The sequence below is a fragment of the Arachis ipaensis genome, chromosome B5 (assembly GCF_059453495.1).
Source record: "Arachis ipaensis isolate K30076 ecotype BB chromosome B5, ASM5945349v1, whole genome shotgun sequence".
Classification (NCBI taxonomy): Eukaryota; Viridiplantae; Streptophyta; class Magnoliopsida; order Fabales; family Fabaceae; genus Arachis; species Arachis ipaensis.
The window spans coordinates 147,116,782-147,188,870 of record NC_142440.1 but is presented as its reverse complement, the minus strand read 5'-3'; the positions used below and the strand labels follow the sequence as shown (position 1 = coordinate 147,188,870).

The 72,089-nt window shown below is 31.3% G+C and overlaps 3 protein-coding genes across 3 annotated transcripts; all 3 read left to right on the top strand.

The window, feature by feature from the left end:
* Positions 1-45,593: 45,593 nt before the first annotated feature.
* On the top strand, positions 45,594-55,798 carry SULTR3;5 (sulfate transporter 3;5). Its single transcript, XM_016348193.3, has 12 exons — positions 45,594-46,052; positions 47,058-47,265; positions 48,109-48,280; positions 50,186-50,251; positions 50,862-50,975; positions 51,118-51,234; positions 51,840-51,966; positions 52,835-53,121; positions 53,831-54,024; positions 54,421-54,491; positions 55,108-55,184; positions 55,321-55,798. The coding sequence occupies exons 1-12, from the start codon at positions 45,704-45,706 to the stop codon at positions 55,522-55,524; spliced, it is 1,986 nt and encodes a 661-aa protein (XP_016203679.1). The 5' UTR covers positions 45,594-45,703; the 3' UTR covers positions 55,525-55,798.
* Positions 55,799-62,939: 7,141 nt separating this feature from the next.
* On the top strand, positions 62,940-63,535 carry LOC107641255 (uncharacterized). The gene is made up of 2 exons (XM_021124005.2): positions 62,940-63,035; positions 63,077-63,535. The coding sequence occupies exons 1-2, from the start codon at positions 62,940-62,942 to the stop codon at positions 63,533-63,535; spliced, it is 555 nt and encodes a 184-aa protein (XP_020979664.2).
* Positions 63,536-63,547: 12 nt separating this feature from the next.
* On the top strand, positions 63,548-63,972 carry LOC148566150 (uncharacterized). The gene is made up of 2 exons (XM_088487402.1): positions 63,548-63,726; positions 63,807-63,972. The coding sequence occupies exons 1-2, from the start codon at positions 63,548-63,550 to the stop codon at positions 63,970-63,972; spliced, it is 345 nt and encodes a 114-aa protein (XP_088343528.1).
* The last annotated feature ends 8,117 nt before the right edge of the window (positions 63,973-72,089 follow it).

Below are 72,089 nucleotides of genomic sequence, written 5' to 3'. Positions count from 1 at the left end.
TTACTTGCCTAAAAGGTTCCAACTTTCACGCGTTACAACATGATAATATCTTCAAATACCCTACAAAAAAATTAATAAGTCAAGAAGTATGTAATAATTTTAAGTGGCAAGATTGTTTGTTGCATTATTTTTTCCCTACATAACACATCTCCCACTGATTATAATACGTGTGATTTGAATAACTTTGTTGAAAAATCACTGCTAATTGACGTGTCATTCCCAGCCAAATAACTAGAACAAAATAAACTTGAAGACGCCTCTTTGAAGTTCTTGCCTAAACGGGGATTGAAAATCCATTATTTTCCATTTTTATTCCTTGTGAATGCAGATTATGATACTGTCTTTTTGAGTAGTGGTTAATGTTTTGGCAAGTAAAGTCAAAGGTATATAGCGTTTTGGACTTTTAATTTCTATCCTAAGTAAACTAGTCGTGTTAGTTTTATCTTGTTACCAGTTTATCAATCAATAAGATTCTTAAAGACGTCAGTTAGGAGATTTCATCAATAATCAAGGTTGTGAAAACCGCATCAGTTAATAACCAGCTAAATAATTGATTTAAAAATTTAATAGTTTAACTGTAGTTGAATTTAACTAAATAATATAAAAAAATATTATATATATGTAAATTATACAATTATAATAAAATATATCTTTTTTTCTTATTTATCATGATGTTAGAATAATTAAAGTTGTGAAAACCATATTGGTTAATAAACTAATTAAATAACTGATTTAAAAATTTAATGGTTTAACTGTAATTGAATTGTGATTCAATCGAATTAACTAAAAATATTTGTTTTAATATATATATATATATATATATATATTAAAAAATTATTATCAAATATATATATTTCGTTTATTTATCATGATGTTAGAATATCATTATTAAATTTTCATTTTATACAACGAGTTTAGAGTCAAATATCTTATATGTTGTTAATTATATAGAGAAAAAAAATTAAAATTCTACATTTCGTTTATTTTTTTTCTCATTATATATTTATAAGTGAATTACAAAAATAAATACAAATAAAATTTTTCAAGTTTTTAACTAAAATAGAGTAGAAAAAAAGAAGAATAAGGGTGTACACAATTGAACTGGATCGGATTGAATATCGACAAAACTTCAATTTGATCTGCATATAACTCATTTGATCATATTAGATATTTGCGAATCGCATTAGATATCAAATATTACCAATAAAAAAATAGAAAAATAATATTTAATATTTCTAACAAAATATTGCGCTCTCGTAACATCAAAATAAAACTATAAAATCTTGACGAATACTGAAGTAGAATATCAAAATATTGCGCCCTCATAACTAGTTATGCACCCTCTTATAAAAATATAAATCAATCCTCATCCACTTTTGTATTTGTTTAATTTAGTTCCTGCAACCAATTGACAGCAGGTCACATGCTAACGTGTCAGGTAACGTGTCTACGTGTCTTTGTCTCCTTCGTAATACGGACAAATTGCCTCCTAAGTCCCTTAATTTTTCAACTTCCAACGTGATTCCTCCACCGCTTCTTTCACTCCCTCTTTGCCGCTGCTTCCTCCCTCTCCCTCTAAAACTCTCTCTCCCTCCATCTATATCCCCGCCGTCGTAAAAACTTCTGTCTCCAATCCAAAATGAAGCACAAAAACTGGTTGGATCAGAAAGAACAAACTCTCATATCAAAGTACTTTTTGAAAGGTCATTATGGAAGTTAACTGTTATCTGTGGTTACACAAGACGCAAACAATCATATGTTTATGATTACCTACGATGTGACTAGAGCCGAGAACATAAATAATTGGAGGTGATTTCTGAATTACCTAGCTGATGATCTACAAGTATCTATGTTATTTAGTTGACAAATAAAATCTGATCAGCAAAAAGTAATGCATACACTTCAAATTACATTTGTCTTATTGTTCACCTATTGCATTTGTCTTATTGTTCATTAGTTGCATCTATCTTTTTTATAACTAATGAGTTTTTGTTAACTAATTGCATTTGATTTTTTTGTTAACTAATTGCATTTAAACCATTGTATTATAAATGCACTTGAGTATTTGTTAAATAATTGCAATTGTTTTTTTTTGTTAACTAATTGCATTTGAACCATGGTGTAAAATTTAAAATTTTTGAAAAATCTTATTATGAGTCAATTTTAATTTATTTATTTATTAAAAATTTTAATATAAAAAAATATTTTATTAAAACTAATTAAATCAAGTTTTGATAATTAAATTAAAATTTTTATCTAATTTTATAGTTATTGGATAATTTTTATATTTAAATTATAAAGTTTAGTAATCGTAAATAATAAGAATTTTATATGTTTTGATTTAAATAATTGAGATTTGGAGTTTAATACTTTTATTTTTATGAATAAATAAAATTAATTATATTATCTCTAATTCTTGGATTAGAGTATTTATTTAAAAATAATCTGTAAATTGATGAACAGATAGTAATTTTATATTTAATTATTATTGGATTAAAATTAGTTTTCAATTACTCTATTATTCCTAATTTTCTTAAAACTACCCTTATACTTAATTTTTACCAAAATTCTAATTTTCACTACACTCAAAACACACACTTTTCCCCTTTACCCAAACCCTAGTCGTCACCCCCAACCCCCTTTTCCTCACTCTCAGCGGAAACACACAATAAACAAACACACTCACACGCGCACGGAGAGGAAATCTGAGGAAGAGATAGCGCCGACGGAAGGGAGGAAGAGCATCGCCGGCCTGGTACCACCGTCGCTGTCGCGTCCTGCCACCACTTCCACCATGAAGCCGCCGAACTGATCTGAGGGAGAGAGAGACCGAAACGGGCTTTGAGGAAGAGTGTTGTGCGAGAATGGAGAGGGAGAGCGCCGTCGCGGGCTGGCCATCGGGGGAGCTGCTGCTGCAAGCTCACGTCACCTGCACCGTCACACCGTCATTGCCCACGCTACCATCGCATTGCCGTTGCCGAGGAGAGGAAGGAAGGAGCTGTTGCAGTGGTTGTTGTCGCGTTCTTGGTCGCCACCGAACTCGCCGTTGCAGAGGAGGCAGTGGCATGAGGGGAGAAGGTCATGGAGGAGGAGGAACCATCGTTGCCAGAGGCCGCTATCACCGCTATTCGGGGTTGCGGTGGTCACATGCCGTTGCTGATGGAGTTTGTCGGAGCTCTGTCACCGTTTTGCTCTCCGGGAGTTGTCACCAGAGCTGGCGCAGCTCTATTCTTGGTTCTTCTTTGGTATAGTAAATGTCTCTGCTCCGAAAATCCTTATCATTGTCGTTCTGTTATAAGTTATTAAGGATTTTGCAACGTTGATGTCATAGGGTTGAGTTTCGGATCTTGCATGACGCGTTTGATGACTGTCGCTGACTGCAGAGATGGCCGGATTTGATGCCGTTGCTGCGAAATCAGAGTTTTAAGTGTTTTGTTGCATAGTTAAGTTGTAAACAAGGTAGGAGCTTTCATTAAACTCATTTTATTCCCAAAAATTATTATAAATCGGTATTGATACAAAAAATATATTTTTGGTGATTATGTGAGTCTTATGGATTGAACTGAGTTGCCTTGAATGAATGTGATTGCTTGCTTGATTGGTTTATTGATAGATTAAAGATGTTTAGTTGGATTTTGGGATTGATTTAAGGTTGTTATGATGATGATTGGATTGTGACTATTTCTGATTATTAAGTTGGCGTTGTAGTAGTGAATGAAAGATTGATTTGGAAATGATTCGTATGTTTTATTAAAGAATGATTTGAGGTTTGGAAAATGATTTGGTTTCGGAAATGAATTGAGATATGGAAATGAATTGATGTTAGAATTAGTTTAATTTTAGAAATGATTTGGTATTAGAATTGGTTTTGGAAAAATGATTTAAGATTTGGGAATGGTTGGGTTTTGAACCCATTGGAAAAAGGTTGAGAAATGGTTTGGTTGGGATCTTTGAAGGGTGACAATAGTCCAAGTTTTAGAGGAGATGCTGCCAAAATTTCTATAAAAATTGAAAATTTGGTTTGGAATGTTATTTAGAAAAGTTTGGATTTAAGAATTATATTATTTGATTTTGATTTATTAAGAAAAGCAATAAATTATGTTTTGAGTTTTATTTAGTTAAGAAAAGAATTACACTATTTTGAATTTGATTTACCAAAGAAAGGTTTATATTTGGAGTTTGAATTATCTAAAAAAGAAATTATATTTTGAGTCCGATTCAATATGAAAAGGTTTTGTTTTGAAAAGTATTTAGTGAATTTAAAATAAATGATTTTCTTGAGTATTTTGAAAGAGATTTAAACTGGAAAATGGTTTATGAGCTTGAAAGAACTTGACATATGAAGATGACTATGATGAGTTGATAGTGTGCCGGGTGATGCGTGAGCATCATTTCTATATTTTCTTATTATTTTAGATATGAATTTATTGAGATGCTACTTTGAGGCACATTGTGGTTTTATTAATTTCAGGAAAGATTCGGGCGAGTTTGACAGAGTTTGTGCAGAAGAAAAAGGAAGAAAGTGGACGCTGTCAACCCTGACCTTCTCGCACTCTAACGAGCATAACTTGAGCTAAAGAGGTCCAATTGATGCAGTTTTAGTGGCATTAGAAAGTCAACTTTCAAAGCTTTCCAACGATATATAATAGTCTATACTTTTCTTTTGGCATCACGGCACTAAATGCCATGATTCGGCGTTTAGCGCTAGGTGCCTCGTAACCAGCGCCAAGCAATTGCCTCGTGGGATGCTAAACACCGAGCCTGGCGTTTAGTGCCAGGAAGACAGCAACAACTAGAAGCTTACTGCCTCTAGGGGTGCAAGCACCAGTAGCGCGGATCCAACTTTAAGGAAAGGGCTTCAATAGTTAGATTTGGGTCATATTTATCTTATTTTATTTCGTTTTAGTTATTTTTATTCCCAAACACAATCTTTTGGGCTTTACTAGTAATTATTCTATTTTATTTTCAAATCAAGTTAGGTTAGATATAAAAGGAAAAAGATTTAGCTCTTCGGGCTCTCTTCTCTTCGACCTCATTTTAGTTTTTCACACACTTTTGAACTCTAGCTTTTCTCTGAATTATGAGCAGCTAAACCTCCCTGGTTAAGGTTAAGAGCTCTGTTTATTATATGGATTAAAACTATTGTCAATCTATTTTTATTAATGTATTGATTTAAATTCATGGATTACTTTCGTTCTTCATTTTATAAATTTGAGTGTATTGCAAAATAACACTTGTTCTACATGAATTCTTGTTGATTCTTGAAAAAGATACCTCACTTGAATACTAGCTTAAAGTAATTTCCTCCTAAACTGCTAATTGCCTGGACTTAACAGGATACGTGACATATAATCCTCTTATATTTGGATAATTAGGGTTTTTGTGGCTAATAAACTAAAATTGAACCTAACCCTCTGATCTATATTAAGTGACCAAGGAATTGGCGGTTGATTAGGTTAGAGGAGACTAAATCACTAAGGAATTAGGGTCTAGTCAATTACAATTTGCCATGAATTGAATCTTGCATGATTAAAATAGTTGGTAAGAAATTTTAATCTGAAAAATAAACATCTTTGAAACCTTAACTGTTCTCTCACACATTTTTTCACACCAAGTTCACTATTTACTTTCTTAATCACTAAATTACAGTTTAATGTTTTTGAACTCCAAAACACCAATTTCTGCTTGTCTGACTAAGTGAATCATTCAATTGTTGTTTCTTAGTCCATCAATCCTCATGGGATTGATCCTTACTCTCTTGAAGTATTACTTGGAATGACCCAGTGTACTTGCCGGTTAGTTTGTGGTTTTGAAATCTGCACCAAATTTTTGGCGCCGCTGCAGGGGATTGACTGTGATTGACAACTACCTGTTATTTGATTGCTTAGATTAGACATTTTTACTTTAAAATCTTATTTAATTTTGTTCTTGATTTTCGAAATTTAAGCTTTCACTTATTAAAAAAAATTCCCTTAATTTTTCAAATTAAGCTTGGTGTCCCTTAGTCGTTTCTATTTTATTTTTCCTAGCTATTTTTCCTCCATTATTTTCGAGTTTTTTCTTGCTTATTTCTCTTTACTATTTTCGAATTTGTTGGATTGATTTCTTTAGTGATTTTCAAATTTCTAGTACCAATTATTACTTTTATCTTATTTTATTTCTTTTACTCAAGTTATCTCACTGAAAATTCTCTTCACTCTGACGTAGAGATTCCCACTTCTTTTTGTTTTCTGTTTGTTTATGAGCAGAAACAGGAATCAAAAACCTCTTCTAGACTTTGATTTTGAAATTGAAAGAACCTTGAGAAGACATTTACAGCAGGCTAGAGCTTACAAAGCCGGTGAGAATCTCAGGAACAATTTTGAAATAGAAGTTGAAGAGTTCACTATGAAACCCAACAACAATAATGTTGTTAATCCTCATGTTCTTAATGGTCCTAATATTCCTGAGCAACCTAGAAGGACTCTTGGGTCATACACTGCTCCTAGTCCCAATTTCTATGGGAATAGTATTGTTGTACCTCCTGTGGCTCCTAACAAGTTTGAGCTGAAGTCTTAGCTCATTACTTTGATGCAAAAGAATTGCCAGTTTCATGGACTCTCACAGAAAGACCCAAACTCGTTTATCTCTAATTTTCTGCAGATTTGTGCCAATGTAAAGACAAATGGAGTTCATCCAGATGTCTATAGGTTGCTTCTCTTTTCGATTGTTGTACAGGACAAAGTCAAGCAATGGCTTGATACACATCCCAAGGAGTGCTTTAATACTTGGGATAAATTGGTTAATAGATTCTTAACCAAGTTCTTTCCACCTCAGAAGCTAACTAAGTTGAGGACAGACGTTCAGACTTTCAAGAAGAGAGAAGGTGAGTCTCTTTATGAAGCTTGGGAGAGGTACAAGATGATGCTCAGGAAGTATCCTCCTGACATATTTTCAAACTGGATTCAGTTACAAATTTTCTATGATGGAGTTACTGAGGCCACCAAAATGTCTCTGGATAATTCTACAGGCAGATCTCTTCACATGAAAAAGACTCCTGGGGAAGCTCTTGATTTGATTGAGATGGTTGCTAATAACTAATATCTATATTCTTCTGAGAGGACCTCTCTGAGAAAATGAGTCATGTAATTAGATGCTTTGGATGTAATTCTTGCTCAGAACAAGGCCATGTCTCAACAAATTAATGCTATTACTCAACACTTGAGTGGAATGCAAGTCTCAGCCGTCAATACTCAAGATACATCCTATGACATGAGTGGTGGCATCCCTCAAGGTTAGAGTAATGATTTTGGTCAATTTTTTTCTGAACAGGTTAATTACATGGGCAACTCCTCTAGACCCCCAACAATGATCCATTCTCAAAAACTTATAATCTGGGATGGAGGAATCATCCTAATTTTGGTTGGAAAAATCAATCACAGAGGCAACAAAATTTTGGCAACAATAATAATCAGGGCCATCAGAATAATTTCAATCAAAGTAATTTTAACAACAACAATCCACCATTCAGTTATTAGAAGTCCCCTGACTTGGAATCTATAGTTGCAGAGCTCTCCAAGAGTATTCTTAATTTCATGCAGAAAACCAGAGTTTCACTTAGGAACTTGGAGGTTCAGATGGGTCAACTAGCCATAAGAGTTTCTGAAATTGATCAGAGGTCCACCAATACCCTTCCTAGTAACCCAATTTCAAATTCAAGAGAGGAGTGCAAGGTTATCACCTTGGTAAGTGGACCAGTTCTCAAAGTTTGTGGAAGTCTTCAGAAAGTTACAAATCAATATTCCTTTTGCTAAGATTTTGGAGCAAATGCCTCTCTATGTCAAGTTCATAAAAGAGTTGCTATCCAAGAAAGGGCCTTTAAAGGGAGATGAGACGGTAGTCCTGATTAAGAAATGTTGTGCCATAATTCAGAGTAATTTACCAAGGAAGATACCTCATTCAGGGAGCTTTCAAATTTTATGCACTATTGGGAGCATACCTTTAAGAAAGCTTTGTGTGATCTAGGAGCATGTATCAATTTATTGCCCTTGTCTTTGATGAAAAAGTTGCAAATCAAAGAGGAACAACCAACAAGGATAGCATTACAAATGGCAAATAAATCCTTGAAGCATGCACATGGAATGGTAGAGAATATCTTGGTCAAAGTGGGTAAGTTCTTCCTTCCAATAGACTTTGTAATTCTTGACATTGGGAGAGGATGAAAACACTTCTATCATCCTAGGAAGACCATTCCTAGCCATTGGGAGAGCTTTGATTGATGTGGAAGAAGGTAAATTGATGCTAAGGATGCATGATGAGCATTTGATCTTCAATGTTTTTAAACCCATACATCACTTAGATGTAAAAGGAAATTGCATGAAGACTGAGTTCACTGATACAAATCTCCAAGAATCCCCTGATGAAGCAAAACAAAGTTTGCAGCTTATGTCTTATTTAGTGGGAATCAATACAATTTTTTCTGACATCAAACCTAAGTTTGGTGTTGGGTATGCGTCATTCACCAAGAAGAAAGTTCCCAAAAAGAAAGTGCCAAGGGAATGAAGAAACAAAAAGATCCCCACTGAAGGTTTTTCCCCAGGGTTGAAGGTGGTGTTGACTTGTAATCCAGTGTTTCCCTATACAGTAAATAAGATCCTCTCTCTTGAGCATATTGAGCTAATCCATGAGGACACAAGGAGACAATTCACAGTGAGAGGTGAGGAGTTGAAGCATTATGATCAACTGCCATCTTAACAAGAAATCAACTGTCAAGCTAGTGACGTTAAAGAAGTACTTGTTGGGAGGCAACCTAATCTTTAGTATCCTTTGATTTTATATTCATTTTGGTTGTATTTAGGTTATTAGGGTTCTTTATAGTTTTTCTTTGTTTTACATGTGTTTTGGTCATGCAAAGTGTTTATAACAGGAACATATGCAATCAGAAGAGTATTCAGAATACTCTAGAGGGAATTTAGTTCGGATGCCTCGGCGCTAAACACCGCGAGTTGGCGTTTGGCACCAGGAGGCATGCATTTCAAGGATAGCCCACTGTAGAGGGGCGCTAAATGCCGAGCCTGGCGTTTAGTGCCAAGGTGCATGTATTTCAAGAATTTGCCACTATGATGGTGGTGCTAAACGCAGCTATACGGTGTTTAGCGCCAAGGACTTTATTACCCAGTATGCGTATGCACGGACCTGTGTGTGTACGCACAAAAAAATATATTTTTACTTTTTCTTGCTCTTATATCACTCCCTTTTTTATCTTTTCATCTGTTTATATTATCATCAATGACACCAAAGGGAGGTGAATCATCTTCACGGAGGAGCACAGCCCGAGGAGTGAGATGGCCACCAGAATAACTGAGGTGGTTGAGTTTCTTTTCGTTCTTACCCCCCTTTCTTGTTCGTATTTTATTATTTTTTATTTTCTGTTGCTTACTTTCTGTCCTTTGCATGATTTTCAATATTTTTAGTTTTTTAGCTTTAGTCAGTTTGTTTAATTATTTTTATTTCTATTTTTATAAAAAAAAGTATCTTTTGTACCGCTCATTGAGCTTGAATTTAAAAAGAAAAAGAAGAGAAAAGTGGTGTAATACATGAGTGGTTGAGTTATATATAGATTTGTCTTATTTAAATTGATGTGGTGGTATTTGTCTGTGATTCTGAATGCATGAAAAGAATAGTGCATAATTGATCTTGGAGTTAAGGTTGTTAATTCTTGAGGTACAGGAATTTAGAGAAGTATTATGAATTCTCTAAATTAAATAAGAAATTGATCCTTAAAACAAAAGAAACAGCAAAAAAAATAAGAAAATAAAATAAACAAGGTCCAAGACTCTGAGCATCAATGATTAGGAAGGTTAAGTGTGATGAAAAGCTCAAAAGAGTTATTTTCCTAGCCATATGCTTGTGGTGTGAATGTGTCAAGTAAAGATTGAGACTGAGCACTTAGAGTCAAAGTCAAGTGCAAGTAAAGAGTATGCCAAAGGCTTTGAGCACCACTGGCTGAAAAAAATTTTAAAAGAAAAAAAAATCAGAGCTCAAAGAGTTCCCCAGTTAAGTGCTTGTGGTGTTTTTGTTTCAAGTAAACCTTGAGACAAAATATTTAGAGTCACGGCTAGGCTCAAGGTGCAAAGCACTAAGAAAAGAAAAGGAAAATGATGTGTTCAAGGATTAGTCTGAGGTCAAAAAGAAAAGAATTCATAATATTATTTGGGTTCTAGTTTTGAAGGACATTAATATTTCTGAGTTTCAAAGGATAGTGAGATGACGAAACTATTCAGGGTTACAGTGTCATTAACCCCACTCAGAGAAAAGACAGGAGTTTAATTGAAAAACTCAATTCTTAGGCTAATCCACTTCTCAGTTTTATATTGTTTCTAATTGCTTGAGGACAAGCAACAGTTCAAATTCGGTGTTGTGATGTGTGAGCATCTTTTCTATATTTTTTATTATTTTAGATATGAATTTATTGAGTTTTATTTATATTTTAATGTTCGAAGCCTATTTGGATGCTACTTTGAGGCGCATTGTGGTTTTATTAATTTCAGAAAAGATTCGGGCAAGTTTGATAGAGTTCGTGCAGAAGAAAAAGAAGAAAGTGGATGTTGTCAGCCCTGACCTCCTCGCACTCTGATAAGTGAGAATTATCGTTGGTCTAGAAATTCATCAATAGAAATAGAATTTCTTCGTTGTAAGCATAGTTCCAAACCAACTAATAACTCTCACATCAAATTTTAATATTGGTTGTCACATGTACAAACCCCAATGAAAATTAACCGAAGTATTCAAATCTCGGGTCGTCTCACAAGGAATTGCAATGAAGTGATCAATTATTGGTTATAAAGGGGCAAAGGGGGTTTGATTTGGTAATTGACAAGAAAAGTAAATAACAAGAAAGTAAATGACAAGAACTAATAAAGAAAGAGAAAGAACTCTTGGCTAGGCATAGGAATTGAGATCACCCATCCTTGTCTACAAACTATGTATTGACAATTATGAGGGACCAACCCATCAAGTCTACTTCTATGCTTGAAGTACGTAAGTCAAATAGGCTTGATCAACATCAATCCATAAGTCCTAACCTAGCTACTAATTGACTTAGTAGTAGGCTAGTGTCAATGGTTATCAAATTGACCACATAGGGTTCTCAAATCACCAATTCAATGAGACCCAATGACTCAAGGTCACTCAATTCCCTTAGCCTAGGCCAAGAGTAAAGAAAAATACTAAAAAACTAGTGAAAATATTTTATCAAACACCTAGAGTGTATTAAAAGTAAACATCACAAAATGCAAGAATTAATAAAAGTTATAACTAAGACGAGCAAGAAATCAACAATAGCAATTAAGAAAAACATAAAAAGATATGGAAATATAAAATTGCATTAAAAGAAAATTAAAATCTAACAAGAGTTCATAAACATGAAAGAGAGCAAATAAGAAATTAACAAGAAAAACTAAGAAGATTAAGACATTAGAACAATAAAATATAAAGAGAATTGAAATAAAAACAAGAATTAAAAGTTTGATCTAAGGAAATTTAACCTAAACTGCCCTAAATTCTAGAGAGAATGGAGAGCTTCTCTCTCTAGAATTCTAACATACAACACGATGAAAACTCTACTATGACTCCCCCTTCATTCCTTTACAATCCTTGGGTTCAAAAGCATCAGAAATGAGTTGGATTTGCGCCTCCTTGAGCTCAGAAATCGCCCCCAGCGTTTTGCCTTTAGTGAAGTCACGTGCTGCTTGTCACGCGTACGGATCGCATTGCAACATTCCTCTTCACGCGTGCGTGTGGGTGACGCGTGCGCGTCGCTGGCGAATCTTCTTCTCACGCGTACGCGTGGGTGACACGTGCGCATGGCCTTGAGTTCAGCAAATCCCCATTTCTTCATGAATTCTCCATTTTTGCATGCTTTTTTCATTCCTTCAACCCACCATTTGCCTTCTATTCCTGAAATCACTTACAAACAGATCAAGACATCGAATGGAATTAAAGTGAATTAAATTTATCAATTTAAAGGCCTAAAAAGTATGTTTTTACTCTTAAGTATAAATTAGGAGAAATTCACAAAACCATGCTATTTCATGGAATAAATATGAGAAATGTTGATAAAATCTCCTAAATTCAACACAAGATAAACCACAAAATTGGGGTTTATCAAACCTCCCCGGCAACGGCGCCAAAAACTTGAAAGAATATTATCGTCGGCTAGGAATTTCACACAAAATAATTCCGTTGCTAGTATAGTTCCCAACCAACAAATAATACTCAATCAAAGTTTAGAGTTTTGGTTATCATAAGTCTAATCCAATAAAGGTAACCGAGAGTATTAGTCCTGGGTCGTCTTCTCAAGGAATTGTAGTGAGGTATGCATATTATTGGTTATGGTATCCAAGGGGTTGGGTTGGTAAAAAGGCAAGAAAGTAAATGGCAAAAAAATAAAGCAAACAAACAAATAATAAAAAGAGGCATTCATGGCAAGGATTGAGAATATAGGCTTTCTATCCTAATCATTAATCATAACACAATAATTATCAAGAATTTATCCTATTTAGTCAACCCCAACAATGGAAGAAGGTATAATGTTATCTTCTCACGAGAGAAAGTCAAATAAGACTAGTTAATCTCAATCAAAAAGTCCTAATCAACTTGCTAATCGAATTAGCAAGAGATTAGAGTCAATAGAAATAATATTAACTAACAACTCTAGATCACCAATACAAGTTGGGTATTAATGACTCAAGATTGTCTAATTTCTCTTTCCAAGCCAAGAATGCTAAAAAATCAACTCTAACATCCAACCAAGCATTTTGTCAAACACTTGGAGGGCATACAAGGAAAGCATGGTAAAATTGCAAGAATAATAAAATCTACAACTACCCAATGCAAGGAATCAACAATAAACAAAGCAATTGACCATAAGAACATAAAAGAAACATAAAAAATCAAATTGCATTAAAGGAAAATCAAAATAACAAGAGTTCATCAACATAAAAGAAACAAAATAAAGGAAATGACAAGTAAAACTAGAAAATCTAGGATGAAAGAACAATAAATTGTAAGAAAAAGTAGATGAAAGTAAGAATTAAATCCTAGATCTAAAATGCAATTAACCTAAAACCCTAATTCTAGAGAGAAGAGGGAGCTTCTTGATGCGGGCGGAAATTGGCGAGTTAAGAATGATTATAAAATATACGTTGCAAGTATAGTTCTCAACCAACCAGAAATCCGCTCATCAATTTAGAAAGGTGTCACAGAAATTAAAATTAAAATACTGGGAGTATGAATCCCAGGTCGTCTCCCAACGAGTTGCAGAAAAGTGTGCTATTTTATTAATCAGATGTTTTCAAAAAGGTTTGAGTTGAATGACAGAAAATTAAATTAGAGAATTTATATAAATTTAAATAAAGGCCTTGACTGGGAGTTGATTAGCTGGAAGCCCTATTCTTGTTGGAGTACTCTCAAGATTAATTGACAATTGGGGGTTATTATGTTTAGTTGTCCCTTACTAAGTAAGGGAAAGTTAAACAAGTTGGAATGCTGTTTCTATCCACAAGTTCCAATCCGCTCTTGGGAGGATTGGTGTTGGTGACTAGAGAGCAATCCAACAATAAACCCAATTACAATCTTTCTCTTGAGCATCTCAACTCAAGGGTTCCTTTCAGTCAACTCCCCATCAAGTTAGGGAACTACTCACTCATTGTAAATGTAAAATTCATAACATAAGAAAGGGAATTAAAGAAAGACATGATAAATAATGATCAAAAGATTAATTAAAAATAAAAGTGATTCTTGTATTAATAAATGCTAAAATAATCCAATAGTAAAAGTAAGTAATTAAGGAACATGGAAGAGTAAGAGACAAGTAAAAAGAACGAACTAGAATGTCGAAGTCTTGATGAGGCAATAACTCTTCTCAATATCCCAATGCAAAAACAATGAAAAATAATAAATCCTAAAAACTATGAATGTGTAGAGAGAAAACCAAGAGGAGAGGAAAACTAGATCTCAAAAACTAAAACTACGCAGAATGAATGTTGTTGTTGGTTTCTGCATGTTCTCTGGCTCTAGTTTGCTTTTCTGGGCCAAAAACTGGGTCAAAATAAGGCCTGAAATCGCCCCCAGCGATTCTGCAGATTATGCAGATCGCGCATGTCACGCGGACGTGTCATTCAGGCGGACGCGTCATTCGGCGTTTCGCTTTGCCACGCGGTCGCGTCATCCATGCGGCCGCGTCACTGCGATTTCTTCTCTTTCGCGCGGTCGCGTGAGCCATGCGGCTGCGTCACTTCTCGCTGGTCATCTCCTCAATTCCTTGTGTTTCTTCCATTTTTGCAAGCTTCTTCTCCAATCTCCAACTCCTTCGTGCCCTATAAAGCCTGAAACACTTAACACACAGATCACGGCATCAAATGGAATAAAAGAGAAATAAAATACATAATTAAAAGTCTCTAGGAAGCAAGTTTTCAATCATGCAATAACTTTAGGAAGGAATTATAAATGCATGCTTATTTAATGAATAAGTGGGTAAAGATCATGATAAAACCACACAATTAAGCACAATATAAACCATAAAATAGTGGTTTATCAACCTCCCCACACTTAAACATTAGCATGTCCTCATGCTTAGTTGAAGGAGATAAAATAAATGAGTAAGAACATGTAAAACCCATGCAATGCAATGCAGTGCAACCTATATATGTAAATGCAACTATATGATTCTTGTCCACTTGATCTAAAGTAAATAAGCTCTTCAAAACAATTACAAATCAAATTCCACTAATCCAATTCTTATAAAGCAAGAGCAGATAAACATGCAAGAAGATAGCTCATGAAAGCAGGGAACATAATATTTCAAGCATTGAACCCTCACTGACGTGTATGTACACTCTAGTCTCTCTAGTGTATAGGGTTATCACTCTATTCTTCTCTAATCATGCTCTCTAGTTTTTGTTCTTCTCCTAACCAATCAACAACATTTAATACACCAATGCAAACATCATGAGGTCTTTTCAAGGTTGTAATGGGGCCAAAGTAAGGGTAAGGATATATATGGCTAAGTAAGCTTATAAATTGAATCTTTAATTAACCCAAACTTTAACATAACCTATATATATTCTATATAATTTTAGAATGCATACCTAGCTACCCAGAAATTCCTTTCACATTCCATACTCATGTTTCAACCTTTTATTTTAATTCTATCATACATGCATTGATCTTTGAATGCTTGACTTAGCATTGGGGAATTTCGTCCCCTTATTATTTTTTTTAGCATAATTTCATAAAAATAACATAGCTTATCAATGCACATAGATTTTTAATTCTTACAGTTTCACATGAGTAGGTATCCAAATTCCCATTATATTATCATGATTCATTCCCTTATTATCCTTTATTCCCACAATTTTCCATACTTAAATAACACACATAATTCTATCTTAAACTAATCAAAGATTCAATTTGGGATATATAATTATTTTTTCGCTTAAGGCTAGTAATGTGGTAAAATATAGAACAAATTGGATTTAAAGGCTCAAAGTGGCTAACAAAGGTAATTGAAAGGGTAGGCTTAATTTGGATAAGTAAGCTAAGCAAATAATGGCCTCAATCATATGCAAACATATAAATATAATAAACATTGGACATATAGGATGAAACAAAATATAGATTACAATCATAGAGAAGTAAACACACAAGAATAAAATAATTATGGTTAAATAATGTAACCATTCATAAAGGCTCAAATTTCACAGGTTGTGTGTTCTTTAGCTCAAAAATCATGTTCCAAATACAACTTCAAGCAAATTTAACATAAAAGTTTTAATTAAAATTAGTGAAATTTTGTTCCAAAGATAGGGTCTTAGAAGAAACTTATTGTCTTTTCAATCAAGCAGAACATGCATGCAACTAATCTATTACTATGCAATTTATCTTATTCTACAAAAGAAAAAATCTAACTAAATATCCTAATTTATTGGTGATTAGGGAAGAGAAATTACTTTCGGAAGTCAGGTACTGACCGACCTCCCCACACTTAAACCTATGCACCGTCCTCGGTGCCATCTGTCAGGAACAAAGGTGGGTTGGTAGCAGTATCTCCACAGTTGGGACAATCATGGCTCCCTGTGCTGGTAAAGGAAGTGGAGTCCGGGGTGTCTGAGTCCTTGAATTTTCCCATGATCAGCTCCTTGAGGTATGTGAATCGGTGCTTGTTACGGCGCTCTCGCATCTTAGTTTTCTATTTATGCCGATCCAACTTTTCAAGTATCTGATGGAGCAGTTGGGCTGTCGTGGGTGCTTGTGTTGTTGAAGAAGGAATATATTCAACTGGTTCAGTAGGCTGCCTGATAGTGGCTGCTGGAAGTCTAAGGTACTTCCCGTTAGGGACATACTGATCATCCCGGGGAAGCATGGCTTTAGTGTCCCCAGCTCTGTAGGAGACTCTGGCTGCTGAGACAAGATATGAGATCAGGGCGGGAAAAGGTAAGTTACCCGCAATTTGTACGTGTCCCATGGCATTCTGGATATGTCTTGGTAGATTCAGAGGTTGGTCTGTAAGGATGCACCATAGTAGAACGGCCATGTTTGCAATGAAGGAGGATTCGTGAGTGCTCGGAAAGACGTAATGGGACATGATCTGTGCCCATACGCGAGCCTCCAAGGTAAGTGCTGAAGCCGAAATTCCCTTAGGGCGGGTACGATGGTATCCGTAGATCCATTGGCTGCCAGGTAGTGTGCTGACTCTGAGAACGGCGTCCCAGTTAAATTGGTACAGCTGGCGCTTGAGGGTGGCTTCTTGAAAGGCATCCAATCCTTCTGGAATAGGGGGAAGACTGAGAACTTTTTGAATGGCCTCTTCTGTAATGGAGACTTGCTTCTGACGGACAAAGACAGACTGCAGGGTTGGCAGGTGGAAGTTGGAGTAGAACTCGACTACCCAAGAAAGATTGACCTGCCTTGGCTGTCTCTGTAGGAAACCCCATTGTCTTCAGGCAATTTGCGGCTCAACAAAGGTAGCAATATTGGGCGGGAGGAGAAGAAGGTATTCGTTGTTGTAACTTCTTTCAGCCAGGATGGGGAACATCTGCTCACAGTAGCGATTGGGAAATCGCGCAGTGTCCTTTGCTGGGAAGGCTTTTTCTTTATCATCAACCTTTATGATCCTCTTAATCTTCTTTGTTGAGGGCTTTACCACAGTTGAAGAGGGTTCTGCCACTAATGCTATCTTTGTACCTCTTCTTGCTGGTTGTTTGGGAGTAGCTTTCTCCTTTCCTTTCTTGGTGGCCATCCTGAAAAAGGAAGAGAAAGTAAATTAAATTTAAAGGGGTAAAGCAAGGAAGAGGGTGATGTGAGTGATAATCAATGCACAATAAAGAAGAATGACGTTAACACATGGTCCGGATTACATGTGAAAAGTTCAGCAATGGAAATATAGCAAGTGCATGTAGGGCAATGAAATGCAAGAGGTTTATTGGCATGCAGGCAAAGGCATGAGTAGCATATATCAAGCATTCAATGTCCAATTTAAATATGTTATCACTCGTAACTAACTATCACGTTTGTATTGATAATTAAATTTAATGAATAAAATAGTAAAGAGAATTTGTGAAAAGCACGCATTGAATATTAGAGTAGAAAAATGTAGAGAAGTTCATAATGCCATATGGGCTTTTTCACAAACACATAGCATGCATGTAGAAGAAGCTTTTGAAAATAAGAATTTGAACATGCAAGTAATCCCTTAAAAAGCAATATATAATTGTCAAACAAATGTACAACAATTCACAAGCATATAATAATAGATAATGACTCACATAAATTGATAACACCAAGTAAAAAGGAGAAAGAAAGAAAAAGAAAATATGAATAATGAAGGCAAAAATAAAAGAAAAGAAGATGGCATATAAAAATAAGAAGAATAATAGAAAAGTAAGGAGGGAAGGAGAAAAGAAAGAGAAAAACCTTGTTAATGGGAGTGAGAGAGAGTAAAAAGTGAAAAAGAAGGAAGAAGGGAGGAAGGGAGGGAGAAGAAATAAGGAGGGAAAAGAGAAAATAGGATTTGGGGAGAAAAAGATATGATAATTAGCAAATTAGGAAAACTGTGTGGCGCAAGCGACGCGGTCGCGTGGGGCACGCGATCGCGCGACTTGCGCTTAAACTGATTGACGCGGTCGCGTCGGTCACGCGGTCGCATGACCCGTTTTATGCCATTGGCGCGAGGGCAGCCTCGCACTCGCACAACTCTCTGTTCAAAATTATATTAGTGCCAAATTTCGGGTGACACGATCGCGTGGGGCATGCGATCGCGTGAGTGGGCAATTATTGGGATATGACACGGTCGCGTGGGGCACGCGATCGCGTGAGAGGGACTGCGCGTCCAGCACCAGTCCAGCACCACTCTAGCACAACTTTCGGGTGTGCACCACTTTGACGTCGAAATCCTGGTCACGCGGCTGCATGGGGCACGCGGTCGAGTGGGATGATTTGTGCCATTGGCACGCCTCCAGCCCTGCTCCTGCGTAACTCTCTGTTCATATTATTATTGTCTCCCATCTCCTTGCGATGCGGACGCGTCAATGAGGCGGTCGCGTCGCGTGATATATATATATATATATATATATATATATATATATATATATATATATATATATATATTTTAAAAAAAATAAAAGTATGGAAATGCAGATGCACAAAATGTACGAATGAAGAGAAAAGTTATTGAATAAGAAAACTAAAAATAAAGAAAAGAACGATCATACCATGGTGGGTTGTCTCCCACCTAGTACTTTGCTTTAATGTCCGTAAGTTGGACGCTCCACTAGCTCAGTCTTCGGCTATGTGGGGATCTTCCAAGAGGAAGATCTCAAGCTCCTTGTTTTTCTTCAGCTTCTCGCCATGGTACAGCTTCAAACGATGTCCATTAACTTTGATAAGTTCAGAGCTTGAAGGATGGCTTAGGTGATAAACTCCGTACGGTTCGGCCTTCTCTACTCTGTATGGACCTTCCTATCTTGATCTCAACTTGCCTAGCATGAGCCTCAGTCAAGATTTATAAAGGAGGACTAAGTCCCCAGGTTGGAACTCTTTCCTCTTGATGTGCTGATCATGTACAGCCTTCATCTTCTCCTTGTATAGTCTTGAGTTCTCATAAGCTTCTAGGCGAAGGCTCTCCAGTTCCTGCAGTTGCAACTTTCTTTCAGCTCCAGCTTTTCCAATTCCCATGTTGCATTCCTTTACTGCCCAGAAGGCTTTGTGCTCTATTTCAACAAGGAGATGACAAGCTTTTCCATAAACTAAGCGGAAAGGACTCATCCCAATGGGTGTTTTGTATGCTGTTCTGTATGCCCAGAGTGCATCTTGTAGCCTGGTGCTCCAGTCTCTTCTATGAGGTTTGACTATCTTCTGCAAGATACGCTTTATCTCTCTATTTGACACCTCGGCTTGCCCATTAGTCTGAGGATGGTAGGCTGTTGCAACTTTATGAATTATCCCATGCTTCTTCATTAGTCCTGTTAGTCTCCTGTTACAAAAATGAGTGCATTGATCGCTCACGATTGCTCGTGGTGATCCAAAGCGACAGATAATATGGTTTCTCACAAAGGAAACAACAGTGTTAGCATCATCATTGCGGGTAGGAATTACTTCCACCCATTTGGAAATGTAATCTACAGCTAACAATATATAAAAATAATCATTAGAATTTGGAAATGGACCCATGAAGTCAATGCCTCAAACATCAAAAATTTCACAGAAAAGCATAATTTGTTGAGACATCTCATCCCTTCTGGATATGTTACCAAATTTTTGGCATGGGAAACAAGATTTACAAAATTCAGCCGCATCCCTAAAAAGAGTAGGCCACCAGAATCCACAGTCTAAGATTTTTCTAGTAGTTCTTTGAGGGCCAAAATGTCCTCCACTCTCAGATGAGTGACAGGCCTCTAAGATGGACTGAAATTCTGATTGAGGCACACACCGTCTAATTAGCTGGTCGGCGCCACATCTCCATAAATATGGGTCATCCCATATATAATATTTAGACTCGCTTTTCAGCTTGTCTCTTTGATGCTTAGAAAAGTTTGGAGGAAAAGTGCGGCTAACTAGATAATTAGCTATAGGTGCATACCAAGGGACTATCTCAGATACTGCTTGCAGGTTATCAAATGGGAAATTATCAGCTATAGGAGTGGAGTCATCTGTAATATGTTCAAGGCGACTCAAGTGGTCTGCCACTAAATTCTGGTTACCACTCCTGTCCTTAATTTCCAAATCAAATTCTTGTAATAGCAGTATCCAACGTATAAGCCTTGGTTTGGACTCCTTTTTAGATAACAAATACTTTAAAGCTGCGTGGTCTGAATACACTACTACTTTAGTACCAAGTAAATAGGCTCGAAATTTATCCAGAGCAAAAATAATAGCAAGAAGCTCTTTCTCAGTAGTAGTGTAATTCGACTGAGCGGCATCCAAAGTTTTAGACGCATAAGCAATAACAAAAGAATCCTTACCTTCACGCTGAGCCAGTGCTGCTCCTATGGCATGGTTGGAAGCATCGCACATTATTTCAAATGGTTGGCTCCAGTCTGGTCCTCTCACAATTGGAGCTTGAGTCAGTGCGGTCTTTAGCTTATCAAACGCTTGTTTGCAATTTTCACTGAACTCGAACTCTATATCTTTCTGCAGTAGCCTGGATAAGGGAAGTGCTACCTTACTGAAGTCCTTAATGAACCTCCTGTAAAAACCTGCATGTCCAAGGAAAGAACGGACCTCCCTCATAGAAGAGGGGTAAGGTAAACTAGAAATAACATCCACCTTTGCTGGATCTACAGAAATGCCAGTATTAGACACAACATGTCCTAGTACAATCCCTTGTTTAACCATAAAGTGGCATTTTTCAAAATTTAATACCAGGTTTGTACTGACACATCTATCTAATACTCTAGATAATTCATCTAAGCAAAGGCTAAAGGAATCGCCGTATACACTAAAATCATCCATAAAAACTTCCATACAGTCCTCAATAATATTAGAGAAAAGACTCATCATGCACCTTTGGAAAGTAGCTGGTGCATTGCACAAGCTAAAGGGCATTCGCTTGTAAGCATAAGTCCCAAAAGGACATGTAAAAGTGGTCTTTTCCTGATCCTCAGGAGCTATATGAATCTGGAAATAACCTGTGTAACCATCTAGAAAACAATAATGCGATTTACCTGACAGGCGATCCAGCATTTGATCAATGAATGGAAGAGGATAGTGATCCTTACGGGTTGCTTAGTTGAGGCGTCTGTAGTCAATGCAGACCCTCCAGGCGTTCTGAACTCTGGTTGTCAGGAGCTCTCCATGCTCATTCTTCACTGCAGTGACTCCAGACTTCTTTGGCACCACTTGTACTGGGCTTACCCATTCACTGTCTGAGATGGGATAGATGATATCTGCCTCTAGTAGTCTGGTCATTTCCTTTTTGACAACCTCTAGGATAGTGGGGTTCAGTCTTCTTTGGGGTTGACGGACAGGTCTTGCTTCCTCTTCTAAAAATATTCTATGCTCACAGATTTGAGGGTTGATGCCTACTATGTCTGCCAAACTCCAACCAATTGCCTTTTTGTGCCTCCTCAGCACACCAAGTAGCTGCTCTTCCTGTTGAGAAGTGAGTTCCCTTGCAATGATAACTGGAAACTTTTGTCCGTCTTCAAGGTAAACATATTTGAGGTGTGGAGGAAGGGGTTTTAATTCTAACTTCTGATCATGTTCAGGCTCTGGGTTGTCTGGAGCTGGTAACAGTGGTAAGGCACTGTCATTGTCCTCTGAGAATGTCCCCACACTTGGACCTTGTCTTGTGTGCTTCTCTTCAAATTTCTCCTGATGGACTTCAGCCACGGTTTCATCTATAATGTCACACTTGAGGATAGAATGATCCTCCGGTGGGTGCTTCATAACTCCGTTCAGATTGAAAATCACTACTCGGCCATCTATTTCAAAAGAGTATGTTCCTAAAAAAGCATCTAATTTAAACTTTGAGGTCTTCAGGAATGGCCTTCCGAGTAGGATTGATGATGGCTTGTCTGAGTCATTTTGGGGCATTTCCAGGATATAAAAATCAGTGGGAAACATGAGTCCCTTAATGCCCACTAATACATCTTCAGCAACTCCAACCACTGTAATAATACTTTTATCTGCTAACACAAAACGAGCTGCCGACCCTTTTAAGGGAGGGAGCCTCAAAATATCATATATAGACAAAGGTATTATACTTACACATGCTCCTAAATCACACATGCAATCAGAAATTATCACACCACCAATAGTACAATTAACTATACAAGGACCTGGGTCACTACACTTTTCAGGTAAACCTCCCATTAAAGCAGATATGGAACTTCCTAAAGGAATAGTTTCTAATTCATTAATTTTGTCTTTATGTATACATAAATCTTTTAGAAACTTTGCATACTTAGGTACCTGTTGAATAACATCAAATAGAGGAACAGTTACCTCAACCTTTTTGAATATCTCTACCATTTTGGGATCAGGTTCCAACTGCTTCCTGGGCTTCCTTGCAAGTTGTGAAAATGGAATAGGAGTGGTGTCTTCTGCAGTGTCTGCGCCTTTTAGTGCTTCCTCTCGTGGTTGCACTTTGTCTTCTTCAGCTATGTCCTGTATGTCTTCTTCCTCTTCAACATCTTCTATTTCTACTACCTCTTCAGCTGAGGCGTGTTCTGATTGGTTTGGCTCCTCTCAATTTCTCTCCTGCAGTGTGGTTCCGGACCTCAGGGTGATGGCATTGATGCCACCTTTTGGATTGGGTAATGGTTGAGAGGGGATTCCACTGGAGTTTGAAGGTTGATTATTGGAGTTGTTCATTGATCCAATCTGGGAGACAAGAGCCTGCAAAGTAGCGATCAGACCATTTAGAGTGGCATTAATGTTATTTTCCATGGTCTGCTGTCTCCGGTCAATAGATTGTAGTAAGTCATCATTAGCAGATGAAGAAGGATGGGTAAATTGAGAGGTCTGCTGTAGGGTATTCTGTGGTCCTTGGGATTGCCTTAGGTGAGGTGCTCTGTAAGGCTGATTCTGATTCTGCTGCCTGTTGTTGTTGTTATTCCACCTCTGATTTCTCTGATTATCTCTGCCTCCTCTATTGTTGTTGTTGTCCCTCCAATTCTGGTTAGAATTGTCCTGCCATCCATGGTTGTAATTGCCACTTTGATTGTACCCTTGGTTGGGGCGGTCATAGAAGTTATGAGTGGCTGCCACGGTGTTGTCTTCCTGCTGGAGCTACGGACATTCGTCAGTGTAATGGCTATAATCAGTACAGATTTCACAAACTCTTTGTGGGACTAACTGTTGGTTTTGCTGTGCTGGAGAAGGTTGAGCTTGCTGAACTTGTTGTTGATTCAATTGCATTTGCTTCAGCAAGTTGGTCATTTCACAGATACTCTGAGTTAAAGCAGCAGTCTCTCTGCTAGAGGATACTTCTGCCATGGCTTTTGAACGGCCTTGTTTCTGCCTGTGATTCCTAGTAGATTCAGCTAAGTCGCTGATTAATTGCCATGCCTCATCAGTGGTCTTGTACTTTTTCATAGACCCATTGCTAGCACTTTCCAATGTGGTCTTATCTTGGGGCCTCATGCCCTGTGTGACATAACCGAGTAATACTATCTTGTCAATCATATGGTGGGGGCAAGCTTCCAGAAGATTATTGAAGCGCTCCCAGTACTCATAGAGCGTTTCGGATTCATCCTGAACAATCATGGAAATATCTTTCCTCAGTTTATCAGTAACTTTAGCTGGAAAGAACTTTTCAAAGAATTCTCTTCTCAGTGTATCCCAGTTGGATACAGTTGTTGCTGGTTGAGTGTAGTACCACTCTCTTGCTTTCCCTTCAAGAGAAAACAGGAAAGCTTTCAGTAAAATTGAAGTTTCATCTGCACCATCACGCCTGACAGTAGAACAGGCTGCTTGAAAATCTCTCAGGTGCTTGATAGGCTCTTGAGCAGGTAAGCCATGAAACTTGGGCATCAAATTGAGCAGTGTAGTCTTTATTTCAAAATATGTAGCTACCGCTGGGTGATGCGCTTGAAATGGTTGCATTGTAAAATCAGGGGCTCCAGCCTCCTGGATAGTAACTCTCCTGGCTGCTGCCAGGTTACCTGTACGTAAAACAACCAAATCAGTAGAACGTGGGCTGGTTTCTTTCTCAAGTGACGTTTCAGATCTGCCCTCAGAGAGGACTAACCGACGCCGAGCTTGCCTTATTCGTGAAATAGTTCTTTCAATCTCAGGATCGAATACTAGCAAGCTTGGGTCAAGAAGCGAACATGACATCTAACGAAAGAAACAAGCAGCTCATAGTAGCAAAATAAAATAAAATGCAAATAAATAAAATCCAATTAATAACTTTAGCACTCTATTACAACTCCCCAGCAACGGCGCAAAAAATTGATGCGAGCGAAAATTGGCGAGTTAAGAATGATTATAAAATATGCGTTGCAAGTATAGTTCTCAACCAACCAGAAATTCGCTCATCAATTTAGAAGGGTGTCACAGAAATTAAAATTAAAATACTGGGAGTATGAATCCCAGGTCGTCTCCCAACGAGTTGCAGAAAAGTGTGCTATTTTATTAATCAGATGTTTTCAAAAAGGTTTGAGTTGAATGACAGAAAATTAAATTAGAGAATTTATATAAATTTAAATAAAGGCCTTGACTGGGAGTTGATTAGCTGGAAGCCCTATTCTTGTTGGAGTACTCTCAAGATTAATTGACAATTGGGGGTTATTATGTTTAGTTGTCCCTTACTAAGTAAGGGAAAGTTAAACAAGTTGGAATGCTGTTTCTATCCACAAGTTCCAATCCGCTCTTGGGAGGATTGGTGTTAGTGACTAGAGAGCAATCCAACAATAAACCCAATTACAATCTTTCTCTTGAGCATCCCAACTCAAGGGTTCCTTTCAGTCAACTCTCCATCAAGTTAGGGAACTACTCACTCATTGTAAATGTAAAATTCATAACATAAGAAAGGGAATTAAAGAAAGACATGATAAATAATGATCAAAAGATTAATTAAAAATAAAAGTGATTCTTGTATTAATAAATGCTAAAATAATCCAATAGTAAAAGTAAGTAATTAAGGAACATGGAAGAGTAAGAGACAAGTAAAGAGAACGAACTAGAATGTCGAAGTCTTGATGAGGCAATAACTCTTCTCAATATCCCAATGCAAAAACAATGAAAAATAATAAATCCTAAAAACTATGAATGTGTAGAGAGAAAACCTAGAGGAGAGGAAAACTAGATCTCAAAAACTAAAACTACGCAGAATGAATGTTGTTGTTGATTTCTGCATGTTCTCTGACTCTAGTCTGCTTTTCTGGGCCGAAAACTGGGTCAAAATAAGGCCTGAAATCGCCCCCAGCGATTCTGCAGATTATGCAGATCGCGCATGTCACGCGGACGCGTCATTCAGGCGGACGTGTCATTCGGCGTTTTGCTTTGCCACGCGATCGCGTCATCCATGCGGCCGCGTCACTGCGATTTCTTCTCTTTCGCGCGGTCGCGTGAGCCATGCGGCCGCGTCACTTCTCGCTGGTCATCTCCTCAATTCCTTGTGTTCCTTCCATTTTTGCAAGCTTCCTCTCCAATCTCCAACTCCTTCGTGCCCTATAAAGCCTGAAACACTTAACACACAGATCACGGCATCAAATGGAATAAAAGAGAAATAAAATACATAATTAAAAGTCTCTAGGAAGCAAGTTTTCAATCATGCAATAACTTTAGGAAGGAATTATAAATGCATGCTTATTTAATGAATAAGTGGGTAAAGATCATGATAAAACCACACAATTAAACACAATATAAACCATAAAATAGTGGTTTATCACTTCTCTCTCTAGAAAACTAACCTACATGATCCTAAGATAATCTAATTGCTTCCCCCTTGACCCATCATGAGTTCTGCATCAAATAACCTCACAAATGAGTTGGATTTGGGTCTGGAAAGTTCAGAAATCGCCCCCAGTGAATTCACTTTAATGAGGTCACGTGATCAGTGTCACGCGTACGCATGGGTAACGCGTGCGCGTCGCTGGCCAAAGTTCCTCCTCACGCGTACGCGTGGGTGACTCGTGCGCGTGGCCATGAGTGTTCTTCTCACGCGTACACGTGGGTGACGCATACGCGTAGCCTTCAATTCTCCAAATGCTCATTTCTTCAAGAATTCTCCACTTTGCATGCTTTTCTCTTCACTTCTTCCATCCAATACTTGCCTTATGAATCTGAAATCACTTAACAAACATATCAAGGCATCGAATGGAATTAAAGTGAATTAAAATTGGCAAATTTAAGGCGTAAAAAGCATGTTTTCACTCTTAAGTACAAATTCAGGGAGAATTATAAAACCATGCTATTTCATTGAATAAATGTGAGATAAGTTGATAAAATCTCCTAAATTAAGCACAAGATAAACCACAAAATTGGGGTTTATCACACTCCAATGAACATAATTTGAGCTATAGAGGTCCAATTGATGCAGTTTCAGTGGCATTAAAAAATCAACTTCTAGAACTTTCCAACGATATATAATAGTCTATACTTTTCTTTTGGCATCACGGCGCTAAATGCTACGACTCAGTGTTTGGCGCCAGGTGCCTCATAACCAGCACCCAAGCCACTGCCTCGTGGTGCGCAAAACACTGACTCTGGCATTTAGCGCTAGGAAGGCAGCAACAACTAGAAGCTTACTGCTTCCAGGGGAGCTAAACGCTGATTCTGGCGTTTAGCGCCAATAGCACGGATCCAACTTTAAGGAAAGGGTTTCATTAGTTAGATTTGGGTCATATTTATCTTATTTTATTTTATTTTAGTTATTTTTATTTCCAAACACAATCTTTTGGGCTTTAGTAGTGATTATTCTATTTTATTTTCAAATAAAATTAGGTTAGATATAAAAGAAAAAATATTTAGCCCTTTGGTCTCTCTTCTCTTCGACCTCATTCTAGTTTTTCACACATTTTTGAACCCCAACTTTTCTCTGAGTCATGAGCAACTAAACCTCCATGGTTAAGGTTAGGAGCTCTGTTTATTCTATGGATTAAAACTATTGTCAATCTATTTTGATTAATGTATTGATTTAAATTCAAGGATTACTTTTATTCTTCATCTTATGAATTTGAGTGTATTGGAAAATAACTCTTGTTTTAAATAAATTCTTGTCGATTCTTAGAAAAGATACCTCAATTGAATACTAACTTGAAAGTAATTTCCTCCAAAACTGCTAATTGCCTGGATTTAACGGGATACGTAATATATAATCCTCTTATATTTGGGTAATTAGGATTTTTATGACTAATAAACTAGAATTGAACCTAACCCTCTGATCTATATTAAGTGACGAAGGAAATGACAGTTGATTAGGTTAGAGGAGACTAAATCACTAAAGAATTATGGTCTAGTCAATTACAGTTTGCCATGAATTGAATCTTGCATGATTAAAACAGCTGGTAAAAAACCTTAATTCGAAAAATAAACATATTTGAAACCTTAACTAATCTCTCACACATTTTCTCAAACCAAGTTCACTGTTTGCTTTCTTAATCACTGAATTACTATTTAAAGTTTCTGAACCCCAAAATACCAATTTCTACTTGTCTAACTAAGTGAATCATTCAATTTTTGTTGCTTGGTCCATCAATCCTCGTGGGATCGACCCTCACTCACCTGAGGTATTACTTGGTACGATCCGGTGCACTTGTCAGTTAATTTGTGATTTTGAAATTCGCACCACCGGGCACTATATCCCGAGAACGATAGTGTGCAGGGAACTATATCCCTGTGATGAATTATGATGATATATTATTTTGGTAAGTCGCCATGCGCCTCGGGAAAGGACGGTGGTGAATTCTTCTTGTCGAGGTAGTGGCACCGGCGTAGGGGTCGTAGCAACCTCTCGCCTACGTTCAGATGTGAGGGTTATGGCAGTCTCCCTTTCACATAACCTTCTCTGCCGCAAGAGTGAACTCGGGCACTATAACTCGAAAGACGTGTGCCAGACACTATATCTTTGGAATGATAGTATGCAGGGCACTATATCCCTGGGTGCACAAAAGTGAGCAGGGCACTATATCTCTGGGCGTGGCAGAAAGGCTACATCCGAAAAGATGTGTCGGGTTGGCAGTTGAACCGACAAGTTATATCACAGCCAGTAGGACAGGCATACATCATTTGCATCTATGTGATATTGTTTGGGTGTGTATATTGTAGTTGGTTTGCCTATGTGAATAATTCTGTTTAATTGCTAATTACCAAACTTGATGTAATTGCTCTTAATTGTGTTTGAACTGCATTACTTGTGTTTGTGGCTGTTGGTTCGAATTATGGTGGTTAAAGTGTGATTTGATATTGTATTGGGTCGAAGGCCGTTGGTTATGTTTGGGCCGGAGGCCGTAATTAGATGAACCAGTGGTAAGTTTGATGAAATTACTTCCTTGGTACACGTAGTTATATTGAAAGGTTACGAGATATTGTCTTTAATTGGAGTTTTATACATTCAAAATATGAATTCATATTTTGGGTAGTTAATTAATGTTTTTTCAAAAAGGATTGGATTTTTGGATGATTAACAGTTGGTTGTCAAAAAGATTTATAAGACGAGCAATGATCGCTACGATCGAAAAACAGTTTTCTTTTAAATATCCTCTTATGACAATTTTTAAAAATTATCTACTGAGAATTAGCGAGAACGATGTTCTCACCCCTATAAATTTCTTTTTTCAGGACGGACGAAGAGTTAAGGAATTTCTTTCGAGTATCTGATTGTATTCTATATTATTGTATTCTATATTATTGTATATACAATTATAGTTTTTCTCTTGGCTTTATTATTATATTTATAAGAGAGATAAGAATTATAATAATTTTGTATGTATGTATATTTATAAATTATTTGTATAAAAAATTATATATATATATATATATATATATATATATATATATATATATGAAAATAGTGATTTAAATTAGATTTTATATGCATGTTTTTCCGGTCTTATGGTATCCTGTGCCAAACTCAATGACTAAGTTTTCGTTCATTTTCACTAGGTATTTTATCTATCAAAGTGTTTATAAGTAAAAGCAACAATAATTATTATATGGTAATGCTAGGGAAACAAAAAAAAAAAACAGCCGAAATTTGTTTTATTTAGTATTCATTAATTGTCGCGACAATTAATGAATACTAAATAAAATAAGTTTGGCTGTTTTTGGTTAATATTTTTTTATTACCAAATATTTCCGTTATTGTATTTAATATATAGCAAGTAACCATGACATAAACTAAAACAAAAAAAAATGTTAAGTTGTTAAAAGATCGGATGCAACCTTTTCTATTTTTTAAATGTCATTCTTATTACTTAGCTTACCGACTTATTATCTAATAATTCCATGAATAATTATTCAATTTTGGGTTGCTAACCCTCCTAGTTGGGACATACTCCATAAACTTGGAATGATCTCGGAAATTGCAAGCATTATATACCGATCTACGAGTTCTTGTGATCACTGAGCTAGCTAGCTGGATAGCACGGAAAGTGTAAATTAATTTAATTTCTGTTTGTACTTATCAATATATGATTTGTGGTCTCTAATATTTATGCTACTTCTTCTTGGTCACTTTGTTTAATTGGAAAGTAAGGCAATGATTGAAGTTGTGGAAGACATTTTAAAAATCTAAATAATATATATCATTATTGAGGATCAACCACCAAAGACTAATTGCCTTTCAAATTTTGCCTGGTGGTAGTAATTTTCACTTTTGTTGGGTAAAATATATACTTAGATATATTTTATTAGAAAATTTTTAAATATACCTAAAATACTGACATTTTAATAGTGTTCTAATAATTTTAATTATTAATTTTAATTAATATATATTATATATATTTTCTGTAATTAAAATTAATAGTTAAAATTACTGAAACATCGATATTCTATAGATATATTTAAAATTCCTCCTATCTTTTTACACCCTCTTCAATCGTCAAGTGATTAGTAGTTAGGTGAGTTGACACCCCCATCGTTACTATTGCATATTGTTTCTGTATCTGAGGGAGGCTTATTATGCGTAGTTTAAAATTTAAAAACATATTTGTCGCTTTTATGGAAACTTTGTGGAAGAAATTAGATTGCACACTTCTCTTTGGCAACAATTCCCATTGATATTTTTAATTCATTAATTTGGGTATCCCTTTGACATTATTCTTGCATCAATATGATTTTCTTCTATATAAAATATGATCATCAAATCAAATCAATTCCATACCTTAGTTAATCACTTAACTTTGTCTTTATGTACCATATGTTCAATAAGATGTAATGTGCATTAAATCAAAGACCAAGATTAGATAGCTTATATAGAGTCCCACCTACATCCACATATATCAATATATTATATCATCTATGGCCCAACTAAACTAGTTAATTATGAAATTAATTTGAGTTAGTGAAGTGATCAGCTTATTAATTGTTCGTTTAAGCAGATATCAAGAATTCGAATCTCATTTTGTGTATACAATAATTTATTGGTCAATAATAAACTCTTAAATAAAGTTCAAATTTATAGCGAATTAATCTTTAATCTATCATATCAGACTAAAAAATACTGTAAAAAAACAAATAAAAAACTAATTAATGATGAGTTACCAGGGAAGGCATTATATTTTGCATTGGTAATCATTGTGCATATATCACCTGAGAGATTCTTCTATGTCCAAGTTTAATTTGTAGAATAAAAGGAATTTTTCCCCAATCACATCATGTGTTTGATAGTTAAGTTTTATTTATGGCTTTTTGAGATTGGTTCAGGTTTTGTTGTAGTTCTTGGTAAGAATGGTCATGTTGAAGGAAATTAATTCTTGAATAACTCTTATTTTTGTGCGTTCTCTCTATTTTGCATGGTTCTGAAAATCGAACCGGACCGGCCGGTTCAACCGGATTAATCGGGAACCAGTCACCTAGCCGGTTCGGATAAGGTCAGAAACCGCTTGGTAAAAAATCGGTGAAAAAATCGGTCGAACCGGCGGTTAACCGATGAACCGGTAGAACCGTCCGATTTTTTAACGGGTTTCTGGTTTAAAAATATAAACCTAAACGGCGTCGTTTTGTATCTTTAAAAAAAAAAAAAAGGAAAAAAATAAAATAAAACCACACACCCCACGTCCCTACCCCTCTCTCTTCTCTCTCACTCTCACATTCACCATAATCCCTAATTTAACCAACTAACCCTATCAGAGCCCCCAGCCGCCGCTACCGTCAGCCCCCAGCCGCCGCTACCGTCAGCCCCCAGCCGCCGCCACTCTTCTCTTCCTCATCGTCTCTGTGCTCGTCGCGAAGCCCCACCAGCCACCGTCACCCCCAGTCGCTACCATTGTTCTCCTCCTCACCGTCTTTGTGCTGGTCGTGAAGCCCGCTTCTGTGATCGTCGTCATTGACAGTGACAGAGGGTGCCGTCGTCGTCATCCTCCTCGATCCTCTTCTCCTCTACGTCACGAGAACGGTTGCTCAATCATCTTCAAGCGCGTCCTCTCCTCCGTGAATCTCTGCCCCGGAGCCTCGCCGTGGAATCTCTGCTCGGTTCCTCGCCGTCGCAAACTGATCCTCTTCGGAGCTCACTGTCACCGTCTTCCTCCCTCACCGTGTCTCCAGTAAGCCGCTGCTTCTTTAGTTTCGATTTCTAAGATTTTGGCTTCTGAGTTTGATTTTTTGTACTAGATTCTGAGTTGGGATTGTGTTCTGAGTTGGGTTGTTGCTTAATGTGATTCTGAATTTAATTTGGATGGTTTCACTTGGTTTTTCTGTTTCTGGATTTGGAGATTGAGTTGTCTGTCTTCTGAGTTTTTGTTGAAAAGCATTGAATTTGTTGAACCTAGTTAGGGTTTGGTTAGTTATAAGAGGCTTGTTGCACAATAAGAGATTTCATCAATGTGATATTCAATTGAATTGTATATTGGCAGTCCAAAAAGGGATAATTGAATTGTATAAGAGAATAATTAGTCTTGGCTTGACAATGTTGCCTGTAAGATCACTTCTTTGATGCAGTAATAGCCAGTAAAGTCCTAATCTTCACAAACTGAAGTTAAGGTTTCCTCCAAATCTATCCAATATTTATTCTTGAGCAAAGCTTGGAGCAGAACGATAGGAATAATAGCCTACCTCAGGGTTGTTGTCTGGAACTGGATCATTGCTTTGAGTCTAGAGAGGGAAAAGCGTTGGTTTACTGATCTCTTTTAGCCTACCTCAGTCTCATTTTGAAGTATAACTTTAAAATTATTTTCATATTAAAATTTTTTTACTTAAAAAATTAATGAATTTAAATATGTAAAATTATATATTAAATTTGTAATAATTTTATTTAATATTTAATTAAACCGGTTGAACCCCGGTTAAACTCCGGTCGAACTACTGAACTAGTAAACCAATCGCTTTACCGGTTCATTAACCGGTCCGGTTTTCGCAACCTTGCTATTTTGGGTCGAGTGTATGTCATGAACGTTCTAAAAAAAATAATGTATGCATGCAGAGCTATTACAACTTAAATCTCTATATAACTATTTCATCTATATTTAATGGTGAGAGGATATTAAATCCGTCTTTTTAAAACTTTTTGAAATAAAAATTGGATTTTAAATGTTAGGGATGAAGAAATTGAGTCTTGACCTAAAAGTCATGTGATGCGTAGTCATATCAGATGTATAATGCAGCATCATTCAAGTCAATACAAATTGAGATCTTCTGTTCTTGATTTTGTTATTTAGTGGCAACTAGTAGAGCGGGCCAGCATTGCCTCTCGATACAATTTGTCTTTCTGATCTGCCCTCCCCAACACACACTTGCACTTGTCTTCTTAGTAAATTAAATTGAATTGAGTTGAGCTCCGTGATGTTGAAAATAAATGAAATTGGAATTATGGAACAATGAATTGATAGCAAATGCAAAATATAATCATTACAAGAGTAGCTATCACACAACTAGCTATTGATAACTAACAAATCTTTTCTCTTGAAAAATTATAGGAATAGCAACTGATCCGTGAATCCAGTCCAACTATGCATATAAATCGAAATCCAAATTCAATAATAAACGTGACTAATCTTTCGTTAGAGAAAATTTTGCTGATAATAATCCATTCAACAACAAATTTAAATAATGGTCGAAAGATAAGACTAATATCTCAACTTCTTTAAAAAAAATTTTATTCTATAAATACCAAACTTAGCTATGTGAAAAGTACGCTCCTCTGAGTAATATTATACTGATCTTTTATTTTTACTAACTTAAATGTCAAAGTGCCTTTGTAGATGTCCATCACCACCATTTTTCTTAAAGCCGACATATACCTCATCCGTCTCAAGCGAAGGGAAGCTCAATCCCTAAAAGTGGGCATCCATCCCAACATAATCGAAGTGGATAATTAGCTGACAGGTGCCTGAGTGGATTGTCTTTGTGGCAAATTTTATTACACAATGGAACAAGGTTAAGGTTAGTATATACTCGTCTTCAGGAGCGAAGCTAGAAGAAACATTAGAGGGGGCTAAAAATATTTGCACAATAAAATAATATTAATAAATTTTTGAGGAGGACTAAACTGAAATTTACATATAATTTACATGTAAAAAATTAAAATTAGGGGGCCGTTGTCCCCCTTTCGCAGTATGTAGCTCTGTCCCTACTCGTCTTAATACATATATAATATAAATAAAAATAGAAATATATAAGATTATAAATTAAGGTTTTAATCAAAATCTACACATTTTGTGATTTACTCATTTAAATATTTTGATGTTGCATACTAAATTTTATTAATCTAAAATAAATAGTGACCAAAGTACATTTGGAAAAAGTTAATAGAGTAGAACGAGTACCCGACAAATAGATATATATATATATATATATATATATATATATAAGTGAGACAAATTTTGAGTGGAATAGATTAAGACGGACAGAATTGTGTAAAGTCAAGACTCACTCCTATCTATCTCATTGCCATTTCCTATTAAATCATATTTAGAGCCGAAGTTAGTACACACAGCCCCTTCTACTAACATTCTTGTTTATATTAAAGTGAATGAATCAAAAAACTATTTTATGGACCTATAACCATATGTTTCTCCGTAGACACTATTCTCTTACTAAGTCTTACAGAAATATATATTATATACATACGTAACATTTATTAACTTGATCATATATATTTTAAATATTTGTGATATAAAAAATTTAAATATTATTTAAAAATTATTAATTTATATTTTAAAATATTAATTTAATTTAATATATTTTAATTTTATTTATTTAGTTATTCAATTAGTTCGAACTTTATGTTTGTAGATTTAAAATTTTTTATTTTAATCTAATAAAAATTATAAATATTTTTTAAATTATTATAGTCATCGTATAAAGAGATTAGAGAAGTGTTAAAGCACTTTTTAATTTTGTGATAAAATTATGGTGTTGACAAGTGAGGTTAAAATGTTGAATAAATTTTTTCTTGTTGTATCGAAAAATTTAATAGAAAATTAAACTAGTCCCTTTAATTCAACTTCCAAAATATAGTGTAGGTAAATCAAGTTAAGGAGTCCTTTTTTATTATATTAAAAAATTTGATAAAAAATTGAATGATTCTCTTTACACTCAATTTTAATCTATTCCTTTTATTTCTATTTAAATTTTAATATATCTTTTTTATTAAATTTCAATTCACATCTTTTTGTCTATCTTTATTTCGTATCACTTAAATGTCAAAGTATTTTTTGAATATATATCTATTTCTAATAATTATGAGTATATAGATTTTTTTTGATAAAACTCTTCAATAAAATTATAGCTTAGAGTCGCTATCTTCAATCTTGATTACTAACTCTACATAATAGTTTTGATTAATAGCTAGGCATTTAAAACCTAAACCCACGACCACAAGGCTCTTAACCTTATGATATATTGTTGGTTAGGATCTACCAGTAGACGCTAAATATTTTTGAATGCCTGATTTTTTGATGTATAGCTCGTCCCCAATAGCATATAGTGTCCAATTCTTCGTAATTAATACGGGTAGCAAGAATATTTGAATCTGCGGATATCCGATCCACCTCTACTTGGCGAGACAAATTTAAACTCGACCCTAAATAAAACGGGTTTCGGTCGGGACGGATGGTTGAGCGAGATGGGACGGGATCAGGTTCAGTGTGAACCCGCCTCTACCCGCCCCAAAATGCATATATATATATATATATAATTTTAAGAATTAGAATTCATTAATCCCTTAGACTCTCACGTTTCATACTCACCTTCAATTACCAACCCTAGAGAATCAAAGTCACTTTTTCTCCAAAAATCACAGCCAAGCTTAGTTGCGCCACTCGTCGCCATCACAGTTTATCGCTGTTGCTATGTCGCTAAGCCCATCATTGTCGCTGTGCTGTTGAGTTCCTCGTCGAGTCGTCGTCGTTGCGTTGCCGGCGAGCCCGTCGCCAAGTTTCTCCGTTGCTAAGCCCGTTGCTGTGGTAACTAGTAAGTTCTTCTTCATCCCCGTCTCTCTCACAATATAAATATGTGAAAAAATCTGTAATTTATAGTGAATATGAAAATTTGAATGTTTAAATCAGAATCTGTGTATTTATGAATTTGTGAACCTGAATGTTTGAATTTATATTTTTGTTTATATATGTGCTATTATATGTATATTTTTTTTCTCTGTTCTTATATGAGAACATTGATACATCTCTATTGCTAGGCATATTTTTTTCAACGTGAGGATTTATATGTTACATTTGGTGATAATAATGTTTATGTTGATCTTCATAGCTTTGTATCTTATATTAAAGTTGAGGGTGATTTCTGTAAGTTGGAATGTTCTCTTTCTCAATTATATTAGATATTAAATAAGATTAGTTATTATTAGATTAGGCATTATGTGACCAAACGTGTATTGGAGCTTGCATTCTTAATTAGGGGAGAAAATAATTTGCACTATTTTTAAAAGATATGATTCGTGCATTTTTATTCTAAGGTAACGCTTTTGTGTATCAAAGGGAACCCTTTTTATGGTAACCTTCAAAAAACGTTATCTTTTCTACAAAAAAAGCAACTCCACGAAAGGGTTGCCTTAGAGGACCCAAACACAACGCTTTAGATAAGACTTTATAGCAATACTCTTTACGAGTTCTATTTTCTAATACATAAAGCAACACTTATCTAGATTTTTTTTAAGTTGCCTCTCCATATACCTAAAGCAACACTTATATATGTTTTTTCTAGTTTTTTTCATATACCTAAAACAACCCTTGGCCAGGTTTTTTTAAGTTGCCTTTTTTATATACCTAAAACAACACTTGTCCAAATTTTTTTAAGTTGCCTTTTTTATAGACCTAAAGCAACACTTATCTAAGTTTATTTGCCTTTTCTAATACCTAGCTAAAGCAACACCTTATTGAGTTTTTCTTAGGTTCTTTTTTTATATCTAAAGCAATATACTTTTTACCTTTGTTATCTTTATATGACATTTGAAGGTTATATAGCACACACTAACAATATTTAAATATTTAATCAATATAAGGAGAATAAGCTAATAATATATATTGCATATATATAGAAAGGTCTTCCAAGTGCCAATTAACATTCTTGCTAAGTTACCAAGTTAATAAACATAAGTAAGCAAAACACATGTTTTTTTTATGATGAACTTAAACAAAAAAGAAACTAATTTTTTTATTTGAAACCAAAAAGACTTTGTGCTTCACTATTGTGCCAAGAATTGCCTTTATCTCTTCAGAAAACTTCATCCAACCATAAAAAAGCTGCAGTCAAATTTAAATGGACAAAAAATATAGTCAAAACATCAGCTTAACAATAACATTTATATTCAAGTATTACAACAATTTAGCACACATATACCTAATCATGATTTAGCATATGAGTCGATGGAGGAGAATGCCGAGGAATCAAATTTGGATCTTGTGCACTATTTGCACACATATACCTTGTAGCCGTTGCTTATACTCGTCTAATTCAGTTTTTAAGGTTGTAAAACAGCAACCATGACAGCCATAAAACAGCAACTAAAACAGCATCCATGATAGCAATAAAACAGCCATAAAATAGCAACTAAAACATCATCCATGACAGCCATAAAATAGCAACTAAAACAAAAAAATTATAGAGTAACTTACAATAACAGCTTGTGTTTCTACATCAAGTGATTTCCCTTTTAGTCCATTTCGAGTTGCAACAAATATTTCAGCTTGATTTGGTTCCTCTTTGTTCTCTTTTTTCTCACGCTACATACCAAGATACCAATCATAAAGTTATAACATACTAAAATTAGGGGAAAGTAATGAGTAGAGAATTTTAACTCAAAAGTTATACACCTAAATTCTAATGCCTTTTAGGTGTGTATATTCTAAAAATATTAAATCCCTGACCATGATAAATTGCAGGCTCGCAAAAAAATTGCAGGTTCGCAGAAATATTAGTTCGAAAAGGAACACCATGAATATAGATATTAAAAAGGCAATATGTTTTAACTTTCAGCATGATAAAAAAAATATTATTATTCTGTGTTTTCTCCTTTCTCAATTTAAGGTGGAGGAAAACAATCAAATTCATAGAGATTATAAGAGCAACTTTGCTTAATAATGCATCACTAAATGCTACTATAAAGTATAGACAAGCTAAAGTGTATGAATTCAATTCTTATTGAAAATCCTAGCATGGATTAAGCAGATAACAACAATCAAAATATCATCAAATGGATTCAATATAACTTAACTAAACAACTGTACTTGAAAGTGAGAACTGTTAATGTAGCATTCAAAGCGAAAATAAGAAGCACCTGTCCAGTGTCCAGTCTTTGCTTTCTGCTCTCCAACAACCAAGATGTAGTTCTACTGTGCTAGCTAAGCCTCTGGCACGTGCATCATGGCATAACTTTCAATTAAGACATTTATTTGGCTAAGAGATTATTCAAAACAAAGTCAACAAATTAAATAGAAGTAAAAGTTTACTTTTCATTTAATACATTTATTGGCCTCTGATTAAAAATTCAGAACATATAGATGTATTTGCAAGATTAAAGAAGTATAAACATACTACACAAAGATACCAATAACATTAAATACACCCAGCTTAACTCATGCTTTTAAAGGAATTTTAGGTTTTCACTTCTATTTAATTTCAGGTTTCCACTATATTCACCATCCCCATCAACTTTAATTTCGAATTGAGGATGCATTTAAAGGAACTATCTTGGTATAATAAACATCCAGTTTCCACTTAAGACAAAATAAAACAAAAGAGTATCGAGCACAAACTTCAGAATGTCCAAATTAGAAAATGCTGTGTTAATGAATGGTAATAATTGAATAATTTAATAGCATAATCTTAAAACATGAACAAGAAAGGATGCATATCTTGTTTATCAAAACTAACCAAACACAATATCACTCCATGCTATTAAAGACATAAAACTACTACACATCCTAAAAGTCATTTCACACAGATTTTTCTATGACACTTTTTATTTTGTTTCCCTGCTAATTGCTAAATAACACCATCCAAATGGTATGAACGTGAATTTTTTAAGATCAGAAGCACAACCAAGAAATAGCTAGATGTCCAGGGCTAAGAAGGAAAATATTTACCTATGATGTGTTCACATATAACTTTGGACCCATGAAGCTAAACTGTAAATTAAAGAAGAAAAACTACGTTGTTTACATTGTGGATCAAGAGGAAGTTCGCTGAATACAGAAGCCCACTGCCTTGGCAACTGAAATTCCAAAACTGGTGAAGCTCTTGAATTAGTGGTTTATCTGCAAAAATCAATGTAAAATCAGCATCAACATGAAACCTATGATATAGCAGCTTTATGTATTACTAAAATTCAGTACATTTAGAACATTCTCATGACGAAAATTTAGAATAAATGCATTCAAAAATTTCATTTTCATACTAAAATTCAGAACATTTCCAATCTTCATTCAGAATCAAAGAATTCAGAAATTCCATTCCATAGTAAAAATCAGAAGCTTCTTACCAAGCAATACGCATGTAGTGTTGTCTGAGCTTGCGAAGAGGAGGAGGCGAGACAGTGGAAGAGGAGGAAGAAGGAGAGGGATTTCTTGAAGGTGACCGCATACGTGGAGCTGAGACAGGAGGAGGAGAAGCCGTGGAGCAGCGTGCATGGAGAAGATGACCGCGAAGGAGAGCACTGCACCGACGCCTTTGGAGGGATCGGAGCAACGCGTCGACGCCTATGAAAGGGAGCACCGCGCCATCGCCGGTTGGGGTGGACAGCACTGCGAACGAGACCTGCTATCGTACGCGAACGAGACCTGGTGCCGTTTGTGTCACCGTCTAGGTTGATTTCGAAAGTTAGGGCTTTTCTTTTTTTTTTTCGAACAGTGGGTGGTAGTGATGAACTGAAGCAATGGAAATGACCTGGCTTTTCTTTTTTCTTTTTTTTCTAAGTTATTTGGTTGGGAAATAATTATTTGGGGGAATATGATGAAAAGTATTCTTCTAAAATTTTTAGCTATGAATGATTTTAGGCAACTTTTTATAAAAGTTATTTATTTAATTTTTTTGATAACCCTTATAAAATATTGTATTTTTATTTAAAAATGTGTCTTAAATGTTTTATATTGTAATATTTTTTAAGTGTTGCTTTAGATATCAAAGACAACAATTTTTGTGAGTGGTCTAAAAATTTGTTATCTTTGCCTTATTCAAAGGCAACTCTTAAAAAATGTTGTATTTTTCTATCTAAGGCAACTTTTATTAAATATTGTTTCGAATAAGGATTACCTTAGACTAAAAATGTTGTAGTGCCGTGAGAGCGAATTAAGGTAAAGCAGTCTTACTATCCATGAGTAGGAGTGAGGCAGATAGTAGTAAAATGAAAGAAAGGCGAAACGGGATCGGATAGGGCAAAAATTCGCCCTTACCTACCCCACTGCCACCCCTAGTAGCTAACAAATCCAAGATATGCGTCGAAATTCCAAAAACTATAAAAGATACTCCACACTTAAATCAATATATATGAATTTTTATGTAAATACTCTTTTTAGAAACTTAGAACCTAGGTCTCTCTTTTTTCATAGTTGTTTTTGTAAGGTTATCATGCCGTAATAACTCGGTTATCGTTTCAGTGTTGATTATAATTATGAGAAAAACCCATTGTTATCATAACCGAGTTATAACATTAGACTTTTATTCGTTTAGAATCTGAGTTCATTATTCAGTCGAATTATAACGTATGGATCAAGTTCAATTATTTTTAATGTTTTAAGATTATGAATTAATTCCGACAAACGTGTTTTCTCCCTTGGTTTTAGATGAATCTCGATGCAATAATTGAAGTTGGAACCGATTTGGGGGGAAAAAAACTATATGATAATATATAGTCTTACTGATGTTGATCACCCACTAATAAAGATTCAACTATGTTCCAAACATAAATAATGAAAGACACTTTGATTTCACTTTTGATGTGTGGATGTGTGTTACACACAGACCCACCCTCCGCGTATAGAATATAGATATATATACGAGTTATTGAACACTCCATCTATCTCCATTCAATGTATTTTCGCCAACTGAGGGAGGTTCTTACTCTTGCACCCTAAAGCTGCATGTATTACCACTATTTTGGAAGCTTTGTGGAATCTACATTTACCCAATTATAGAGTCTAACAATAAATAATAAATATATACTAGGCAACATCAATTCAAATTGGTTTTGCTCATTTTGGGTTTCCCTTTCAGTTCACTTAGGCACTATTACATGTGTATGTGTGTTTCTTATTTTATTATCAATCATAAGAACCCGCATTCCTTATCTAAGTTAGATATTCAATAAGGTATGCAATGATGCATGTAATGTTGTGCCATATATATACTAAGGTCAATTTGGGCCTTCGGTCGCGGAGTCCCACCTAAATGCCTAGCTATAACATTATTATTATTATTATTTTCTCACCCAACTAATAACTAAAGCTAATGTATCAATGTATGTGTGTGTGCCTAGGGAAGGCATTATATACGTATATAGTAACTAATGCTAATTATATACGTATATATATATGATGAAGTCTATCATATATTTTTTTAGATATTAATAAAATATTTAATTATTAATTTTTATATTTTTTAATTTTGGAGATAGAATAATAAGCTTTCACGTATTATATATTTCATATTTAAAATTTTAAAAAATACTATAAAATCTAATAATTAATGTTTCATCAAAATTTTTTCGATAGGTAACAAAATTAGCCGAAGTCTGTAGGCAAAGGAGACAGAGGTAGTACAAGTAGCCATGCCCATGAGTCAATTATTCCTGCCCTATATTTCCTTTACTACACTTATGCTTTCTCAAACTTTGAAAAAGATTCAAATCGAGTCATAGCATGACATATATATTATCAAGGGTCAAATCTGTAATATAATTTCAATGTCATATATTACATCCGTCACACATATTCTATCACTTAGACTAAATAAACAAGTATTAAAGAGACTCAAATTAAGAGTAATAATATAAAAATAACATTAATTTTAGGGGTTCGTTATTTTTCTTTACCCAAAATGGTTTTTTTTAACTACTGAATTTATGTTTGTCAAGTTTTTTTACATGCAGATATTTAAGTCAATGTATATATGAAATAATATATTTTGTACGAGTTTTGCTAGATAGACAATAATTTTTGTAAATAATGTGAACAATGAGTTTAAGAATTGGTCTAATAAAATAAAAAAAATACTCCACCTCCAAATTACCTCTTAAACCTCAACATTAGAATAACTATCTGCACACCTAATGAATTGAACATTCAGTCATTATTAACTGTGCATGAGTAAATCGAATCAAAAGAAATAACTATCTAATTAAAAATAATGAACATAATCATTTGCATATCTATCAAATTGAACATCCCACATATTCATTGTTCACATTATTTAGTATTCTCATTGTCTACTTATATTTTTCCATTTTGTATATACACAAACTACAAAGAGCAACTTTAGGTTATTAATATCATTTAGTTAACGTATAGCGAACAAGGCAACAAACTTATTTTAGCTATAATTTTTTTCACTTATACATTTAATTTTAGTAAGCATATGAGTGTTAATCAGCTACATGTTGCAAAAAAAAAAAAAAGATTGAGAGGAAAAAGAAAAAAAGAATCTAAATCTGTTGATCATTTAGCAAGCCTCATAAATAATCCTTCAAAATGTATAGTTATCAATTTTTCAACTGAAATTTCAATATTTTCTTTTAATAATAAATTATCATTGTATTTTAATGAAGTTTTTAATATGTATAAAATAAAATAAACATAAATTTATATATTTATTTATTCAAATATTAATAATTTTTAATTATAAATTTAAATAATAAATATATACACATATAGAGATTTTATATATAAAAAAGATTTTAAACTCTACATTATAAATTTAATTTTAATATATTGAAAATGTATATATTCATAATATAAAATTATGTGAAAATAGAGAGACTTAATTATATAACAGAAAAAAATAATTTTGGACAATTTCATAAAATCCCTTTATGAACAACAACTAGCTAGTATTATATTTTTCATTTTAAAAAAGTTTCAATTTTTAAAAATATAATTTATTTTATCACAAATAAATGCCTAATCACAAACTAAAAATTATGTATTTATTTTAGTTTTTTTGCGGTAATAAGTAATAACGGTTAGAGATATAATTATGCATCTGTCTTAGCTTCTTTTGTCAATTTAAAATTTTAAAAAAATAATTTCATAACATGAATGGTATTAGAATTTTTTGACTAAAAGGTCTATAATTCAATCCTTATTATTTTTTAAAAGAAAAAAATAGTATAAAACAAATAAATAAAATTATATAAAAAATTCACACAAATCTAAAAGAATTTTATTTAAAAAATTATATTAAAAATATAATTATTTATATGTCTTCTCTTATAAACTTATATTTTTTTATAAGACAATAACCTAATTAAATTAAATAAATAAAAGCAAATAAGTGGATAAAGATGGACACACTAGATATAAGATAAGAGTAAAAGAGTTAATAAAGGTAATGTTGCTTAGTCAAGTTAATTTATGTTAATAAATAAAGATGTTTCATTCATTTTCTCATCTACTATATATGTGTACTATACTAAACACTTTTTTAGTTAAACCAACATAACTTATGGTCAATTCATTTATCATCTGCTTAAATAAATATTAGAGATTCGAATTCTATTTTGTATATGTAATAATTTATTGGTTAATGATAGATTCTTAAATAAAATTTAGATATGTAACATACAAATTAATTATTAATTTATCAGATTAAAAAATACCGTCGACAACAAAAAAAGCGTTCATTATTTAATCTTGATTTGATTTTTTTTTTTTAAGAGGTGTCAAATTTTTTGTTTTATGTTTAGTAAATAAAGAAGATTATATGCTTTGTGCATATAATTCTTAAAGTTATACGTATTTTTTAAAACGTTTAAGGTAAAAAATTTTAAAATTGACTTATACTTATTAAAATTAAAAAATTTAATATAAACTCATATAGTAATAAATTTATAAATTTATTCTTAAATTCATGTCTATAATGATTTTTTTAATTTTTAAAATTATTTTACCTGAATACAATTATTACTGTTTGTACTTATTAAAAATTATTTTTAATTTAATTTATTAAATTATTTTTTAAATGTTATAATTAAAAAAAATTTTAAAAAATAATTTTAATAAACTACTCTTAAAAATAAAAATTTTACCAAAGTAAATCATAATAATATTATTTTTTCGTGTCTCTCTCTGCTTTTAATACTTCATCATATTAATATTCTCTTTCTTTTAATTAACTATTCTATCTGCATGCATCTTATTACTATACTATGCTATACATATAAAAGGAAGTTTTCTTTAAAAAATATTAAGAAACAATAAAAATCAGTCCAAATTAATTTAAAATAATTTTATTTTGTATTTATCAATTGCTACTATAATTCATATATAATATTATATGTAAAAAATATAGTTATAAATGTTATATATATATATATAATTATAGATGTTAAATTAAATAAAATAATTGTAAATTATTATCTCTCTAGTATTACAGATATTGTTATCTGATTTTTTTTCTTTCTTAAAAATATTCTTCATATATTGATCGTCTAAAATAAAATTTTCTATTTATTTTTAACTACGATTAATTAACCTTATCACTAAATTTAGACAATATCTTCTATCGTACTTTTAAAATAATTAAAAAAAATAGAGAAAAATAAAAAACAAAGGATAGAAGTTGTATGAGGATCCTTAATTTCTGCGTGCATCTATAATAAGTAATAGTTAATGATATAATCTTTCAATTATCTTCAAATATTTAAATAAGATAAAATAAAGTCAAATTATTATATTTATTAATTAACTTTAAAAACACAAAAGACCGTTATAAAATTACTTTTTTAAAAAATTTAAACTAATAAAAAGAAATATAATAAATGATGATATCTTTGATAAAGACAAATAATTTATTGTTCAATTGAACATTAGAAAAGTTTGAAAATTAATAAATGAGTCTTAAAAATATTTACCTTCTTTCATTTTCTAAAGATTTATATAAAAAAGAGAACTGTTTCAATTATGATGAATAATTTATGTCAGAAGAAAATCTAATATATATTATTGACCTGAACTCCTAAAAGAAAATAGAAAATATATGTTATGGTGAAAAAAAATAAAAAATATTTTTTATTAACTTCTTAAAATTAATTATATTTTCTATTTTCTCCACACAAAAATCTCTTCATCCCCAAAATAAAAATCCAATCTACTTTTCCCATGCAAGAACCAAATAAAACTAGAAGTAATAAAAGTCAAATCCAAAACTCATCTCAAATTCCACATCTTCGAAGATACGTTTCCCACTTCAAGCTTAATTAGGACACAGAATATAGTGTCTAATTAACCAACTATATAAAACTAATGACATACGTACGTATCCACTGCTATATATTATGTTATCTTACTCATTCATAATTTCATCATAACAATGATATATATATGATTAATAAATGTTATTATTTTTCATCAATATTTATATAAAAATAATTTATATTTATATTTATATTTATAAAAATTTTATATATAAAAAATATAATTTATATTTATATTTATTAAAATTCACATAAATAAATTATCACAATTTACATTCATATTTTTTAAAGTTTAGAGGAATGTTAGGGCCAACAACTTTTGTGATTTGTAACCATCAAATAGCCATCGATAATAGTTTTAATGGTGTGAGATTGGTATGAGATTTCATCCAATGGCTCACTTTTTTTTGCTGATTATATGCTGGCCAGAATTTAACAAAGTTGCTGGCCAAAACTTTTCCAATTATTAATCCCAAAAATTTTTCTTTCTTCCACGTATAATAATTAACTTTTAATTAATTAATTTTGTAAATTAACACTAGCCACTGTTCAAGGCATTATATATATCCCTCTAACACACACACCCCAACACAATTCAAGTGCATGAAAGGGTGAAATAACCACAACATACACTATATCCTGGTCCCTCATTTTCATAGTGCGGTTTAGTTTGTTGTGTCTTTTTTATTAATAACCATATACATGGATTCGAAGGATCACAAGGCTGAGGGTGTTCTTGTTGTTGATGTTCCCCAGGATCATGGGGTGAACTTCGCAACCCGGAGAGAGTTTGCGACAAAACTCAAATCCGGGTTGAGAGAAACGTTCTTCCCCGATGATCCCTTCCGGCAGTTCAAGAACGAGGAGAGGCCGTGGCGAAGGGTGGCGAAAGGGGTTCAATACTTTGTTCCGATATTCGAGTGGCTTCCGAATTACTCAATGCGGCTTTTTTGGTCGGATTTGATTGCCGGACTCACCATAACAAGCCTGGCCATCCCTCAGGGGATTAGTTATGCCAAACTCGCCAACCTTCCTCCCGTTATTGGTCTTTGTAAGTTCAACAACAACACTTTCACGTAACGTAATTCAATTTCTTCTTCTTCGTCTTTCTTGTTAATTATTAGTGTTATCATACTTTTCATTATCATGCAAAAATTGTCATGGAAATCACAGAATGTGACTAATTCATCTCAAGAATCAACGGCTAATCACAAAATTCGGACAACTTATTAATTCTAATTATGATGAGCATCCGTGTCATTTTGCAGAGCCGATTAGGATCATATAATAATTTGAAAAAAATGTGATTAGTAAATTTCAAGAAATCTATATACTATTATTGATCCCAATTTGACCAATGAAAGAATATTATATTCTTCATCAGTTGTCCTCAGTAAAATTTGCCTCTTCATTTTCTCATTTTATTTTATCAATCTTAAGACAAATGAAATAATACTAAGTTACTAAACTACAAATAGTATTAGAGATATAGATATCATCATTCATATACATCTTTCTATCAATTTAAATTTTTTGGAGAAGTAATATTATTATTATATAATATCAAAACTTTTATTACTTAAAAATCTAAAGTTCGATCTTTGTTAGACAAAAAAAAAAAATAGCATAAAATAACTAAAAAAAGCAAAAAAAAAAAAGGGTAAGAATTCATGTAAAAATTCAAAAAAAAAATCTTGCACAAAAAAAGTATTAGAGATATATATAAATAATTAGAAATATTTTATTTTTATCTCATATATACAAGTAATGGCAATTAAATAAGTAAATTTAATTGACATTTTAAAAAAATTAGAGATCAAATTAACTCATACCATCAATTTCAGAAATCAAATTAACACTAGTTCTAACACAAATATGCTGATTATTAATATGGTGGACACACTTTGATGATAAAGACTAGACATGCTATCCTTTATGTTTCTTGATTCTTTTTTTAAGTTTTGTTTAAGGTTATTATATAGATAGCTTTCAATTTAAGAATAAAGATATTGATAAGATGTTTGGTCATTGTAATGTAATAATTATATATATGCAGATTCAAGCTTTGTCCCACCTCTAGTGTATGCTATATTTGGAAGCTCAAGGCACATGGCAGTGGGGACTATAGCGGCAGCATCTTTGCTTATTGGTCAAACTATTCAAACCGTGGCTGATCCTGTTCAGGAACCAACCTTGTTCCTTCACTTGGTCTTCACAACCACCTTTGTCACTGGTTTATTCCAAGCTTCTCTTGGTATTTTCAGGTCACAATTATTAATATATCATAGCCATAGTGTCAGAGTCAAATAAGTTTCAATTTCCTATTTAAAAATGTAAATATATAATTATATATTATCAGATTTTTTTAAATAAAAAAACCTATATAAATAATTATATCTAAGACATCTTCAAAAGCTATAATGGGGTATAAATTTTTGTATATGTTTTTTTTTTTTATTTGTCATACGCTAATTTTATTTTTAGTGAAGACCGAATTTTAAAATTTTTTGTTATAAAAATTTTGATATTATATCATAAAAAATATAATTTGATGTACTAATAGTGTAAAATATTTTAAATAATTGTCGAATTACATGAGTTATTTTAGATGACCATTTACGTGATAAATGTAAACAAATTTATTTCTGCTAATGTCAATTAGGTAATTGTATAGTAAAACTAATTTACACTAACAATAAATCAAAATTAAATTTATCGTAAAATCAAATATTTAGATCTAATTTATTTCTTAACTTTCTTTTTTAATAAAGTTCAATTTGAAGTTTGAAATTACATTTTATAATTCAATTTCAAGAGTAAATGATTGATCTTAAGAACTAAATTAAAGTGAATTATGTTTAAAAAATTTCAAAAAGAAAATTAAACATTTAGGCGAAAATTAAACAATTAGAAAAAGACAGATAACAATTAACAGGTCATTTTCCTAAAACTACCCACTCATGTGCTCAATGGTGGTTCCGTTTGGATTTGGATGCATATAACACCAAGATAGTATAGTGTGTGTGTATAGGGGGTTATTGAAGAAATATTTTCATTATACTTAGCTGAGAAAGGTAAGTCACACCTTAGCTTAATTGATATTTCAGACTTGGGATATTGGTTGATTTCTTTTCCCATTCTACCATCACTGGATTCATGGGTGGGACAGCAGTGATACTTATCCTCCAACAACTAAAGGGCATTTTTGGAATGACGCATTTTTCTACCAAAACAAATGTTGTATCGGTGATCAAGGGCATCATTGACAATAGACATGAGGTAACTACTCTATGGAATAAATATAAGGTAGCTACTTCTAGAGACATCTCTATATAAAAATAATATTATAAGCTATTAGATAGATCAATCAAACATATTAAATTATTTAATAATTTATAATATTATTTTTACATCAAAAATTTTTAATATCTAAATATAATTGAAAATTTAAATTGTATGAATTGTTGTAAATATAAAAAGAAAAAGATTATATAAATATTTATATGTTAACACATCAATAAAAATGTTTGATTAAACTATCACAATCTTAAATTAATAATACGTACAAACATAAATTTTTAATCCTTCCAAGATAAATTGGTTAAGAATAGAAATGTGAGCGTGACTCTTTCATATTTATTTTGAATATCTTTATCTAATTAATCAGATGAATTTGTCATGATTTTATTTTTTTAAAAAAGATTAAGCTGATAAAAAATATAAACATAAATAGTTATATTTTTAATATATTTATTTAGATACAAAGTTATTTTTGGGGTTTGATAAATTTTTTGTATAAATTTTTTTTCAATCATAAAATTTCTAATATATCATAAGGTGGATATTCCCATGATGACATCTTCACATGAAGATAACATTGTGAATCATTAAATAAATTGATAAAGTTGACTAAATATGTTTGATTAATTATCTAAGGGATCACAATGTTATCTTTATATAAAGATGTCATCATGTGAGTATTCTCTATATCATAATACTTTTTTTTATTTTAAACTAATAAAAAAATATAAATAATTATATATCTAACAGAATTAACATGTAACATTTTTTAGTTTTCATAACAATTAAACTCATAATAAAATCAGTACCTTTCTACAATAATTTTCCTGAATTATCAACATTAACATTAACAAGAAGTTAATTGCCATGAGAAATTTTATTATTATTATTATTATTTACAAGGATAGTTGCTCTAGATGTGATAATGAGATCTTAACTCCATATTGAACATTTTTATTGCCTGTTTGCATTAATTTTTCAATGGATAGAAAAATTAAAGCACCATGATACAGTTTCACTTCACATATATACATGCATCCACCCACCCACTCAAAGGCACACGTTACTTGAGCAGTTACTTTAGTTGGTTACATTTGTTGTCATTTTAAATAAGGAAGAAAAAAGAAAAAGAAAAAGAAAATTCCACCGACTGTTTTGAAAAGAGTTGGAAATTGGGCATTTATATAATTAAATCTAGCTAACATTTATCTATCATATTAACAATTATTTTTCTCAAAGATCAAGATTATTAAATAGTGATTTTAATTCTTGTGTAATGATTTTCAGAGACCATGCATTATTTTCAAAAAGTGAGAGTATAATAGTAGTACTACAGTATCACTTGACTTCTTCTGCACTTATTAACATTTTGACCAAGTTTTAAATAATATATTGATTTTCTTTTGCTATAATATTATTTACTGGGAAATGTTTCCTTTCAAGCAATACTTTATAAAAGAAAATTATAGTTGTATATTATATAATTAATATGAGAGTGTGGATCGGATGAAATAAATAAGTATCAAAATTTTGATGGAAAAAACTATATAATAACAATAATAATGTATGTCATGGTGAAATTATTTGTTTTAAAAACTTAAATTAATAGAAAAATATATATAAATTATTATATTTCATTCGAGCGTATTTTTTCAGATAAAAATCTCTTATATACTTAAAATGTATGTGTATTTTTTTTAGTTTGTTTTATTATGATGGATTTCTTTTTTTAAAATGAACAAAGATCAAATGGTAAATATTTTAGTTATAAACTTTAATACGATGCCATAAAACCAGTCCCAAGAATTCAAATGAAAAGATATATAAATAATTTTATTTCTAATGATATCTTACATGTCTCTAATTTATTATAATTATTAACAGATAAGGTGGGAAACCATTGTTCTTGGCGTGATCTTTGTTTCTTTCCTCCAATTTACTGCGCATGTGGTGAGTGCTCTTGTATCTGTAAAAATGAAAATGAAAAAATATAGGAAATTAATTTTTAGTTAGTTAATTTTTTTTAATTTTTAATTTTTTTAAGATTTAGAGTTTAGAATTAAAAATTTATGATTTAGAATGTAAAATTTAAAATAAAAAAAATAATTTTAAAAAAATTAGCTGATGTTAGTAGAAAAAAGCTAATTTCCATATTATTACTTAATGGAAATATATACTTCTCATTATTTATACATATTATTTATTATGATTTTATTAAATTCATATTTACCTCGTACATCTTATGTATATTACTTGTGTATTATTATACATAAACACGCTAAATCTATAATGTAAGGGGAAATGCTTTTTGGTTATTATAATAATAATAATAATAATAATAATTATTATTATTATTATTTGCAAGTATAACAATTTTTTTCTTACTCAAACTAATAAAGACGAAAACAAATAAATATAGAAAGTTCAATTACAAAGCTGTCTCTCTCTGTTGTCATTGATACTTTTTGTTTTAACTTTTAATCCCTTACTATATATGCTTAGTTAGCTAATTAATGAGGATTTTTTGTTTGTTATTTTATCTAATATAATGAATATTCAGAGAGAGAGAAAACCAAAGCTATTTTGGGTGTCAGCTATAGCTCCAATGACAACGGTAGTAGTTGCTGGAGTTTTCACGTATCTGGTTAAGGGCCAAAATCATGGAATACAAATTGTGAGTTGTATATTTAAGTCAAGTCTTTTTCATCAGCTATATTTATTTGTGTACCCACTTTTTCTTATGTTACGTGCATGTTTAATTTGCTTCTCTTTTCTTGTTAAATACTACTTGATTTTAGTTTTAATTATCAATATAGGTGGGCCATTTAGATAAAGGAATAAACCCTTTGTCTATTCACTATTTGAACTTTGATTCCAAATATTTATCAGCTGTGCTCCGAGCTGGCATTATCACAGGCATTTTGTCATTGGCGGTAAGCAAATTATAACTACATATATTATTATTAGAATTTAATTTTAATGTACTATAAAATAATTTTATATGTATTTTTAATTACATAATATTATATTAATAAAAATAATATTTAATTATTTTATTAATTTTTATAATTTTATTAAATTTATAAATAAATTTTATATTTTTTTAATTAAATTTTTATACTGTTTTTAATTTTATAATTAATAGATCATTTTCGTATAAAAAATATATGATCAAAGATTTAATTAGGTTCTTAATTATAGATATTTTCAATTTGTAGAAAAATATTCAATTAATTCTAATTTTTTTAAAACTAGAAATGATGTAATTATAAAATTAAAAATAATATAAAATTTTAATTAAAAAAATATAAAAATCTAACTAAAAATTTAGTAAAACTATAAGCACCAACAATTTAATTAAACCTAAAAATAATTACTTTTTAAATTAACAACATAAATAGTCTTTTGAAAAAAAAAACATATGATTAAATGATTGTAAACATTTTATATTGTCAATACGTTAAAATTAAACTCTTATTATTAATAATTATTTATTTTATTTTATCTTATTATTATATATTTGTATATCTATATATAGGAAGGAATAGCAATAGGAAGAAGCTTTGCTGTAACTGCTAATACACCTCATGATGGGAACAAAGAGATGGTAGCTTTTGGCCTTATGAACTTATGTGGTTCTTTCACCTCATGTTACTTGACTAGTGGTAAGTTTTTGTTTTCCACACATGCTTGCATGCTAACCCAAATATATTCTCTTAACTATAATATATAGTATATATAAAGGTGTTTCAACTAAAAAGAAATACTGACAAATTATTTCATGGAAATTAAATCATGATGGTTATTGTTCAAACAAATAAAGTAACATAATAAATAATAAATATATGACATTTTTATTATGTCAATTTTGACTATTATCCTTTTTTTTAATATCTGAAATAATTAATTTTTTAAATAATTTGAATAAAAATATATAAATATTATTTTTACTGAAGGTAAATCATTATTTAAAAGAATAAATCCAAAAAAGAATTTAAACATTATAAAGATCACAACAAATAAGGGTGATTTTTATAGTGTTTAACACGAAACTGTTGCTAAACAATTATGCGTAATATGACCAATTTCCGTCAAATTAGCCACAATTATTAGAAACTGCAGCCAAAAAACCGTCATTATCTGTCAAAATTTATAACCAATTTGGGTTAGTCGAGTAATCAGCTCACTCGTCCGCTTAAGCAAGTGTCGGGAGTTCGAATCCCGCCTTGTGCATGCAGCAACTCATTGGCCAACAACAGACCTTTAAATGGAGTTCAGATTCGCGACGGATTAGTCCTTTACCTATTGGGTTGGGAGATACCGTGGGCAACAAAAAAAAATCTGTCAAAATTAATGATACATTACAATTAATTTTGATTTTAGAACAAAAAAAAAAAATATTTTACTGTATTTTATTATATTTTTTCTTTCTTATTCTTATGTTTTATATAGTTATTATCAACCATAATAATAAAATAAAATAAAAAATACACTATGGAATATTTAAGAATTTGAAGTGTTTTGTGTATACAGGACCATTTTCGAAAACGGCGGTGAATTACAATGCAGGGTGTAAGACACCTATGACAAACGTGGTGCAGGGAGTCTTAATGGCGTTAACACTCTTGTTTTTGGCACCACTATTTGGATACACTCCTATTGTTGCTCTCTCATCTATTATTACATCTGCCATGCTTGGACTCATCAAATATGGTGTCTTTCTTCATCTCTTCAAAGTTGACAAGTTTGACTTTCTTATTTGCATGGCTGCCTTCTTAGGAGTCATCTTTCTAACAATGGATCAGGGCCTTATGATTTCTGTGAGTACTTCAATTTCTTCAATTTTATATTCTTGTTAGAGTAACCGTTTAATTTCATATATAGAATTATTGAACCATGTATTATCTCAATCTCTAAATTTAAGTTTTAATTAAAGCTAATTGTATAATTTCAAAAAATTATATTTTAATAGATTTTTAATTTTTTTGTTGGTCAATCATTATTAGTTTACTATGGTAAATTTGTCATTATCCATATGGCATGGACTAATATTCTATAATTGTCACCACTAAAAAAAATCACTTTTAGCGGCCATTTATTTTTCTTTTATTGGTAACTAGACATTAGTCGTCTTATACTTTGTCACTAAAAAATTTTAGTGACAATTATACAATTAGATTGATAGTTAAATATAATAGTAGTTAAATCATAATAAATTTGAATTGATATCAAGTGGTTTCCACTTAAATAAATGTTAGGGTTTGAATATAGTCTTGTGTAAATAACAACAAAATAATTTCAAAAACCAACAACAAACCCTTTAAATGGAGTTCTTTGCAATTTTAGAAACTAAAGAATTAATTTTAAAATTATATGAAGTAAAATAAAATATGCATAAATTTGTATCTACCAATTAAGTTAAACACCAATCTTCTCATTTTCTTAATTATGAATAATTGATTCTACTTAGACATAATTATAATTATTTTATCTAACTTAAGTTATTGTTATTCCATATATGAAATGAAGATTGTACTGAGCCTTCTTAGAGCACTCTTATATGTGGCTAGGCCTGCCACATGCAAGCTTGGAAAGTTAGATGACTCTTCAGGTTCATATAGAGATGTTGATCAATACACTCCTACAACAACATACCCAGGAGTTTTGATTATTCAACTTGGTTCCCCCATTTACTTTGCAAATGCTCTCTATGTCAAAGAAAGGTAAATTTTATATTAACAGTAACACTATTAATTAATAGATGATAGTTTTACTATTTTTTAAATATCGTAAAATATAAAAATATTATATGCACACCAAAATATCCACCAACTCAATCACTGTATATTTGTGTATGAATATATATATTGTTTAAATTATTTTTAATATATTTATATTTTAATATATATGATTGCTCAAAATATACATTTTTTTAAGAAATGGTGCATATTTATTAAATTTATTTTTTCTCATCAAGTTTACTTTTATATTATTCAAGAATAAAAATATTTATAGAAAAGTGTTCTAAAAGAGTGTTACAAACACAACACTTTTATCAATTGTCACACCCCTACAATAATACATCCATGTTGAATCTAAATTTCTAAAATCTGCATTAGGATTATGAGGTACGTTAGAAGTGAAAAAGATTCTGATGGAGTTGTGGAGCAGATCATACTTGATTTTTCAGGTAAATTAAGATATGGAAATTTATTATCCTTACAAGATTGATGAAAAGACCTAAGTTTTTATATATCCTTATTTTATTGACCCATGGTAATTATATATTAAAAATTCACGTACAACTATTTTTATATAAAATTAATAATTAAAAATTATTAAATAATATAATATTTTAAATTAAATATAATCTAATTATTTTTAACTATTAATTTATACAAAGATAAGAGCATATAAATTTTAACCTAATCACATATAATACAAAAAAAATATAAGATAATGAATTCACTATTATACTTTTAAAAAATTTTCAAATATACAAAGAATAATGTTATTATAATAATTTTGGCTATTGATTTCAATAATATGCTTGAGATCAACGACTAAAATTACTAAAACACTAGTATTCTTAGTATATTTAAAATTCTTCCTATAGTTTTATTATATTTCATTACTTATCATCTTGTGTCTTTCTCTCTCGTAGTGATTTTTACAATGAATCTTTAAAATATGTAAAAAATAAAAAAACAATGTTTTGTAGAAATACTTTTTTTATGGTTATTATTATTATACTCGTAGATATCATGTAATAATTCTTAATTTCCTGATTTTATACGCTTATGTAGGAGTAACATCAATTGACATGACTGGTATCGAAGGATTGCTAGAGACTTATAGAGTATTGGAAAAGAATGGAATTCAGGTACAATATAGAATTAAACTTCTTGGACTATATATCTATATAGCTAGATCCTTCAACTTGATTTATTAAAAAATAAAAAACATATTATATATATCTATATATAATGTTTTTACTTTTATTTATTTTCTTTTTGTAGATGTTAATAGTGAACCCAAGACTTGAGGTTATGGAGAAGCTGGTGGCATCCAATTTTGTAGACAAGGTTGGGAAGGATTCATTCTATCTGAATTTGGATGATGCAGTGAATGCAACTCAATATTCACTTCGTTCACTCAAGACCAATAACAATAATATTAATGAAGACACAACTCATCAACAATTACCCGATCATCATGCCTAATAAAAGTTATTAATTAAGTAGGAGGTTAGAGCATAGAAAATAAAATAATGATGTGTTTTAATTCGTTTAAAGTAGTTGAGATCAAACTTCGTGTATGTTCATCGCTTGTACAATTAAAAATTTTTAGAGAAAAACAACCTAGTTGATAACTAGAGTAGTCTAGATTGTCAAATGGTGTATCAATATTGTGGGTCAAGAAATGTGAAATATCCACCTTTAATTTATTCATACATTGTCACATAATTTTGTTAGCAATGTTTTTTTCTCTCTCTAACCTATTCTACAAGTCAAAAATCAACTTGTTTTGGATCTGAAATTACTATATGCATAAAGTATAATTCGAATATGATAGTTTTTTAGTTAGACGAGTGAATTGATACCAATCAAAATCAGCAAATTACTAAATTTCAAATTCAAATTTTCAGGCGTTGAAGCTTTTTTTTTTTTCCTGGTAGTTGATGCATTAAAATTCTGGGCATTAAAGATCGTTATAGTGGTTTTAGACTTTTTGTTGAAATCACAATTTGTTTCAATTTTTTTTCAGAATTTGTTTCTACTTTATTGAAGGATAAATATTTATTCTCTTATTAGGCCTAACAAAAGGCCCATAATATGTTCAACGGCTTAGTCCAAACAAGATCCCCATAGAGTCAATTAATCGATCCTTACCTTTCAGCTTTGAGCCCACAAGGCCTATAGCAGGAAAACATGAAGCCCACTACTGTAGTTTCAGTATCATTTTCTTGAAAACAAAAATTCCATACCAAAATCCTAATATGAGTTTTTTTTTTTAATTGATTTGGTTTATTTGAAATTTATAAATTATGAGTTTTCGTTTTTGTTGTCAACGATATTTCAGTTTGGTAGGTCAATTACTAATTTGTTGCAAATCAAAATCTTATTTAAGGGTTTGTTGCTGGCCAACGGATTATTGCATGCACAAAGACAGATTCAATCCTTGACACTTATTTAAGCGAACTAGTGAGCTAACCATTATACCAATCCAAATTGGTTATAAATTTTTTTTTTTGTCATACATCCTAACACACACATACCCTTCTCTCTCCATGGTTCCATATAACCACTTTCTAATTATAACTATGATTTAAACTCTGATGCACTATCTAGCAAGGCATATACAAATGTCGCTAGATTACATCCTTTTTTTTTTTGGTAATACTAGATTACATTCTTAAAAGCAGATACTATATAAAGTGGTAAATAGACTGGGAGCAGTATAATTGGGCTTAGCCCAATTAATAGAAATAAAGTTTGATAATTGAATTGGTCGAATAGTCAATTTACTCGTCCACTTAAATAAATGTCAAGAGTTGAATTCTGTCTTGTACATATAGTAACTCAATAACTAGTGACAAATCTTTAAATAGAATTTAAATCTGCAACAGATTAGTTTTTGAATACCGTAGATAACCATTAATGTCCAAAAAAAAGAATAGAACTTATAATAAGATGTTGAATTTTAATAAATACTCTTTGTTCTCGGTGGTTTCTCTCTAATTTTCTCCTTGATCAACCATGCTTCTTCCTTATCACACACTCATGTTATAATATTCATCCTCATTCTCTTTTATTCATATATCAACACAATCACATTTGATGGTTATCAGTGGCTAAGAGAAGGGGGTTGAATCTTAGCCCCTTTTTGCTTGATAATACTTGCTGACTCTTGAAACCAACTTTGGAAACCTTTTGTCTTTTTATCTCGTCACTAGCCACGAGACTTTTTTTTTTGTCTCGTCCCTAGCCACGAGACTTTTCTTTTTGTCTCGTCACTTTACACGAGATATTTTTTGTTTTTACTCCTGTGCAGTAAAAACAGAAATGGAGTAGAGAAGAGAGAAAATTACACCCAAATATATCCTGGTTCAGCTGCTAAGTGCAGTGCAGCTTACATCCAGTCTCCATCACAAACATGATGAAATTTCACTATAATCTTCCTGATTACAATCTGTAAAGTGCTAACCCAACTTACAAGGGGATTCCCACAAAATCATGAAACACAACATAGATGAACAAAAGAACTCTAAGGACATCTATGGCTTTTTATTTTAATTTTGCACTCTCTGCCTTTTTTCGCTCTATGGCTTTTTCATACAAACCTCACTGTTTGCCTTTTTCCATGAGACTCAAGACATGACAAAATTAAACAGAAAAATACAAAACAGAATATATTGAAGGAGAAGAAAATCTGTAAGCTTAGGTAGCTCTGAGAATCATGTGCCTTGCACTCTCACTGCTTACTTCTAACTCCTTGCTCCAAACAGTGGCTGTTCTCTCTTTTTATAGAAGAGGGAAGCCTCCACTTTTGAAGCCAAAAATCAAGCCAACTTCTTCTCCAAGAAACAGATCCGGTTTGGCCACACAGAGAGAGAAGAGATAACCATGCAAAACCCAACATGCAATTACCTTTAGTCCTTCCTTGGTCATCACCCTTCATCAATCCGAGCGCTCCATCCTTGGCTTGCTCTCCAAGATGAATTTCTGGCCCTTGATGCTTCATGATGATGATGGCTTCATCTGCTTCAATCTCTGCCTCTTCCATCACTTCGCCACTCTAGCTACTTCCTGTGGTGGTTGAGCAGAATCAAAGACAAGCCATGCCTCCAAGAATCTCTACCTTGCTGGCCGAATCTTCTTCTTTCTTTTTTGAGTATGAAGAGCTCGAGATTATCTCACCAAATCTTACTATTTTGGGTGAATATCTCAGCCACAGCATACTTTTATTTTGTTATGTTTTCTTGCCATCATTGAGATGGTCTTGAGACGTGCTCCATCTTCTTTTCGGTGAGTAGGTGTAGCTTCCATGGCTTCTTGGATAATGACCGAAAGAGAAGAAGGAAAGATGAGAGAGAAGACACAAATGAATGAGAAGTAATTAAATGAAGTTAAACACTTGAGTGGAAAAAGTTGCTTTTACTTCCCTTGCTTGAGTGGCGTGCTGCAACAATAAATCAATCATGTCACTCATTTTCTTTCTCTCATTTATGTTTCCAATGCTATCAAGATGAAATTTGAAATCCATCCTTAATGAAAGTTGGAATCCGTTGGAGAGCATAAGGCAAATGATAACATTTGCTTTCATGATGGATTTTGGATCAAACATTGGATCACTTAACATAGATATTGGGCTTGTAATAATAAAATCAATTTGGCCCATTATAACAACTAGCTTCAGCCACAAATTAATTTGGACATTCAAAGCTAAGTTAATAATAAAACACTTGGGCTTGTTAATTTTCTTTTGTTTCGACCCAAAATAAATTCAGCCATACTCATCATGTATTCTTGCATTAAATCAAGACTGAGTATAATTGGGCTTGCACCAAAATTTTATTTTCGGCCCAATTAAAATCTGCATCACAAAATTATTAATTAACATATGTTAAATGAAAATCAAATTAATAATATTGTGATTAAATATTTCAATAATGTTTATTCATCATCAAAATTAACTTGGAATTTTCCAAACTCATCAACATTTATCAATATACACACAAAAATCACAATTCCAATGCTTAACACAGGGGATTAAGATCTATGTTTTTTCAATGGTGTTTTCGTTGAACACCATGACTAGTCTTCATTTACATTTATCAAATCTATAATCATAATTAAACCTATATTCATATTTACCACAGTAAAATCCTTAATTTTTATCCTTTCACACTCAATCGTGCTTGTTACACTTTCTATGTTGGGGAAGTAGTATTAGGTGAGGGATCATGAATGATCCTTGCATTTGATATTGGAGGGTTGTCATTATTTGGATCATGAAAGATCCACTTATTATAGCATGGATATATATTAGAAAGATTAGGCATATAAAAATGAAAAGTAGTAGTAAGATTATTTGGGGTTAGAACAACGAATTTTAAATCTTTATAGTAATACAAATGAGGAGCTCACATGCTGACGCGGCACTCATACGTTGAATCTGAAAGTTTATTTGCTTACGTGTCGTCACTAAAAATTTTTAGAATTATATTTATAAATTATAAATTATTATTTGCTTAGTTTGTTATTTTCAAATTTTAAATTGTTTGTTTAGATTATTTTACTTAAATTGTTATTTTTTAAATTTTAGATTATTTTATTTAGGTTGTTATTTTTTAAATTTTAACACTATTCTATAAAATTTTGTTTTTTTTTAAATTGCAGCTACATACGTCCTTTTACATATATTTACGTTGATTTAGAATTTTAAAAATTATTAATATATTTATTTACTATATCTGGGTTGTTTTACTTGGGTGGTTATTTTTTAAAATTTCAAATTATTTTATTTAGATTGTTGTTTTTTAACTTTTAGATTATTTTACTTAAGTTGTTATTTTTTAATTTTAAATTATTTTACTTAAGTTGTTATTTTTTAAATTTTAACGCTATTTTTTAAAAATTTGTTGATTTTTTTTAATACTATTTTTTTAAATTTTATTAATTTTTTTTTTAAATTACAGCTACATACATTCTTTTACATATATTTACCTTAATTTAGAATTTAAAAAATTATTAATATATTTATTTACTTTATCTGTAAGCCTCAATTCAAATTTAAATTAAAGTCAATTAAATTTAAAAAAATTTAGCTATGAGCCAACTATAAAAGTATAAGTTATGGGATATGTATAGCACCACAATTCAAAGTACATCAATCATTTTCTCTACATATATCCAAAATCTAAAATTTTTCTACTTATTCCAATGGCTGTTATTCACAAAATTGCAGAAATCAATCCTACCATTGACAATTTGTGTGTACGTGTTCGAGAGATACGATTATGGATACTACCAAGTTACAGAAATTCTCCATTGCCATACTCAATTGAGATGGTCTAACTTGATGAAGACATGAGTTTTCTACTAATATTTTTTATATTATTTTAAATTTATATTATTTATATTTTAAATTTGTTTGTTTATCCCCATTTAATTGTTCTTTGATTTTTGTTTATCAATTCTAGGGAGGAAAAATACACGCTTCAGTTAAGAGGGCTCTTGTGTCTTGATTCATGAATTTGTTAAGAGAAGAAATATCTTACCAAATAAGATATTTTGGTGTTGAAATTAGTGAGGGTAACTTCAAGACTACACATCATGAGTATATGGTTAATTTAAGCTAACATACCGATGTGTAGAGACTTCCAGAATCATCAAGTATCCCACGATATGGATTTAATTTTGTTAGTTTTGATACTCTCAATACTCCTGGGTACGATTATACCTATTTATTTGGTAAGTTTATTGTTTTAGAAAAAGTATAATTTATTTATAAATTTATTTATTTTGTTGATAATTTCGGCTGTGTTTTTTTCTTAACAAATTTATTGACAATAATTTTTTTTATTTTAATTCATTTTAGATATTATTGAATATCTTGCTGGAATTGGGAATGAGAGTACTCTTGAAAAAGATGACAAATCTACTAAATACACTATTATTGAATTAGAGATTGATGATGAGTAATCATATATTTATTTTTATAAATATAAAAATTTTGATATTCTCATATTTTTAAATTGTTATTTTAACTTATTTTATTATGAATAATTTTATTAATATTATTAATAAGTAACAAATGTATCTTAACTAACATTAAGCTTACTTATTAAATATTCATACTTATTAAGCTTTTTTTGTGCACACGCGAAAAAATAGCAGAGAGTTAGAAAGAGGATAATTACGATACAACAGAGCGGAAAAATACACTTACACTTTTGCTCAACCTAATTGATAAGACCTCTCTCTTTATCGTTGAAGTTCAAATATTTGATAATCCATATTTTTCACCTTCTTATAAAGTTAAGATGACTGATAATGTGAACTTCATAAATAAATTCAAAAAGGCTCACCCTATTCAAATTGTGAATACAGTTATAAGTGTACTTTTTATTAAAAATCAATTTTTTTCTTCTTTGATCATTAGTAGTATCTAATTTATAAATAATACTTAATAACTAATTATAATTTTAGGATATTGACTACATCAATGGTTTGCTTTCAATTTCAAAGGCATCCACAATCATTGAAGGGAAAGAAGTAAAAGGTGCTAAAGTATTTGCTCAAAATAAATTTTTTATTTGTTTATTTTCTCAAAGTTAGAGCTTAATTTTATTCAAAAAATATTATTGAGATAAAATCAACGGTGAGAAGGAAGTCTTTAATTTAACATAGTATTTTGTACAGAATTTGTTGTTTGAATTCTCTAATGAAATTGCGGACAATGATGAATTCGAAGTGTTGAAAAATACTATTACACCAGCCAAGCAACTATCCTCGGAGTCGGAAGATTCGGAGGTGGAAGGAGATACCTCAATTTGCAAGAAGATCAAGATTGAGAATGAAAATTGAGAATTTAGATGCACATGTTTTGGAATCCTTTTTAGAGTCTATCTAATAGAATAATACCAAACATATGTTTGTTTTGGTGAAAACATTATCTTTTCTTGAGTTGTTATTTCTCTTTTGGTTCTTTTCAATCTTTATGTTTAGAATTTAGAATTTTTTTAGATATAAATTGAAATTATTTGATTATTACTTATGGTTTTATTTCCAATTCGATTCACATCATTGATATTTTGTTAATTTCTGATTTAATATTTAATGTCATAAAGTTATAAATTTTTCGAATTATTGTTGATACAATTAAGTTAGTTATTAATTTTTAATGTGTACTTATTTTAAAAAAATCTAATTCTAATTTTTAATTAAAGTATTATGTTTAAAATTTTAAATTTAAATTCAAATGTAATTTTTTTTAATTATTAAGTAAGCAATTGGGTTTGAGAATATTTTTTAAAAATTTATATAATCTATAAGCAAATATGCTAATTATAAAAGGTTAAAGTAAATAAAATTACCAATCTTATTAAAATGTGAGGTTATTTATACTATTTAAAAGAAAATTTTAATTTGACAATCCTCTATATTTAATTCTGTTTCTAATGTTGTTCCGACAAAATTGAATTAATTTAGTATTTTAAAAAAATTAAATATTTTTTCTAAATTTACGTAATTTATAAGGTTATTGATTTTTAAATTATATTTAATTTTATTTATTTTTATCGGCAAATAATAATATGATACTATTTATGATGAAACTAAAAACTAAGGAATACAACTTGGACATTTTTAGCTTATGGAATACTATATGAGAGGAGAAAAGCTTTGATGTGCTTTTGTTAGGACTAAACATGACTGATGACGAATTGAAAAACCTTCACTTTATTGAGATTGAGAAGATACTCAATAGCAATGCGAGATCCTTAAGAGACTATCAATCAATGTCATATCCTGAGATGTCTGATGTTCACATTTTTTAGAATAAACTAATAGAGGAGGAGTTAGCATATGACACAAATGAGTTGACTCATACAAATTTATATATGGAACAAAAGATGACTCATGAGCAAAGGTTAGTATTCGATGAGATACTCAATGCTGTTATTATAGACTGTGATGGTTTTACTTTGTTTATGGGCATTGTGGGTGTGGTAAGACATTTATTTGGAATGAAATTTCTTCTGCTATTCAGTCTAGAGAAAAGATTGTTTTAAATGTCGCATCCAGTGGAATTGCATCTTTACTCCTACCTGGTGGCAGAACAGCTCATTTTGGATTTTCAATACCCATTACAATTACTGATGAATCTACTTGCAACATCAAGCATGGCAGTTTGAAGACTGAGCTACTCATCCAAAGTAGCTTAATAATTTGGGATGAAATTCCAATGCTCAATAAAATGTGCTTTGAAGCACTTGATCGGACGCTCAGGGATCTTATGTCAGTTACCGATCAACATAAGACACATCAACCATTTGATGGTAAGGTTGTTATTCTAGGAGGTGATTTTAGACAGATACTTCCGGTGATTCCGAAAGGGAGTAGATACGATATATTGTCATCAGCTATTAACTCATCCCATCTGTGGTCGTTTTGTAAGCTTCTGAAATTGCATACAAACATGAGGCTTCTAATGTCTTCTTCGGATTAAGATGAAGGTGAAATGAAGAGATTTGCTAATTGGTTACTTGATGTTGAAAATGGAAATATTGATTTTGTTGTTGGTGATGAATCAGAAGTTGAAATTCCAGATGATCTATTGATTACAACTACTGATGATCATCTCTCTCATTTAGTAGACTTTGCATATCTAAATTTGTTGCAAAACATGTCAGATTACAGGTTTCAGAGTAGAACAATTCTTGCACCCACGCTTGAGAGTGTCGAGAAGGTAAACGATTTCGTCTTGATAATCTTTCCAGGATGGAAAAGGAGTATTTGAGTTCTGACACAACATGTCAAGCTGATGAGAATGAAGATGTACAACAAGAGTGGTTCACACCAGAGTTCCTAAATGACATCAAATGTTCGAGACTACCCAATTACAAGTTGACTTTGAAGTTAGGAGTCGCTGTAATGCTACTGTGAAACATAGACCAGACTTCAGGTTTATGCAACAGGACAAGATTAATAGTTAACGAACTTGGCAACAACGTAATTGGAGTGACGGTAGTGACCGGTAGAATATTGGAGATAAAGTGTACATTCCAAGAATGAACTTGATCCCTTCAGATTCAGGATTGCCATTTAAGTTCCAACGGAGACAATTTTCATTAACAATATGCTTATCAATGACCGTTAACAAGAGTCAGGGTCAATCATTATTATCACATGTAAGATTTTACTTGCCAAAATTAGTGTTCACCCATGGACAACTTTATGTTGCTTTGTCAAGGGTTAAGAGTCGCAGTGGTTTCAAGGTTTTAATTCTGAATGAAGACGGCAATCCAAAGTCATCAACAACAAAGGTCGTGTTTAAAGAAGTTTTTAATAATATTTAAGTAAGAATAATATTATTTTCATTTTAATAGCATGTTATGATTTACACAAGTGTCAAATATTTACTGTAGATATAACTAATTTATCTATAACTCTGTTTTCAAATTTGAGATGAAATGTGTAACAGGGAGTACAACATCATATGCCAATTGCTTTTCTGATGAAGTTAGTAAGATACTAGGTTGTCGATAAATTTTTATTAGCCTTTTGATATAAAGTTTAGTGTAAAATTGACGTGCTATTATTACAGTTATATATGTTCTTATTTTTTTCATGTCTCCCTCCTTATGGTTCAAGACTTCAACCTCTTCCATTTGCATTTTACTTTGAATAAAGATAAAACAGCATATTCAGTACGTTTATTATATAATGACGATGATAGTGTTATATTAAACTCGAAAAATTTATGATTATAAAATATTATTTTCGATTTAACTTGTCAAATTTAAATATAAATTCGTGCATTGCACAGATTTAACACTAGTAGCTAATATAAAGACCAAAGAGCCAAAGAGCGGTGACCCAAGTGATAAACATTTGAAACATATACAAATATGTAAATTCAAGCTTATTATTATATTTCGTCGAATTTTTTGACAATAGTATGTAATATGAAAATCTACAAATATTATCGTTAAATTCATAATCCAACACAAGATTTGTTGTTATGTTTTGCGTGTAAAAGCATCTAAAATGGCACTCATGATCATTCCATCGGTTATATCGTAAAAAAATTTCATGAAAATTGCCAACCAAAAAATTATTTTTGCGAAATTATAACCATTGGATGAGATCTGGTGCAAACCGAAACACATAATTTATATTTAAAAAAATATTATTTATTATTGTTGAATTTTGCGTGAAATTTATTCAACAGTAATTATTTTTATTTTTTTAAAATGTGAATGATCGTCGAAACATTACTGTCGTATTTTGTGTCAAAAAAATTTGACGATAATGATAGCATAATTTCGTCAAATATCTTGCTCTTTTCTATTAGAATTTTTCGATGGTAATATTTACAATGTTGGCATTGAATGTTATAAATCTGACGGTAATAAATTTTTGTCGAAAAATTTTTTATGGATTAGTTTCCAAAAGTAAATTCGATGGTAATAAGTGAATTTTTTGTAGTATTATACATATATCAATTTAATATTTTAAAAGATTCAAGACCTCAATTTAATTTCTAAATTACACAAACGTAAGTTATATTGATGAACTTTTTGTTAATTTCAAGTTGATGTTAGTTGTTAGTTAGATGGTAACCTGTGAAGTAAAAACTTGTCACATTTCATGCTCTTAACATGTCACATACATAATACTTAATAGTGACATTAGCCATTTGTACCAAAAGAACGTTAATAGAAAAACCAATTTGAACTACGTTTATATTTTTTATAAACTAAATAGACTCCAGTGTGATATTTCAAAATCCATTTTTAACATTAACCCATTTTTTCAGATGAACTGAAATAATCGTTATCGACTAGAAACTTGTTATTGAAATTATATAGAGTAAAGTATCGTTTTTGTCCCCAACGTTTGGAGTAAGTCCTATTTGTGTCCCTAACGTTTAAATCGTCCTATTTGTATCCATAACGTTTATAAAAGTGATTCAATGTTATCCTACTATCAATTATACTAACAAATCTGATTATAATTTTCAATTATTCTCACTTGGATGTATTCATTCTCAATTAGGTCTCACTTGGATGTGTTCGATTTTAATATTATACCCACTATTTGTGTTTAGATTCAATTATGTCCCTAGAAAAGTAAATTATGTAAATGTTGTAGGAATTAGTTTCAACATTTGATGAGCTATTTTTCAGAGTAGCTAGATCATCGATTCTATCCCAGACATTTGTATTCTAACTTCAAGAAGATATTTTTAAAACTCAAACTAAAACACTCATGATGTGTAATTGACAGCAGGATAACATTAAATCACTTTTATAAACGTTAGAAATACAAATAGGATGATTTAAATGTTAGGGACACAAATAGAATTTACCCCCAAACGTTGGAAACAAAAACAATACTTTACTCAATTATATATGTTCCTATCCAAGAAGATGTCCCATAAATGAGAGGGAAGGACAAGTTGGTCCCTTTATCTTCTTTTATGTACGTGATTACGTGATCCATCTCTTTTATACTGTATTTACAATTTTACATTGCTTCACCTAACTGTTTTAGCTTTCATACATATATAAGAGTTGGTCCTTGTCTACTTGACATAATATTAAAGGTAATTAAACAAGTAGTTTTATGTGTACAATAATAAATAAACAATATCACTAGTTATCTTTTAAATTTATTCTTTAAACAACTTTTTATTATACTAATTTAAAAAAATTAAAACAAACACCTCCAAAAAGATTTATATTTTTTAATTTAAAATACAAATTTAAAAAAACAGTTTAAGTAAAACTAAAATTTAACAATTTAATTTTAAATTTTATAAATCCTAACATATCCCAAGATACTCCTTAAATATCTTAAAACATAAATTTCACTCCATTAAACATTTTATTACCTACTTGTAAAATTTAGATCTGTAGTGCCTCAAACTCCTCCTTCGTTGCCACACTCCTCCCCTACGTAGCGCTCCTTTCCCACCCTGCGCTCCTCACGCGCCCCGTGCTCCTCCCTGCTCTTCCGTCGCGCTGTGTTCTTTCCTGTCCCGTGCTCTTCTTATTTTCACCACACTCCGATCTTCTGTCAGAATTTGGATGTAAAATACGCTCTTTATTTTTTTCTCTTCTAGTAAAAAATTATATCTTTCTAATATATGTTTTTGTTTGTATTTGAAGGAGAAAAGAATCATGACTTTAAAACTATTATAACTAAATAAACATAATAACGACTATATCTTCACATTCATCTTCTTATAATTTTTGATAATTTTATGTGTTTACAAAATATTTAATTTATTATTTTAGATATGATTATTTAATTTTACTAAAAAAATTTATATTATATATTTTTTCAGATATATTTTAAAAATATTTTATTTATTATTCATTATTTTAAATATATCTTAAATATAATTAAAAATTATACCATAAATCAAATCACTCCCTTTTTTTTTCGAAAGTCACTACTAACATATAATTAATTAGAAGACTACCCAAAACGAACCATGCAAAAAAATAAAAAACAAAACTGAGTGTCATTATCAAGTTATATATACATGAGATTATTATATATTAGGATTAGGGAAATGCTCTACAACTAGTAGCAGGTTGTCAGTGGGCCAGAATGAAGAAGCAGGTAAATTACATCCACAGCCAGCCAGGGACCAAGCAAGTTTCCTCCAAATCCAAAATTGCTTTCATTTGTTTTTATGTTAGTTACATTGAATTCAATTGAATATCTACATAAAATTCTGCAGAATAATTGTGACTTGGCCACCATTAGTTGTTTATCCTTAGTTGCAATCACCATATATATTTTTCTTCATTGGTTTTTCCTTATCTGTAGTCACCAATTCATCAGCATATGCATATGCCTTTCTGGCTTTTCTTCTTTTCCTTCACTTTTTCCTTTTCTTAATTTTAATTTCTGATTAATGTTTTTCAATGTCCCAATCATGCCCAATCATTTGGTTACTTTTTGATAAGCATTGCTTAGGATAATACATCCAATTGGTCGGGGACTACTAAAGTATGTATATTAAATAATAAAATTAATTATCTCAAATTTAAAACAAAAGTTAGCTGAAATTTTGTTTTGATAAACTAACACATTAGTTAATTTTTAAAATAATATTATTAATTATATAAGAATATTTTAATTTTTTTTTTTTGGTACTTTATATGCATGTATCTTAGTCTTACCTGAATGTTTCTAACATGGCATGCGAACTGAGCTGGCGTTGGAGGATGATGCTTTGGGGTTCCCTACTTCTCTTCTCTATACGCGTCTCTAACGAATCTAATTTGTCATGGTTAGTTTGAACAATACAAAGTTGTTTTGTTTTTGTTCTCCTTTTTTTTTGTCAAATTATTTGTATTTTTGTGCATAATAATAATATTATTTAATTATTCGCGATAACTTTTATAAAAAAATTTATGTAAAAATAATATTATGAACTGTTAATTATTAAATGAGTAGACATATTTGACTAAATATATTTAAATATTTAATCACTCATTTAATATTTTATAACATCATATAAAAATAATATAAATATATTTTTATATAAAAGTAAGAGAAATTTTCACTTCCCTCTGATGAGAAATGCTAAAATGACACTCATCTCTCCTCTATGTTATAAATGTATATTTTTCTCCCTTCTAACTTTTAAAAAACCTCCTCTTTAATCTATTTTAAACTTTTTATGTTAACTAATGTTAACTTTATCCATTTTTTAAGAAAAAATAAATTATTTTTTAACAAAATACCCATTAACAAAAAATTTATTTTTTATCATTAAATTTTGCTTACCAAAATATCATTTAATAAATTATTTTTTTATTGATTAAATTGTATTTTTACTAAAATACTTTTAAAAAAATTAATAATTATATTATTTTTTTGTAAAATACCCTTCAATAATTTTTTAATTATTAAATTATAATTTTGCCAAAATTTTTGTTAATAATTTTTTTATATTTTACTATTAATTTTTTAATATCTATATATATTATTTTAATATTAAATAAAAAATTTTAGTAAGATTATTTTTTAATATCAATATATATTAATTGTTATACATATTAATAGTGGTAAGATTTTTTATTTAATGTTAAAATAATATATATTGATATCGAAAAATTAATAGTAAAATATAAAAATAATTGTTAACAAAAATTTTAGTAAAATCACAATTTAATAATTAAAAAATTATTGAAGGGTAGGTATCTTAGAAAAAAATAATTTAATTATTAATTTTTTTAAAAGTATTTTAGTAAAAATACAATTTAATCAATAAAAAATAATTTATTAAAGAATATTTTAGTAAGCAAAATTTAATGAAAAAAAATAAAATTTTTGTTAATGGGTATTTTTTCAAAAAATAATTTATTTTTCTTAAAAATGGATAAAATTAATATTAGTTAACACAAAAAATTTAAAATGGATTAAAGAGGAGGTTTTTTAAAAATTAGAAGAGAGAAAAATGTACATTTATAAAATAGAGAAGAGGAGAGTGTCATTTTGGCATCTCGCAGTGAGGGGAGAGGAATTTTCTCTAAAAGTAACCACTTTAGTTATTTGAGCATTAGAGATTAATTATATAGCAATATAGCATAGGTCTTTCTCAATTTTTTTAAAATTATAAATTCAAATTTAAAATCATTAATTTATTAACCAACCATATTTAATTAATTATTGTATATACATTAAAGCTTGTAATTTTGTGAGTTACATGGTTTTTGAATCTCAACCGTTAAAATGATAATAAAATTTAATTTCTTTAAAAGTAACTACTTAATATATATCAATTTTAATGGTTTGGATTCATGTAACTCAGAGTTTTTGTTCCAACGTACCGACAAGTTCATCATAAGTTAAGGAGAGTAGTAGTTTTGGGTTCGTAGCCGCCACTTCAGTTGTTTCATTTAATTTCATCCATATCCATATGTATCTGCTTTCTATATTTAAATTCAGATATGACGAGATAACGAATCATTTAATTAAAATGGTGGGAAAGTTAAGTAGGAGTTGGTGGTTCTCATGTTCAACTATAATTAACAACTATATATCCCGGTTTGTTATTTGATGATCAGTTTGTTTAACTTGCTTGCTTTCTGATTCTCCACTTCATTCGGAAAGAAATAATTAAAGATCACATAGATATTAATTTAACATCTAATAAGTTTGTAATGGGTTGGTGGTATGTATAGTTGTATATACATATATGCAAGTTCATGCATAGTTTCTAACAATGCAAGTTAATTAAGAAGAAAAAATGCTAGAGAATCAATAATTTTTTTTTTGTTTTCAATTAGTTATTAATAATTAAAAATATAAATTAAAAGTATATTGTTAGATTATTAACTTTAAAAAATTGAGTTAATAATTAAAAATAATATTAAAAAAATAATAAATTTTGTTGTTAGTTGAGTATTTTTTTTTTGTTAAGCAAGTTCATGTTTTCTAAGTATTATAGAATTAGCTTTTGAATTAGGTTTATAACTGACACATTGTTCACTAATAATTAATCACTACTCAATGATATTATATATATATATGTTTGCATTTATATATATTACCAGGAAAAACTTGTAACTTACATTGTTACGCAATATATACATATACAAAAACTCTAATTTCCTTATATAACCACAAATTTATTTTTATTGTTATAATTATTAGCCAATTTAATTTGGTGGTTCACCCATTAAAATTGCTTTTGTTCCGATAGGGATATCTAAAATTTTATATGCATGATTGACGAAATTTTGAACTTCGATTTGTTGAGAATTTTGTGAGTGTTCCATGTCACGAATAGCAGCGACATATAAATACATGCAAGAAACTAGGTCAAGTTTTAGTAAATTGCGAATAAACTCATATATCTGGGATCAATAAAGTTTATGACAAAGTACTTATATATACTTGAATGTTTGTTTATAAAAACAAAAGCTTTGTGTATTATTATATTTTGCCTCACCAAAATAAAACATGTATTATATTCTCTTTTGCTACTCATCTTTTAGGATAGTTTTGTGTGTTAGTTGTCAATTTTTTCTTTTCTGTAAAGATGGACTAGCATTTTTATAAATGAATAGAGTAGAGAAAAACAGTGATTAAATAAAAAATTATAAGTCATCGTGGTCCTTGTATATTAATACTTTTTCTTTTTGAAAAGTTGACTATTGTCTACTGCATGGGGAAAAAAGGTAAAACGTCAAATGTTTGCTTGGGTTAAAAGTATATATATATATATATATATATATATACACGGTGAATGCTATCTAACCCCTCTAAAATAACATGTAAGTTACCTTTTATTATGTTTCACATTGTAATTGGTTCTTACTTAACCATAGTTGAATTATTTTATAATTTATTATCATTTTAAATAAAGTTAGAAAATGGGAGAACTCTCACGCAATCTCCCTTTCTTCATCCCTTAACGACGTGGTTGAATTCCCGTCATCAGTAACTTTGCCGTCCTATTTAATATAGCCAGCACCGACGTCCTCGCTATCTCCTATCCTCTCACTCGATCCCTCCTTCTGTCGTGGATCACTCTTTACTAACATAAGTAATGTTTAGTTTGTTTATTAAATTTTTTCACTAAAACAAATCTTTATTTAATTACACGATAGAACATATGAATGTAAAATATAATATAATATAGTAACTCTATTTAGAGTACTTAAAAGTATAATTAAAATCAGGAAAAATATATCTTTTATCGTACATAAATTATTTTAAAAAAAATAAATTATTAAAATTAATAACACAAGTTTAAAATGATAAAATCTAACTTTCTTACAAGTATTTTTTATAGTATTTTTATTCTTTTAATTTTTAATTTATTCGTATTTTATTATTTAATTAATGATTAAATAAATTATTTTTATGAGAAATTATTTTTTTGTATTATCTTAAAGAAGAGACCAATATAACAGTTTAAAAAATAATGTAAAAATAATTTTTAAATAAAAATAGATAATATTAAAATTTTTAAATACAAAAGTAAATTATATAGATAGATATTTAAGAGATAAATATGAAATACATGC

Coding starts and splice junctions, on each gene's coding strand:
- LOC107641255 (XM_021124005.2), top strand. CDS start 62,940: ATGACTCATGAGCAAAGGTTAGTATTCGATGAGATACTCAATGCTGTT. Junction 63,036..63,076: donor TTATGGGCATTGTGGGTGTG/GTAAGACATTTA, acceptor TCTGCTATTCAG/TCTAGAGAAAAGATTGTTTT.
- LOC148566150 (XM_088487402.1), top strand. CDS start 63,548: ATGAAGAGATTTGCTAATTGGTTACTTGATGTTGAAAATGGAAATATT. Junction 63,727..63,806: donor CAAAACATGTCAGATTACAG/GTTTCAGAGTAG, acceptor TAATCTTTCCAG/GATGGAAAAGGAGTATTTGA.